The 72,089-nt window shown below is 39.9% G+C and overlaps 1 long non-coding RNA gene across 3 annotated transcripts; it reads left to right on the top strand.

The window, feature by feature from the left end:
• The first annotated feature begins 31,604 nt into the window (after window positions 1-31,604).
• Window positions 31,605-51,211, top strand: LOC309688241. 3 transcript variants are annotated; one of them, XR_014271011.1, is made up of 6 exons: window positions 31,605-32,400; window positions 40,444-40,533; window positions 43,510-43,551; window positions 46,067-46,348; window positions 49,159-49,246; window positions 50,167-51,211. It is a non-coding gene; the product is annotated as an uncharacterized lncRNA (long non-coding RNA). The 3 variants fall into 3 exon arrangements; XR_014271012.1 differs by having other exon boundaries at window positions 49,156-49,246; XR_014271010.1 differs by lacking the exon at window positions 49,159-49,246.
• The last annotated feature ends 20,878 nt before the right edge of the window (window positions 51,212-72,089 follow it).

The raw sequence follows: 72,089 nt of genomic DNA, 5'->3' as shown, positions 1-72,089 counted from the left end.
TAAAGTTAGGCGTACCTGTACGCCCACGGCAAAAAGTTAGTCTAGAGCCCTGATATATCATAATAATCTGACAATACATATAATATTGGCCATATTATATTTACATTACAACAGTGAGATGATTTTAGTCTCATAACCAACATTAGCTAATTGCTATTTAGTAACTAATCTCGAAATGACTGTTCAGCACAGAAATGAAGCCCAACAATCATGTTTTACAGTCCCGTGGTCTCAGCCTCAGATACTCAACTAATCAAAGTGATGTCATGACAAAAATGAATGACCAATAAAAACATGAAGGAGATTTTCCTGGTCTGGCTTTTTATAGCGGATAACCTTAAAAATATTCTACAATGTTCTGCATATAAAGTTTAAATTTCTTCAGTATTGAACAACAGAAAAAATATTTTTTCTTATCCGAGGTCATTTAAGTGAAAAAAAGAAAAAGAAAAGAAAAAGACAGCAGCCGACAGCGCTGTAAACAACGGTAGACTGGTGGGTAATAAGCGAATGAATAATACAGAAAACAGAGATTGGAGACGGGAAACTGTTCTTGAAGTACAGAGAGAGATAGAGAGAGAGCTAGCTGTGCATGAAGTGTGATTTTAATAGTCGTGGAAGCAAAACAGCAAAATTCATGACGACATTGATCAACTGTGAAGCACAGTTTGCTGCTTCTTTTGCTGCTGGCTCGGCGAATTTTGGTTGGAGAGAGACAAAACCTGCAGCTCAGAATCAGCGCAAAAAGACATAATCACAGCGCGGACCGGACGCATCAGAATCCCTAAGCTCCGACAGCGTGTCCGTCTAAGGCCGTCGGGTGAGAAAGCCGAGAAAGACAAAGCTGATTGTGATGCGTCGGTTCCGCTCTGTGTTTACGTCTTTGTGTGGAATCCGTGTACCTGCTCTCATTTGCTGTTTGGTTGTTGTTGAAATGGTTTTGTGAGCTTTAATCTGAGAATCTGGCGTTTCTGGCAAAACACAGTTATATTTAAAAGTCATTCAGGATTTAATGAATTGATATCGCTTTATTCAAGCTACTCACCTCCCACTTCCACCTGCACTTTCAACTGGACCACGGCCAATCAGAGAGGTCCCGCCCCTTACTATCTCTGATTGGTTTAGTCCACGATAGGGGCATAATGTGTGTCTGTTGTTGACCACAGGGAAGGTTGCAGATTTTTATTTATTTTTTTGCTACCCGAACAGTTGGTCGCACAGGTGCAACCAAATATTTTTTTTTAGTTGCACCACTGAAAAATTTGGTCGCATTTGCGACCAAATTGGTCGCACTGAGCCCTGTATATATATATTACAGGAAATATTACAGCAGTGAGCTTGAACTCTGTGTCAAAGATTTAAGTTGCAGTTATTTATATTTCCTATCACCTTAAATCTTCACTCAAATACAAGTATCTTTGACAGTGTATATACAGATGTATTACATAAGAGACAAATATTGTTCATTTAATATGTTGGCATTATTACATTTGGCTCAATGCTTACATATATGTGTAAAAAGCAAATGTACGAGCTGTGATAACTGTTTCTGATAGACTGAAGAGTAGACTGATATATTAAATATTCCTTTATTGGGTGAGAAAATCAGACCATGTCATAACTGCTTTCAGTCATACAGAATAGATATCAGAGCCTTAAACAGGCTGACTTCTGCTAAATGGGTCAAACTAGGCAGAAAGTATACAAACACATAACATCCTTATAGAATATGATGTAACACTATAGATCAACTTACCTCAGAATATATAAAGCACATAAACAATTACAGCAATATGATGCAACAAACACAGCAGTGCTACTGATCCAAAATACTCAAAGCTTCATAGAACTGAAACAAACATTTATTTTTAGCTCCATTCTGCTGCTGATACATACTTTAGGTTTCTGAATATTACACTTGTTGCTGCCTTTCATAGTGTGTAACTTGAAGGCCCTGAGTACTTTCTCCCACACTGAAAACACTAGAATGATAAAATTATATGAACATTACCTAATAAGACTGATTCAGGACAGACAATTAGTTATGTTAAACTTTCCTAGCAGTCCTTCACAAACAGGGAACAGCCTGTCTATTCTCTCCATCTGTCAGCTGCTGCTGGCTCTTCCTCCTCCTCTTCCTCACACACTGTTGAGTTTGTCCTGGTGGATCGTCAGGGCTGCAAAGCCTCACAGATGATGTGCAGCAGTGGGTCCCTCAGTCTGTCCTCACTCTGGACACTTGCAGTTGTCACACATGGAAATCAAATGTGTGATAAGCTGCAGGATTCAAACACAAGTGTAACTTGTAAATACATGTTCATACTTTTATTCCACAATCAGAGAGAAAGAAACAGAGAGAGAGTGCAGGGCAGACAGACAGGTGACAGTCTCAGGTGTATACACTGCTACAAAACAGCACAAGAGAAGGAGGATTTAGTGTTTGTGTTATTACGAGTGCTAAACAAGAAGAGTTCCCAGATGGTACAGTGGACACATGTGTGACTCCTGTGATTAAAGCATCTTTCTTTCAGCTTAACGAGTGAACCGTCAGCTCGTTCAAACACACGTTAAAGTCCGTTTGGCTCGACACCACCGAACAGAGGCAGCAATATAACATAGCTAACATTAACAGTGCAGTGGATCCTGCTTGTGCCGTGATATTCAGGACTGCAAACCGAGCAGCATCACTGACTTTCAGCTTGTTGTGTTTGTGGATATATGACTGACTTTAATTATCCATAAAATCATCACATTCTCTGTAACATTAAGGTCAACTATATATATTTTTTGAAGTAGAGGCTTTAAAACCAAGTTAACGCTGAAAGTACAGACATCACTAATGTCACATAACTTTGCCGACATATGACCAACAGTAATGTTTTAATGTTCTTCGTTATTAAACATTCGCACATAAATAAATTACATCATATTCAGTACTTACTTTTGACAGTTCACTCTTTGGCTGCCCCCTTCTGCCGTCTGCCGTATTTTGCGGCAAAATTATCCACACCACCGCCGCGCTATGAATTGTGGGACATATGGGACCACGAAGCGTGCACCGGACCACGCTTGATATTTAGGTAAATCGACGGCGCATTTGGAGTATGCATTTGAAGTACACTTCGAATTGGGACAGCCGTCATTGCGTGGCGGTGACGTAGTTGCACTCAAAATGCGTACTTCAAGCGTGCAGTCTCTTAATTGGGACACAGCCATGGTCTCACAGAGTGGAAGATTTAGCAATATTGATATTTGTAACTGAGCATTTTAGAGGCAGTCGGTCTACAAAGTGAGGCTAAAAAAACACAGTATTGATTGCATTCATAATTTCATATACTTAAAAGAACAATATGATATTTTAGCGTTTTCCCCCTTGAGCCACATATGATTAATTTCTTCTTATTTGTTTTTTTAGCTTTATTTATGCATTTGGAAAGCTCACCAGAGAGCGTAGAACAAGCTAATAGAATTCTGTTAGGGTATAGATGATTAAACCTTCCACACTAACACTTAACAGATCACACAAAACCTGTACTTAATAGCATCCTCGTGTTCTAGATTCCATTCACGTTCTTGTTGTTTAAACTTATCAGCTACATTTGGATAATGAGCCCTCCTGTCAGCTGGCTCCAGAGGTACCACTCTTGTAAGAGCACGCTTCTGCTTGCCAAGCCTGTACTCCCTGTGCGCTGGTCCCTCTCAGCAACCAACTGTTTTTCCAGATGTCACCATTCTTTCATGATGATCATCCTGTTTGTTCCTGCTCAATACTGAACTTTAAGCTATTGAATTTATAAACCAAAGTGTAACTGATAATGTGAAGTTGAAACAGAAGTTTTAAACAAAAACAATGAAAAAATAAAATAAAACTAAACTATACCAATGTCTCAATTAGAGTTTTCCTAGGTTTTGTTTGTCATTTTGCTTAATTTTTCTATAGTGATTCATTATGTGTATCAGAACCCAGAGGGTTTGTTTAAGCTTTTGTCCACACTTCATTTACCTTGTTAAGTACGGGAAGCTTCGAAAGATAAAGACAAGCAGCCATGTTGTACATTATGAGATACATATGAATAAATAAATAAGATCATCTGTGGCTGGAAACTTTGAGAAGAAAAAATAAACTAGCTGTCTGTCGCTGTCTCTCTATAGCTCTGACATCATCACATTGTGGTTTTAAAATCTTAACTCCAACCCACTTCCTCTCACCAACCCTAGATTACAATATTTTAATCAAGGTACCTTACTAACAAAACTACTTAGAGCTGTTAAATGAACTTACCCTAAAACAGTGGTTCCCAAACTTTTTTTTGCTGCGCCCCCCTTTGTTTTACAAGAAAAATGTTGCCCCCCCCCCCGCGAGTGCACGCACATGCACTCACACATCCTCCAACCACACCCACCCATATTTTGCTCCATTGCAGTTTATTTCACACCTCAAACATTTAGTAAACAATTAAGCAAATACAAGTAATCTGCAATAAATTACAGGTCGTAAGAAAATAAACTACTAACTCTTTTACGCTACGTCCACACCTACACGGGTATTTTTGAAAACGCAGCTGTTTCGTCCACACGTAAACGGCGTTTCGAATCACCGAAAACTGAGATTATTTTTTAAAACTCCTTTTTTGCGTTTACGTGTGGACAAGGAATACAGAGTTCCTCACGCAAAGTCAAAGGTATGTGCCTTTTTTCACGTCACGCTGTGCACCACGTTATTGTTTACCTGAGATGAATTGCAGAATGGCAGATCGAGACAAAATACTGTTAATCTGACAATCTGCAGGTTTTACACGCTTACATACACACATGCAGCTACTGTTCCTCTATTTAGAAAGGCAGAGGCCTTAATCACGAATCACGAATAATCACGATGTGATTATTTGACGCGTAGTTTTTTTTTTCATGTGTAATAATATTCAATATTGCTATCAATACATTTTTCAAAAACTGTCTCTGTGCAAAATAGGTTCAAAAACATAAACAACTGTCGGATGCTGTTTGTCCGTGATTAAAACCGGGGGAACAAATTGTGGCAGGATGAGCCTGATATTATTTGTATCCCGCTGTAACTTTACTGTAGAAAGTATAGTATAGTATGTATATCTCCAAAATGTCAGGAGTAGTTAGTCATTACAAGAAGTGATTGTGAACTAAAAATCACGAATGTGGGATACTGTTTGTCCGTGATTTAAACAGCCCAGCGCTGCTCCCTACGAAGGGAAAATCAATTCTGCAGGGGAGACCTACCTCGGCACTTGTGCAGGTGAAGCCAAAGGGAAGATATGCTTCACCATATTTTCTAGTCTTTGGCTTGGAATGAAGTTGGTTTGGAAACATATTCAGCGATGCTTCATCTCCTGCTTTGCGTTTCTGTAGGCGCCCCATGCTAGCAGTGTCCAAGCGTTTTGTTTTCTTTCCCCCCTTGTCATCCCGCGTCCCCCCTGCCATGGCTCTGCGGTCCCCCTAGGGGGCGGGCCCCACACTTTGGGAAGGTCTGCCCTAAAAGTAGCAAATTTGCAGCTTGAGCAGAATATTCTCACAAGATCAATGTAGGCCTGCACAGAGATCCGGTGTTATCAGGTAATGCAGTGCGAATTGGGATAAGCTTGACTTCAGTGCCTTTCTGAATCAACTTTAAATTTTTCAAACTAGACAGAAGATGTGGTTACCACTGTGAATGATTCAATAAGCTGTTATCAATACCAATATGTTTAGACTGGGATTTCAAGTGTATTGTATAAGTGTTTCAGTAAAGCAGCTTTTGAGCTTTAATTTAATAAAAGCAAAAAACAAGGATTGGTTGCTATTTATACCCACAGTCGATCTGGGTTGGAACAATGCCAAGGTTAATCATGCTGCGGTCATCTGTGCTAATGCTTAGAGCAGGAACAACATTAACGATAAAGAGCTGGCTGGAGCTTTGTTGCTGTGAGGCTACATAAATATGTTCACTATTAATTTATTATGGAAATGTAGCTGTTATATTCCCATAGATAAAAACCCAAAGTGAAGGTGTGTGATGTGACTATATCTGTAGGTGTATGTGCAGTCATTGTGTGCAATGACTTTAATAATTTTATTGCTGCTGCTTGAAGCATAAAGAAGAGTGTGAAGTAAATAGCTACAAATTAACCTGTGGCTATTATTATTACTAATGAACATTTCTTGAGGGAATCCCTGATGAGTGGAAATGGGTGAGATAAGACTGTCAGCTTAGAGGCTGCAAAAACAAATAGATACAACTCAGGTTATGAAATGACAGCTAATAATAACATGTTCATGAAGATGCTACATCAGTCCACTGAGCCCCTACATTTCACGCGCCACTACCCAGGGATCATACCAACTAATCATGTACAGTCACGGTGAACAGAAAAAAACATGGCTGTCCATCAGATGATATTCTGTTCATCATGCCATATTATTTAATCAATCCATTACTGTGAAGAAACAACATCACTGGAGTTGATCATTTGTAAAACATTTAGAAAGATTGATTTGGTATTCAGTTATTGGAAATTAATTAATGTTCATATTAGGTGAAACCAATCACAGAGCCTCTAAACTTGCAGCAAATGCTGTTCTGCTCTGGTCTTTGAGTACTTCTTGAAACTAAACACCATGTAAGAACAAACCTCCTAACGCCATGTGGCAAACTTTGCAATCAGGTATATGTAAATGACTGATTTTAAACACCAAGATACACATTTTTGCAAATCTTTTCTTAAGAACTTTTGGAGTTGGTTTGAACATGGTTTTATTCTTACATTAAATTGAAGCAACAGCAATGATGCAATCCAAACGTCACACACACTTCAGAACATTTAAAAAGTTAAACACAGGCTAATTGCCATCCTTTCGCTCTTTACATAATGGGAAGTACAAAACAATTAAAAAACTGACAGCATATATAGGAATAAGACAAAAAAGAAAAGGGAGTAAACAAAATGACAACAGGGCATGTGCAAAACCCCCCAAAACAAACTGACAGTCACTATCATTAAAGACGTGCGTTTTAGTAACACCTGTGATTTTGTCAGACATTACGCTCAAATAAAATACTCATATATTCACTTAAAAACGATAAAAACTATAATAAATGAGCTTTGCACTGGAAGTTATATATGAAAATCTGTGAAAAGTCACAGACCTATACCTGTGTGACAGGCCCAGGTCCACTGAAATAAAATTTGTGTTATTAACATCTTCCCCCGGGCTGCACAGCGACAGCCTCCAAACACCTCTGCAGCATTTCAACCTTAGGGCTTTTCGAGGCAATGTTAGGAGAAAATAGAACAGAGTAACTATCTGTTGTCTTTCTCAATTTATCTCTTCCTCTTCATTCTATTTTCATATCTCTGCTTTACTTAATGTAATGTTAGACCCTTTGGCCAAATAATCCAAAACAGCACAAGACCTCTTCAGAGCGGCGAAGAGAGTGTGACAATTTTATTGCTTAAAGCATCCAAGAACCCATGTGGCAAAACAAACAAAACAAACAAAAAAAAATTCAGTGATGATACTCTGAAGCAAGATTAACAACAACAGTCATCTCTCTTATACATTAACAAAGTAAAATCTGCAGATTTTACATTTGCAGTATTACAAAACTCCTGGTTACATTCAAGGGCAGATAAGCCAGATTAGACTTTTCCAGAAAAAAAATTAATCCTAGAATGAAAATAAAATAAATAAAAATACAGAAGAAACCAATACTAACATGTACCAGACTGATGGAATGACAAAAGTAGGGAGAATGAGAGAAACAGGTTATGATCTAAAGCACACAGTAGCATGTCCAACACTAATATTTGGGCATGGGCATATATGGCTGCCAGTAGATCTCAGTTACTAGTCTTTATGGATGATATGACTGCTGATAGAAGCAGAAGAATTATATTTATTAAGAAGATTTCTTAAATATGCAGTGCTATTTCCAGCTCAGATTCAGCCAAATGAAGCAAAAAAGGAATGGCACCGAGACTCACAAACAATCTGTGGCTGGTAAAATATCAAAAACAATCCTTACATTTTAAATGATGATTTTGATGATGAAAATGGCTGTATTAACTTGTATTAAAGAGTTAATACAATACTTTTGTTAAACCCCTTGAGTTGTTAGTGAAAGTCTGCACTCCAATCTACGGAGCCCCTCTGATGACATGGTCCAAAAAATAAATAAATTGTGGCCACAGAATACTACTTCGTGGGCACGAAATGGGTATAACGTGCCCACAAAATACTTTTTTGTGCCCACGAAATACTATTTCGAAATACTATTTCGAGGGCACGAAATAGGTATAACGTGGGCACGAAATGCTAATTTGTGAGCACGAAACACTTGACCAATAACCGTGATCCTTCCCAGGCTCTTGCAGTTGGTTGACAATAAAATCTATCCCGGCGTCCAGGTTGTACTTACATCTGTACAGCAACTGGGCTCTCAATATCCTGTTTAAATGTCTCTCCGTAATAGTGGCTCCTTGCATTGCCAGGCTTTTCAAAATGCATTTGTAGCTCATTCCCAGCCTAAAATAAAACTCAATCATACTGTCTCTGTCCATGGTGTATAGGTTTAGCCTACTCTTATGCTTATGTCTCTACACAGCTGTCCAGGAATTGTATCAATATGATGTGCGCCACAAATGCATAATTCGTTGCCACGTTATACCCAATTCATGCCCACAAATTAGCATTTCGTGCGCATGCTATACCTACTTTGTGCCGTCAAAATTGTATTTTGTGGCCACAGATAAGTATTTCGTGGGCTCGTTATACTATTTCGAGTAGTATTTTGTGGCCACAATTTATTTATTTTTGGACCAAGTCATCAGAGGGGCTCCGTACCAATCACATCTTGATTGCTTGATCTAAAATCCAGTCTGGTCGTGTACAGATGCAAAATTACAGGGAGGAAAATCATCTATGGACCGTTACTGAGACAGTCACACTGTTCTGATTCACTGAGTATTCCTTCTAACCTGTTAAATCTAATTGTGTGCGATAATCAGTTCGTAGATGTAATTGTCTCAGACTGAACACAAATGTTGAGGATTATTAGATTTAATTCTTTTTACTAAGTGGAGAAACTAAATGAGAAACCACTAAATGTGGTGAAAATCAATTATAATTTACACTTAAGCAGCTGGGCTTGTTAAATGGAGACCAAGGAAGTGGAAAAGACTTCATGTAAAAGAAATGCTCCGTGGAAGATAAATAGTTGTACAGTGAATGGAACAGCTGAACTACTTTCAATGTCAAATTCTTTTAACTCACACTAAGGCTTTGATTAGCCAGCCTGCACAAGTGAACTGATGAACATTTCTTCTGCGTCTTCTTGTCTGCGCTCTGAAAAGCCAGTCAGAGATGAGGTCAGTGTTCACATCTAATCAAGTCTGAGGCCTATGAGTGTAAGGAAGCACTGCAGTGACATCCTCACAGATTACCTCAGAAAAGAAATATCGACTCTGCTAATTCTTTTTTCCACTTGCGCACACAGCTTGGAAAATGACTCCAATATGAGGCAATTGGAATATACAATTCCAATATAGAATGTGGTTAAAGATGGAGGATGGCAAGAGAAGGCTTTGAAAGTGAGAAGTAAGTGAGAGCACTTAATAACCTACAGAGAATGAATTTAATGGAGAGGTAGTGATGGGAATCCTAAGGATATGTCTTTCTCTTCACTATAAATCACCAAGTCTCTTTAACAACTCGCTGCTTTTAGCACAATATTCAATGAAGTCATAAACAAAGCAAAGGAGCTCAGTCGGAATTCAGTTGCAAACCTTACTGTTTAGTAATATAATATTAAAGTAATGTAAATGAGACAATGCATTATGTAAACAGACTTCTGCATACCTGGTCCACAACTGTCATCTGCATTTGTCAATCCTTTAAAATTAAATACCAGCATACTGTGTAGACCTTTTAAATAACTTTGATATTCTGCACGTTGGCCCTGTGACAGATTAGCGACCCTGCCTCTAGGATAGGCTTCAGCTCCTCCCTGAACTGGATAAGAAAAGAAAGTGGATGGATATATTCAGCACACTTTGATATCCACCAAAAGCCAACATGCATGTAAACATTGCCATCCAAAAGGGCAAGTTAATGATGAAATTCAAACAAGCTTAAAGCTCTTCCATCTAACACTGAAACACTGAAAAATATGAATAATTTGGACAAATGAAAACAGATTATTTAGCAGCGCAAACATGATATATTTAAACTGAGGCCCTGTTCTTCCTTTCATCTCATTTTATTTACTGTAATGGAGCAAAGATTAAGAGAATCACGAGTCCAAATCAATATAAGAGGTTACATAAGATGATAATGATGACTAATGACTTGGGGTAATGTGTGGCTCACAAATACATCTTCAGCATGCAAAACGTATGGCTCAGTAAATAAATATGTTAATCTCCACATTAGCATTGTGAATTTTTAATAGCCACAAATCATGTGTGGTTTATTGTACATGTGGCTCTAACTCAATGCTAAACTCTCTTTAAACCAAAGGACATTTGCATGTCTCATCTGAAAAATATCCTTGGATATTGTTAATGTTAATGTGAAGAGGCTATTTGTACTAGTAGGTCACACAATGGATGCTTTCGTCACATAAACAAAGTTTACACTAATGTAACTGAGCCAGTTCTTAAGTGATATCAAGTCACTGCACTGAACAAATAATCATTTTTAAAATGAAAACATTTGAATCACAGAACATCAGTTTGCTTTTTAGCATCCCAAGTCAATTAACAGCAGTTAGCGGCAATGATGATTTCTTACAGGAGTCAGCAGTTTAAGTTTGCTTAGTAAATAGCCGATTATTAATCAGTAATCATGCACTACTTACAAACATAGTCTTTCAGAGACATGAGGTATTAACACTGCTGCTTGAAGCTAATCTTTTAAATCTTGTATGTGTTTTTTGTTGTTTTTGTTTTATTTTCCATCTGTGAAGCTTCCACCCACAAGGCATCATGACACTGGTCGACTATGCTTGCAGGGTTTATTTACATCATCCACGTTTCTATCACTCTGCTCATTTGTATGTCAGACTCAAAGGAGAAGAATAATGTTTTCATTATATCATGCCGACAAGAGACACGCAAAAGAGGCCCGTCCCACCAAAACTGTAAAAGATTAATCTTCTTTCAACTTTCAGTGAAATGGTAAATGGCCTGTATTTGTATAGCGCTAGTCCCTAAGGACCCCAAAGCACTTTACACGTTCAGTCATCCACACATTCACACACACATTCACACACTGGTGATGGCAGCTACATTGTAGCCACAGCCACCCTGGGGCGCACTGACAGAGGCGAGGCTGCTGGACACTGGCACCACTGACCACCACCAGTAGGCAACGGGTGAAGTGTCTTGCCCAAGGACACAACGACCGAGACTGTCCAAGCTGGGGCTCGAACCGGCAACCTTCCGATTACAAGACGAACTACCAACTCTTGAGCCACGGTAGTTAAATGCTTGTTGGGCAGATGAAATTTCAGTTGTATTTTTGTTTATACGTTGTTTGTTCATGCGTGTGTGTGTGTGTGAGTCTGGTGGGGAGTTAAATTATAGTGAGATTCATAATGGCACTATTATGCTACACCTCGCTTACACCCTCAACTTATTGTTTTTTTCTTTTCATTTCTGTCATTTGCAGATGCTGCAGATGTTACTACATAGTGCAAGTGACTAGTCATTGAGTAATCAAGACAAAGCTCCTAACTCCAGGAGCTTTGTCTGTATGCCTGTACTCAACATCAATCTGAGAAATGTATTATGTATTACCCATTGCAAATGCCATATCGGAGACTCTTGTGAGAACAGCTATAAAGTATATACACAGTAAAAACACATAAAGAATTATTTTGACATGGACTTATTAGCACTTCAGAGAAATAAGGGCTAAGAAAAGCAATAAAAATAAATGTTACAAAAACGACAACAAAATGTCCTATGGATGGCTTTTCATAATGAACAGATATATATATTTTTTTGAAGTATACAAAACTCAAGCTTGAAGAAATCATGAATCTGCATAAGGAGACATGCAGACACAGTAAAGAAACCTGGCAAATGCAGCAGTTTAATTTCAAACATTTTTGCTAGCTTTTACAATGTGCAATCAGAGAAATCACTTATGGAGATAAAAGCACCCCCTCTCTCTTACATTCCATACATTAGAGAAAGAGAAAAATAATCTGACTTGCTTACCGAAGTGCAGCATTGTCATGTCTTACGCTGAGCAATCAAGTCAAAGCATGTGTCTTCATTCATAATTAATTTCCATCCCATAGCATTTCTGTCCTCCAGTAAATATTTGGATGTCAGTATGAAATAATAAAATAATGTTTCTTCATTTGTGGCTGAATAAAAATATTCAGCAAGCCCCAAATATTAACTCCCTGTACTAAAACTAGCTGAAAAACAGTTGCTCTAACTCTCTTTGTCCTATTACTTTTGGGTCAATAAATAAATAAATGTATGCTTTATGAATCAAGGTTAAAAGACTATATGAAAAAATGTCACCATACACATTAGAAAAAGTGCTGCGTTTGAAGGACTGCGTGCTGCCAGTCCTTCAAACTCTATTCAGCCCCCAAATATGGCCAATGATTACTTCAAGAAACACACTGATGATTCTACAAAGATCAAGCAGTAGTCATCAAACAAACCCCGACTCTCAATGTTTACCTAAAGCTTGCTTGACCGTAACCCTAAGTCAATTCTATGATGAAATATTATTATCAACAGTAGAGATGTGCTACAATTGTGTGACTAGATTTACAAATGAGTCATAGAAATACAAACTGAGTGTTTTTACACTTTTTGACTGACTTTGTTGTTGTGTGAAGTGTTTGGTTGCTTGACTGACTTCCTTTCCCTCCTTGGTTGCACTCAGGTGGCTGTCATTGTCTTGGAAGGTCTTGCAGGTTAGAGATCTGTTTACTGAAGTTGGAGTTTACAGTTTTGAGTTCTCACAAACTCATTTGTGACTCAACTCAAGTCATTCTCACTACTCATAATGCAGTTCTCAAACCAGTAACACATTTCCTCACCCACATTAGACACTACTACTTGTTTTCATACGCACCACTATTGCTTCTACACATACTTCACTACTAAAGATATGTGTTACTGTGTTGATGGATTTCTCACTTGAATCTGAAAACTTGTCAAAACTTCCGGTCGCAATTCTATTGCCTGAGTATTATTTTACTTTTCTCTATTTCAGCAATTGATTAGAGCTTAAAAAAGAATCCTTCACATTTCATTTTTGTTTTTGAAAACATTTTACTCCACATTAGGTCTATAGCATCCCATGCATCTACTTGTGAGGGGAAAAAATGTATTCAGATTATCATTATATACAGGTACCACCACTGGGTCATAGAAGACATAAGACAAAAGGTAAAGCCTGTATATGCTGCTAAACTGTACCAGGTGCCTAAATCAAGTCTCAGCTACTTTATTTATTGGACAAATCAGAGTCATGGTAAAGCTGCCTGATACAGTTACTCTAACCTGTCCTACAGCTCAGAGGAAATGAAATGAGAACTAGAGCCTTGAGTGTGGGGAAGCAGTTTAGCTATTTATGTCAGATATATAATAAAGTCAGAAGTAGTTCTAAAAGGAATTACCCCTCAGAATAATAGCCTGAAGAAACTGTTTCAGAGTTGAAGAAGGATGTCGACTAAACATATTTTTTACTTTAGCTGAGAACAAATAAACCAGAAAAGGAAAGAGTTTTGAGTCAATAAGAGTGTGGTGGAAAACTACACTGACATTAAGGATAATAACATGAAAAAAAGAGACACAAATCGGGAAACACGTCAACTAGTGAAGCAATAGAATGCATTCAAATCGTTTAACATACTTTAGTGTTCAGCAAACCCTTGGTCATAGGTAAGAATGGGAGCATAGAGCAACCAGTAAATCAAGAGCTTTGCTTTCATACTGTACATCGACCAGTTGGTACAGTGTTCATATTCCTTTTCATTTCTGAATAACACCCTATAGGAACACTTCTGCAGAAATCAGGTACATAATCCTGGGATCACCAAACACAACATTCTTCATCCTTTAGCTGCACCAAGAAACTCTGTCCCTAAAATGATGTGATCCAATCCCACCACACCATGACGAAGCGGCTGACTCGCTGGTCAAATTTTCATGTACCCTCAAATATCCTTGTGAGAATAAACACGTTTTTTTATGACCAGGACAAAAAAACTAACTCTGAGGTTCACCTGACAGACACATTCTCCTCTCTGGTATCCCTAGACATAACTTCCCAGGAAGGCTGAGGAGTGCGATGCCACGAAACTGAATCCAATCCAAAGGCAATGTCATGACGTTCTGTGGAAGCATGTCAACCAGGACAGCTCCACACTATCCAGAATCTTAAGAAACTTGATCCGACCAAGGCCAGTCACTGAAGAGCTTTTGAACTATCTCAGTGATCTAAGTCATCGTGATAGGCAAGCTGTCCCTGTCTTCCCTAAGTTCTGTTCCCTCCACAGAGGTGTGTGAGATTGAAGAGGTCATCAAAGTACGTCTTGTATCGCCTGACAGTATTCTCAGTTGTTAATCCTTTGAATTCTCAGCTATATGGTCTCCACCCTCATTCCTCATGCCATATTCTTGAATCCAAAATAAATATATCAACTTTTGTCAGCAGAAGTAATCAGCAAAGTTTGAAATGTTTGTGGCATACTAGATTTGCATACCATACCATACGAAGATATGGAAATATAAATATAACTATAAAAAATATTGAAATTTAAGTTTTTATAAAAGCAGTGGCACACTGATCAAAACAGATCAACTCCAAACTGACTGAGGCAGATATCAGCTGCTCACTAAATGAATTCAGCGATCTTCATGAATTCACATCTATTTAGACTCAGACTAGAATGATGACATGCTTGCACTAAAACACCAATTCCACTTTAACACAGCTTGTCTAGATTACTTTTTTATACTTTTTAAAATGTAAACTACTGGTGCCTGACACAAAGATGTATTTCAGAAATTACCCCTGATGCTTTATAAACAGAGTCGGGAAGGAAAGAAAAAGAGGGTTTTGTTTTACCTTAAGGCAGACCAAGTGAAGTTCCAGCCTTTTCTCTATTTCCAGTGTCTGCATTTGTCTTGCTTTTCCCTTGCATAATCAAAGATTATTTCTGAAGTTCTCATTAAATGTGAAAGTAGTAGAAGTGATTAGGACAGAAACCTTTGCTAGTCACAAACAAATAAAATATAAAATATCTGCAAATAACTTCTGCACATAAACAGAAACAGTTTCTCAAGAGTGTAGCAGATAAGCATTTATTTGCCTTGAGCAGAGGAACGTTAAACAATGTTTTTTTGTTTACATTAAAATACACACTGATTGTTCAATTTACAGTCAGGGGTTCAAAAATTATTCGAACCCCTGCTGATTTTGTAAGTTTGTCCACTAACAAAGAAATGATCAGTCTATAATTTCAGTGGTAGGTTTATTTGAACAGTGACAGAAGAAAAACCCAAAAATCCAGAAAAATGCATTTCAAACAATAAATAAATAAATTTGCATTTTCACGAAGGAAATAATTATTCCTTCATGAAAATGCAGGTATTCAAATAATTTTTTCCCTGACTGTAGCTGAGACAGGAGCTTTCAGAAGGAATTTAGAAAGCAACAAGAGAAATATTTAGAAAGATGTCAGCATAATTATGTATTTTGTTCTTCATGGAAATATATGATCTGTAGAACTCAATCGAGAAGCTGTTACACTCCCTTTGCCCCCTGATGTGCTGCTGATATGCTAAACAATGCACAGTTCAGTCTGATGTCTGATATGTCAAAACCTATGATAGTAGGATGGATAATAAGAGTAATAATTAACAGATTATTTGTGTATTTAAATCACTGTGAGAAAATGTGAACTCCTGAAAGTCTAAATGCATGAAAACTAAGAAAAATATATTAGACACCCAAAATATAACATCACAGATTCTACTACAATTCTGACATGAAGAATTTACACTTTTATTTAGCCTTTGTTAGAGGAACAGTGGCTGTCGAGTAGAGAATAGTCTAACTTGTAGTTTACCTGAGAGACAACGAGATAAGTAGAATCCTTTACATTCTTTTTACATTGTAAAACCCAATATATGAGCTTAAAAACATGAGCTGTGTTCAAAATCTAAAACACTCTATTATGATGCATTGTGTTGGGATGAGAAAATTCTCATTTGGCTTTCCTCCATCTGCTTCCTTTATGTTATTCTCCAAATGTGAAGACAACAGGATAAGAGAGGGTTTCACATCAAATAAATGAAAAAATAATAAATCAGTGGTGAAAAGTGATATACTTCTATTGCTATTCCATTGTAAGATATTTCTATTTATTTTCTGGCAGGAGGCTCAGTGAAAAAGCTGCAGAATCAATGGGCTGGAGTTCTTTTCGCTCTGTTAAAGCTCGGCTCATATCAGTGAGGCTGAAGATAAGGCCTTTTGAGCACTGCGCAGCTTGTAGTGACTGAATAAACTGCTTAGTATTTCACCCACAGGTTGACTGACAGAAGATTGACTGTTGTTCCTGAGCTTCACCTCTGAGCTGATAATTTAATTTTCAACAACCACTAAAATATAAGCATGTGAAGGTGATTGGCGTTCATGTTCGTCCCTGACTTTTTCTAACTTTGTGTACACTTCCTCTGTCTATTGTCTCTTCATGTATCACCCAATTTCTGAAATATGAAAAGACAGTAGTAATAGCTAAAATGCCTGAATGTTATTCCTGATGTACTAATGAGGTTTCTTTTTGTGATTTTTTTGTCTTTTTGTGGCCCACTATTGATGTTTCTTTGTGTTTTTCTATGCAAAGAGATTTACTGCTGACAGGCCACAGAAAGCAACTGTATTATTAGAATTATAAAGTCTAACTTTTGTATTGCATCTTTCTTTGAGGAATTTATATAAAAAAGAATTTAAAAAAATAAGTATTTCATATCAACCGCTGGTGTTTTCTTGCTATTCACAGTTTTCTCTTCCACCTAAAGTTGCCCAGTAAGAGCAGTTCTGCAGTAACTTCAAAATGATACAAAAAAAGTTTAGTTTTCTAGGTAGTACAACTTTATGGGAAAGAAAAACAAGAAGCTTTAACAGTAGAAAACATAAATAGTACTACACAGATCAACCAACTTGTCTCTGTGTGTTCAAACAATTAACTGGACCTTTCATCTTTTGTGCCGTTTCAGAAGGTTCCGATAACTTTAGGCACCTATCATTGCAATTTAATTCAGTATAAAAGGAGGAGATGGCAGCTTATCTTAGCTGCCATATAGGCAAAGTGCCAGAATACACAGTTGCCACTCTTTAGAAAGGAGAACACAGGGAAACAGATAACAATAACATAACAAGCCTCATTTGACACCAGTGGTATAGCTGGTGAATAGAAAAAAATGTATTGGTACTTGTAAACTACTACTATTACTAGAAACTACTAATTTTTTGAAATTATGTCTCTTGTAACAAGAAAAGTGTGTCTATATTCACAATTCTGTTATCACATTGTATTTTTTATGGATTGTGCTTGTCTTAAAGGGACATGGTGAAATAAATGCACAAAAGGGACAACATATAGGCTATAAAATGTTTGCTAATTAGATTCACGTTAAAATCCTTATGGCACCAGTTGAATTTCATCCATGTGCTATACCAATAAATGTGTTATCTGAATTTAAGCAAAGTTCTGACTTGCACTGTTGCACATATTTATTATGACGTTGATTACCAATAGAGGACCTTTTCCATCTCAAACCCCAGAGGGGTTGCTATTTGGTTTCACTTAATGTCAGCTGAAGCTCACAGAGACAAGTCAGTGCTCTGTGCTCTTCTAGCCATACTAAAGACTGATTAAAGGTCAGATTTTAACCTTTCAAACATAAAAAAACCACATTAAAAACATTTTTCATTTTATTTATGGACAAACATTCTCAGTGCACTTGCCCTGATGCTGTCGTTTATAAGTGTCCAAAATAACTAAGGCACTTGCTGTGTGCCTTAGTTATTCATAGTGATGCATGGTTCACGCCTACTGGCTGAAGAAGCTGACTGCACTCCACGAGCGTCTGGCAGCACAAATCAACCAGCTGCTAGTTAACGAGAGACACCCGGAATGGCTAACTGAAGGCCGGACGGTCCTGATCCCCAAGGACCCCAAGAAGGGACCGTGTGTGTGTGTGTGTGTGTGTGTATATATATATATATATATATATATATATATATATATATATATACCGAGTGCTCAGTGAATACCTCAGGCAGCAGAAACCCAAGAAAGAGGAGGGAGACGAGGAACCATCATGGAAGGACAGGCCCCTGCACGGTATGTACCACCGGCAGATAGAGGAGGTGGCTGATATCCAGAAATCCTACCAGTGGCTGGACAAAGCTGGACTGAAAGACAGCACAGAGGCACTAATCATGGCAGCACAAGAACAAGCTCTGAGTACAAGATCCATAGAGGCTGGGGTCTATCACACCAGGCAAGACCCCAGGTGCAGGCTGTGTAAAGATGCCCCAGAGACAATCCAGCACATAACAGCAGGGTGCAAGATGCTAGCAGGCAAGGCATACATGGAACGCCATAACCAAGTGGCCGGCATAGTGTACAGGAACATCTGTGCCGAGTATAACCTAGAAGTCCCGAGGTCAAAATGGGAGATGCCCCCAAGGGTGGTGGAGAATGACCGAGCTAAGATCCTGTGGGACTTCCAGATACAGACGGACAAAATGGTGGTGGCTAACCAACCGGACATAGTGGTGGTAGACAAACAGAAGAAGACGGCCGTAGTGATCGATGTAGCGGTTCCGAATGACAGCAATATCAGGAAGAAGGAACACGAGAAGCTGGAGAAATACCAAGGGCTCAGAGAAGAACTCGAGAGGATGTGGAGGGTGAAGGTAACGGTGGTCCCCGTGGTAATCGGAGCACTAGCTGCGGTGACTCCCAAGCTAGGCGAGTGGCTCCAGCAGATCCCGGGAATAACATCGGAGATCTCTGTCCAGAAGAGCGCAGTCCTGGGAACAGCTAAGATACTGCGCAGGACCCTCAAGCTCCCAGGCCTCTGGTAGAGGACCCGAGCTTGAAGGATAAACCGCCCGCAGGGGCGTGCTGGGTGTTTATATATATATATATATACATATACACATATACATATGTATATATATGTACATATACATATGTATATACATATACACACACACACACACACACACATATATATATATATCTATATATATATCTATATATCTATATATATATATCTATATATATATATATATATATATATATATATATATATATGTATATATATATATATATATATACATATACACACACACATACATATATATATATATATAGATATATATATATGCTTTCAAATTTTCTCTCACCTTGTTTATTTTATATCACTGTTCTGGTGCAACTATTAGTCCTCCATCCTTCATCTGGTCCAGATTGTAGTAGCGAACAAAAAATAAATTATTATTGTTATTAATCTGTTATACTGTAAGCTTCTGGATTCCTATAACAATGCTTTGAAAGAGTCAGTGTGACAATTAAAAGATTCAATTTTCCAAGTACAAAAGACACCCCAGAGGATTAACACCTTTCCTGGTTAGTCAGGGTGACTTTGGAGCTAAATTGCTTCCTCGTTGTGATACAAAACACCCTTGAGCTTCATTATTTCTTCTAACCCTTCTGGCATTCTATACTTTATTTGTCACAGAAATTTTGCTGCATTCAAAGTGTCCTTAGTTAGCAAAAGAAAACATGATAAATTATACTCTCACTTGTAATTGGATTGTGCAACGATGACAGATGTGGTGCCTGCATCTGCTACAGTTTAACGTGCTTCTGAAGCAAAAGAAAGAATTCTTGATTGCCCTGTGTTTTCCATTCTGTGCTAAACGATAACAACAGACAGATTTGGAAAAGTACAAACAATCTTCACTTCATTATAAGTAAAGATACTTGTGTTAAAAAAAAGAGTGAAAACTACTGATAATATTAAAACACACTTTTAAACAAACTTAAATTCTAATGAATGTGCTAAGATTACAAATTTGTACTAACTCATGTACATAGAAGGCAAGCCAGGGAAAACAATTTGCCATTGCTTTGTAACTGGGTGACTTTGCCTCCACATCTAAAAAAGAAAATGAAAGCAGGAAATCCCTTTTGTGTCTGCTGCTCACTTTAACACTAACCCGATGACTATTTTCATATACTTTTTGAATGAGACAAAGTGTCACGGTCCTGGGTCTGTGACCCAGTGTGTTGAGTTGTTTATTATTTATTTGCTGCATAAATGCTGTCTGTGTTTTGGTTTTGTATTTCCACATCGTAGGTTTTGGTGCCCTTGCCCCTCATGTTACTCTGTGCTCCCTCTGTTTCTGTGTCTAGTCATTCCTGCCTGTGTGTTCTCTGTGTTCCAGTTTAGTCAGGTCTCTGTGTAAAGCCCCTGTCTCTGCGTCTGTGTCTTTGCATGTGTGTTGAGTTGCCTGTCTTATTGGAAAGGTCTGTGTCAGTGTATTTAGGTTGCGTCCTCCCTGTCTCGTCAATTAGGTTCAGCCGTGTCTCCCTCCTGTGTGCAGTTTCCTCATTTCCCTGTGTCTTCTCTTGTGCTCGTCACTGGTCCGTCTGTGTTATCTCCCTGTGTCATTCTGTGTCTCACCCAGGCATTATCCTGCATCTCACCCCTGCGAGTCATGGTTTCAGGTTTGTTTAGTTAGTTCTTCCCAGTTAGGTTATTTCTTAGTTCCTGTCCTTGCCACCTCCGTGTCGTTTTGTATTTTCACCCCGTGTCAATAAAGCTCGCTCTTCTCATTTAAGTCAGTGCCTGCATTTTTGGGTGCTCGTCTCACTCCACACGGCTTGCATCGCTAGCCGTGACACAAAGTTTGTATCCTGTAGTTTGTTTTGCAGGACATATCAAATCGGCAAAATCGAAAAGAAAACATAACTTGACATCATATTTGGACCTTTAAGATGAATTGGCACATGTAAGATTTAAATTTCAAATTTATGAAATATCACTGTGTGGTCCTTGCCTTTAAGAGTATCCCCTATTCTTCCTCTACTGTCCTGCCTTTCTTACATATTTCTCCATCTCTGAGTAAAGTTATCTCACTTTGTTTTCTGTACCTTACCTGTAGCTAGCAGACACATTGTGTGACAAACTGTAAAGAACAGTTTGTGTGTTTGCTGATATTTGCTGAGTTGTTTCAAATTATCTACTTGAAAGAAACATTATTCCCTTTTGGCTTGTTCTTCTTCTATACTGCTAGTTAGGTGATGAAGTACCATAGCCACAATTTATGGACATCTGAACCAAAAATGCCGTTAAATATAAAGCTGTAAATGATGAATAAATTATATCTTTTCTGTCTTTTATGTCCTACCATTCCCTCATTTTGGTCTTAAATTGGTGTGATGTCTGGAAGGTGCACAGTGACATGAAATAATAACTCCCCTTAAGCTTCAAATAACAAGCTTGTTTTGAATAGGATTGGAAAGTAGCGAAATTTATATGAGGTCTAAGCTCTTTAGCAAAAGGAAAGAAAGAAATAACCACAAACTACTTTTTGTCACATTAACACAAAAATATGTGTACACATGATCCAAAAATTGTATTAAAAATTATAGTTCCAATTATTTTATCGCACTTTCCTATAAGTGGCAGTATATGTGTAGGAAAAGTTGTAATGTCTTTTTACATTATTAATATTTCACATTCTTTAGAAAATAAAATATGAAATAATTTCACTGCACCTTTGTCTCAGTTCTCCTGTGCACCACCCTCCCTTCTATGTGTTGCCATTTTGTCATTCAATGCAACTACTATCAGTAAATGAGTAATAACAGAGTCAACATACAATTTGGTTACTAGTGCTTAATTATTGTCAATTTTCTGGTTTCAGCAGACATGATTAATTACCTGCAGAGACACATTTTAGAATGTGAGTGTAATTATGTGGAGGAAAACGTGAAAGTTTTTCTTAGAATTGTAACTTTTAAGGTCAGACTGAGTATGTAATTAAATTGCCTAACTAGACAGCATTGGGAATAACACAGATTTTAAATTGTATAATGACACACTGTCAACTGATAAAATAAATAGAAAACTGTTTGTTCATAGACATGCAGTTTCAGTTTGCAAAAATCTAGGGTATGCTAATCCCAGGCATAACTCATCTACATGACTGTTGTATGAGTGTCAGCCCTTCCTACAAGTGATATGGTGTATAAACAATGAAAGGTGGTGGATTAGCTAATTGGTCATGATCAACTTTGGGCTGGACCAATTACAATACATCCGTATTGAGAGGAAAAGGAACGCGATTAGTCCCGTACTTTAGCTAGAATGAGAAAAAGACAAAGCTGGAGTTATTCTGTCTTTACGTTGCACAGCTGCCTCTTCTCCCCTCATTCTCTCTCCCTCCCTCTCCTGTTGCTACTTCAATCATGAAACGATCAATGATCAGCTGATCGTCTCTCTTGTTTGTTCATCTCCCACTTTGCGCCAGAAACAGGAAACCAGCGGATGTTGCGCTAAACAACAACAGCAGCACGTTCAACCTTGATAAGCTGTTGTTAGAATTTATTTAAAATTAATTTCTAGTATCAGCTGATGTTTGCTGGAGCCACAGCTGTAAAAGCTGCCGCTCATGATATTGGTTTGGAAACATGAAGTTGATACAAATCATACATATTTACCAACAAGACAGTATACATCACTGTCACAACAGCGTTTGTTTTAGTTCAAAGGCTTTATGGTTTTTCCTATAATACCTGGTGGTGCAGTCGGCCGTTTTTTTGTCAGTTGAGCCTGATATATTATGTTTAACCCGAGTGACCACCTGGTCAGCTGGTGGTTAACAGGCATCTCCGAAAACGTTAGAGCACTTATGGAAATATGTGATGTCTTGATGAATCGAGCAGATATTTGAAGTTTACACAGCACCATTCTCGCATGAAAATATCTTAAAAGTTTATTTTGTGACCCAGAAAGAGTAATATTTCCTGCAATAAAATAAATTCAGTCTTACTATCTGCTGACACGTCAAAACAAATTCTATCTTGACTTTTCATTTTTTGAATCTTCATTTTTTCTTTGACTCTGGGAGCAAATCAGCTTTTTAAAAAAAATAAATAAATAAATAAACATAGCTCAGTTGTTGTACAGATACACAAATGATACAAACAAGGCAGCTTACAAAGTGATTATAAAACTGGTTAAGATGTTATGCTAGCCTTCAACATGCTTCACCACACTACATCTGTGTCAAGTATAGTTAGTCAATGTGAATGTGGGCAACTGAACATTATTATACACCTAAAAAAAAAAAAAGTAACAATGTTCCAGTGTTTCTCTTTTAATTACAACAAAAATGAACATTCTGAAAAGACAAGTCAGAGCTCTACCTGCAGTGTGGAATAAGCATTTAGGACCTTTTTCAACAGCCCACAAGCCACGTACTTCATTCACTCTGATGTGTGACTGACAAGGCTACATACTAACAAAGCAGTATGAGGATTCTGACACTGTAGGAGGACAGATATACCAAAATAACCCAGCAGTCAGACAGACGTGGGAGCACAGGCTGTCTGGATCAGTGCTATTGTATTGTCCTCAGAGATTTAAATGTACATAGCCAAAGTTAATGTCCTGATTTACGAATTTTCCTTTGAAATCAGCAATGAAAGACAAAAGCATTAATGTCTGACATTTGATTTCTTCCTGTCATTATTAATAACACATTTTTAAAAATAGTGTATAAAATACTAACTTCAGCTGCCACTTAATACCGACTATGAAAAAATGTAACTATGAAAAGTTCATGAGCATGAAACAATTGTGATTACGAGGAAACCTTAAATATGTGTGACATTCTTTCACAAAATCCAACCAACCGATCAACAACCAAATATTTGCAACTTATAGGGAGTAAAATCTTCACTTCTCCTCATTTCAATGCAGCCTTCACGTCACGTAATTTAACTCTCACTGATCATCTGATATTCCCCCTTGCAGATTCCTTTGAGCGACCCACCTTCTCCTCATCTGTGCCTCTTCCATGTTACTCAGGATCCATCCAAACCTCCACCTTCATCTCCACAACCAGTGTCTAGACTCACCGCTGGTATTCCATTTTGTGGTGATGGGCCATCGAAGTCTAATCTGCAAATACCTTAATTCATAGGTGTCAAACTCTGGCCCGCGGGCCAACTTTGGCCCGCAGCCTACTTACATTTGGCCCACGAAGCCATACCAAATTACTATCAGAGCTGGCCTACTGGTATTATACAGCTAATATATTTATTATTTAGTATTAAGCTTTGCTTGTTCCATATTCAGTTTTTCAGCAAAACGTGTTTGAGTCCATAAGAAAAGATTCATTCTTATATCTGGAGGAATAAATATATTTCAATAAATATTAACGTTAGCCTGCGACTTTGTTCCAGTTTTGAATTTTGGCCCACTGTGTATTTGAGTTTGACACCCCTGCCTTAATTGAACTCTGTATATCAATAAATCATGTTCACATCCTTCTAAGGATATCTCCTTAGATGTTATTAAGCATGGGTTATGGTTTTTTAGAGGTGTGTCCGTGCTCTAGCTTTCACAGGACACAAGAGGACTAGAGTATAGCGATTAATCCAAACTATTTAATTATGTAAATTACAATCAGAATCTCTTTCATGCCTTGTATTTTGTATGTATATCCCCAACACTGCCTGTAGCTAGCAGACACATTGTGTGACAAACTGCAAAGAACAGTTTGTATTCTTAGCAGTTATCTATCTATCTATCTATCTATCTATCTATCTATCTATCTATCTATCTATCTATCTATCTATATATTCTTTTATTTATCTTTACCTCTCTTTTCACCCAAAAAATCTGTCTATTCATATCTTTATCAGGTCACAACACCACTTATTTGAGAGACCATCTAATGTCTGGATGTGCAGCTGTTTCACAAATCAATTTCCACAGGTCCCTTATCTTCTATTTGCCTTTCTTCAATCATTCACATTTATTCCCGCTGGACCTATTGTCTGGCTGATAAGAAAAGAATAAGTGCAGTACTTCGAGAGAGTCCGACAGAGAGCCGAGTTTCTGTGAGAAATGTTGCTGAATATGATCTGGAAAGGAAATCATTTCTCTTGAAGTACACACCGAAAACACTGAAGGAAGTTTTTTTTATAGATGATTCTACAGCAGGGGTCGGCAACCCTAGGCACGTGTGCCACAGTTGGTATGCGAAGGGTTAACTGATGGCACGGCCATAGCTGGACTGGCCATCGGGCATACCGGGCATTTGCTCGGTGGCACGATTAATTATTTATTTATTTATTTTTGTAACGGTATAAACAGTGAAAGGTGGTGGATTGGCCAGATGCTGGCCGGTGTGTAAAAATAACTCAGTTGTTTGGTGGTGGCATCGCGGAGCTTCCACAGATTCAGTAATATTAACAAGTGGTGGAGGCCAGCAGGTGGATGAGGGAGATCGGATGCAGGACGAGGAGAGACCCGAGGCAGCCGCCGGTCCAAGTGTCAGGTGAACTGAACTTCAGGTAAGAAGTTATGACCTGCAGTCTATCTGGGTCAGATATAAACCAAGTTTAGGTGGAGTTTATTTTCGTTGTGCTGACTTTTTACAGTCAGTTACAATAACTCGTACTGCGTACTAGCTAGCATGACAGAGTTTTTATACAGCTGGGTGGGTGCTTTGATGTTACTGATGTTGAACTTTATTTAATTCATAAGGTTAGTTAGTAGAGTTGCCAGCCGTCCTGTAAAAAGACGGAATCGTCCCGCATTCAGAGAAAATATTACGCGTTTCGTGTTGAGCTGAGAGGGGACGCAGTTTGTCCCGGACTTCAGCTAGAATGAAAAAGACACTGTTACATCCTGGGAGGCTGTGTTAGTGTGTGGGCGTGGTGTTGTCTTCTCCCTCTCCTCCTCCTCCTTCGTTCTGGCCCCTCCCCTTGTCTCTCTCTGCCCCTGCCTTCTCCTTTAGGTCACACCTGCTGCTCATCTGCTCTCGTTACAACCAATTACCCTCAGGGGTGATATAAGCTGGAGAAGAGCAGTGTGGAGGAGAAGGGAGAGGTTTCTGGTGGATTTCCTCTGTGCTGGTCAGCGTGTGCTACTAGCCTAGGTGTGGAACAGCCTGCTGCGTGTGACCAGCCTTCTGGTGTGACCAGCCTTCTGGTGTGACCAGCCTTCTGGTGTGTGGCTCTTTGTGAGTAGTGCTTAACTGAGCAGTGATTGCCCATGAGTGACGGCAGCCTTCATTAGTTTGTGTGGCCTGCCTGGATATTGTTTGCTAGCAGCGTTGCTGTCTCTTTCTGTTGAAGCCTTATTGTTGCTTTCTTTGTTGAAGTGGTCATTACCACTTTGGGTTGACCTCCCTGATTTCTCATTAAAGCAGCGGTGCTGTCTCCTTTTGTTGTTGCCATTTATATGATTATTGAGGTGTTTGCCTACAATAAAGATCTATTTTATATTAAATACCTCTGCCTGGCGTTCTTTTCATTCCACCTGGATCTAACTGTTACTGTCCCCCACCCTCATCGCCTAGCTTTTAAGTGGGGACGTAACAGACACAAAGGTGGAGTTATTCTGTGTCTTTACGCTGCACAGCTGCCTCTTCTTCTCTCATTCTTCCCCCCCTCCCTCTCCTTTTGCTACTTTAATCATGATACTGATCAATGATCAGCTGATTGGCTTTTCATCTCTTGTTTGTTTATCGCTCACTTTGCGCCAGAAAGAGGAAACCAGCGGATGTCCCACTAAACAATAGCAGCACGTTTAAGCATGATCAGCTGTTGTTAGAATTTATTTAATATTAATTTCTAGTATCAGCTGAGGTTTGCTGGAACCACAGCTGTTAAGCTGCTGGTCATGATTTCGGTTTGGATATGTGGTGAGAGGGAAACATGAAGATGAAACCAGCAGATAGGGTTGCCAACTCCCTGAAAAATAAATAAGGGACACCTCGTGGCCAGGGCCGGGCGACCCAGTTGTCTTCACCCTTCCCAGTTTGGTGAATTTTCTAGCTCTTTTTTTTTTTGTGTGTGAAATTATTTTTTTAACCATTTGACTTGAAGTTGATTTAAGTAGATGCTTATTCTATTCTTTGTGATATGAACACATGTGAAACAAATGATCATTTAGCCATTTATTTTTAGCTCAAAATGACAACATTAACACAGTAAAACAGGTCTCTTTCTTAAACAGAAGCCTGTCATGCTTAACTTTTGAGAATATAAGTAAATCTTTCTTTAAAAGAACTCTGTCCTGCTTAACTTAAAATAATAGAAAACAATAGAAAGAAAAATATTCTTGTAACAGTGCACATTTAAGTGCATTTAGTACAATTGGCTTCAGTTGAGGTATTATTTCAGCTTTTCTAATGCTAATCAGCTGCTCCCGTTTGAAAACCCGCTTGTTCCCATGATTACGCATCATAACTCATCATCATTATTCATCTATGTATTACTTTTATGTATTAGTCATCAATTTGTTGTAATCATCTATCCTTGCAGTTGTTTATTACACAAAATAAATTATATTATCACACTTCTGGCCACATAGCGCTGATATTCACTGCACATGCCCATATTAACTTTTTCCAGCCAGGTGTTTTCCTTTTCCCATTCTTCCCTTTCTCTGAGGGGAACAAACATTGCTGCTCTAATGCTGGGCTCACACTGTGCGATTTTTTTTTTTTTGGGCCCATTTTGAGCCGATTTTTGAGTGATCGGACCGATTTTGGCCTTCATCGTGCGTCGTGTAGTATACGTGGGGTAAAGAGAAGTGATTAACACCTCACGACCAGCTCCCGATCATCAATCGCTCGTGAGGGTGTCACCACAGGCGCTCACACTGCTCACGCGCAAACACGTAAACGTCAGTGAAAAAGATGGAGCAGTACGGCTGTGCAGCGTGTGATCTGGACACAAGCAATGGAGGCACAACTTGTAGAACTTTGGAAAGCTCATCCGAGCCTTTTCGATGTGGCATCACAAAATTATCACGACCACAACAACCGTGAAAATAGTTGGATTTACACTGCTGCTCAATCACAGCTGCCTGATCATGTTTTCTATTAGCAATTTAGCAAAGTTGATGGTGGTGGTGTGTCTGTGTGAGTGAAAGACAGAGAGAGCGAGCGACAGATTTTCTGTTATAACCTTCATTTTATGGAGGCACAGTGTGAGCACTCAGGTCGCATCAGAGCATCGGGCCGTATAGTGTGAGAGTACATCGTGACCTACGAACTTCTAACCCCTGCGAGTCAATCGTGCAGTTTGAGCAGGAGCTGAATAACGTGACTGAAAAAAATCGCACAGTGTTTGCCCAGCTTTAGGTGTACTGTCGTCCGAGACTTGCACCGCAGTGTCGGCGTTTATTTCCCTGTTGGCCATGCTTCTTGTTGTGGTCATCTGTTGTCTTCCGGTATTTTCTCCGCAAGCGACCTTTCCTCGACCAATGAGATGAGCGGTAATCTGAATTGTCATACTCGAATTGTCATAAGTGTGCTGTCAGCTCATTGGTCAAAAAGCAGGAGAGGGGCTGGGAATTATGTTTTCAAACAAAGTGTTAATTCCATAAACATTTATAGACTACTTTTGATTCACACTGTATTACGGGACAAAGTGCGTCCCTTATTAGCTCAATACGGGACGTGTACTTTTGTTTCGAAATACGGGACGATTCCGTATTTTAAGGGACGGTTGGCAACCCTACCAGCAGATGTCCTTACTGAATCATCAGAGCTGAACAGGTGATGGAGAAACAGGTTTACCTTTTAGGTGACATGAATGAGTTGAAGGGAAGTTATGAACTGTTTCTGAGAGACAAATAACACCAGGATCCTTTTTTTTTAATGTAGCTGACAGCTGGTAACTGTGCAGGGGCGGATCTAGCAAAGTTTTGCCAAGGGGGCAGGTAGGGCATTAACAGGGAAAGGGGGACACAAAGAAATACTTTCTTATTCTCATTTAAAATATCTCGCTTTTAATAAATAATTACCGTATTTCCCGGACTACAAAGCACACCTAAATATTAGCCGCACAAGCTAAAATCAGGGGAAAATCCTGTTTTGTACATACATTAGCCGCACCTGACTAAAAGCCGCAGGTGTTTCAATATTGACTTATCATATGTAAGAGAATATGCACAAAGGGAATTGTCAGGAAAGAGATGGCTGTTTGGAGACACACCCCTTTTATTAATATTTTGAAAAACAAGTTATGGGTACATATTTGCATAACTTTTTAGGTATATGTACAAGTAGCGGTAATTACAAGTAGGACACATGTACTGTGCTTCATAAACGAGTAACAAATGTAGTACATAACAATAACCTACAGCACACCAGAAGAATAGATTCGGACTACCTTTTAGGCTCAGGTGCAGTGACACGGCTTCAACAAGAAGAAAAGTCAGTCATTCACCATCTTTCTCTTCTTCCTGCGCACTAAAACCACCAAAGTCCTCTCCTCCAGTGTCGGATACAAACAGGCTCAGGATGGCTTCGTCATCCACTCTCAGCTTCTCTCCTTCGTTGTCACTTTCAAAAAATCCTCGTTGTCAGTGTCAGAGTCGAACACCCTCAGAAGGGCCGTGGCGGTGTCCTCCTCTCCATCATGCAGCAGTCCAGCCCTTCGAAATCCGTTGGTGATCGTGGATGTTTTCACACTTTTCCACGCTGTCAGATTCCACCGGTGGAGTTGAGCATAACTTGCTTTTCGCAAGTTTATTGCCGCTCGTCATCCACGCCTCCAGCTGAACGCGTAGCGTTAATTTGAAGTTTGTTTTTCGCGCTACTTGTACAGCACTATGTTGCCTGGCGGATGGACACGTGACCAACATACCACTCTTGAACCCAGATACTGTGTGTCTGATCACATGCCCTTCCGCCAGGCAACGTAGTGCCGTACAACAGCGGAACAAACAAAACAAATCGTCTTACGATATGACAAAAATCATGGACAATCCATAGAAAAGCCGCACCTGACTAAAAGCCGCAGGGTTCAAAGCTTGTGCAAAAAGTAGCGGCTTATAGCCCGACAATTACGGTATCTGAAGCTTACAACCAAAGGTTTTTATCTGATGTAAAATGTATAAAAATCATACACATAACATCGAAGCAGCTGGAATCCACAGCTGTGCATGTTCATGCAGCTTGCATTTTCACCTGCTGGACATCACTACCTGACAACTTTAACTGTCTTCAGAACATTGCAGAGGCCTTATTGACAGTATTTGGCTCTACATATCTGTGTGAGCAGATTTTCTCTCACATGAGTGTCCTCGGGTAGCCGTCTGAATGCTGGACACTCGGAGACCTGTGTCTCTGAGTGGGAGACCAGAGATCATATTAACATGTGTGTATCTGTATTAACAGACATACCATATTGGCCCAGTTTATTTTACTTATCATTGTTGTGAGGAGACCATAAATAGCATTTGTATTTGCTGTTGTACAGTTCATTTGCTGTTATGGATAAAAAGTGTCTTTTTTTGTTTCAAAATAGCTGATAACTATTCGCTGATAGCTGCCACCATCTGCGGACAAATATAATTCTATAAAGTGGTTCTATATAGTGTGTAACTGTTAATATAGAGCGTTATTAAATTTATTGGTAATGCAATCATATGGCACACTGAACTCTGAGGAAATTTTAAATGGCACTCGCTATCAGAAAAGTTGCCCACCCCTGTTCTACAGCATGTGTGTACATAGTCATGAAGGTTTTCAAGGTTCAAATTTATATAAATATATTTAACAATTATGAGTCATAGCATCGCATCACATAAATAATGTATATTATCTGGATTCAATATGTGCAGATTATGGATTTGTTTGTTTCACTTTGTTTGTTTGTTTGTTTGCCAGTTAGCCAATTAGGCTGGAGATGAGCGAATGTCTTTTAATCCACAATGCATGACAGGAACGATAAAGAAGAGATAGGAATATTCTCACACGAGTGCATTAACATTTATCAAAGCATCAAATGGAATATATCACCAGCATTATCACAGTAATGACCGCCATCATCACTGAGAGATGATGAGATTCCAATGCAAAGGACAAGTGAAACGATGCTGACTGCTTCTTTCTTGTGTACGTCTTTCTTATATTTGCCTGTTGTTTCACTTTTCCCTCTTATCTGCCCTTATCTTTGCCTCATCACTAAAGTGATAGATAGCTGTATTTGGGAGTCATTACTTGTAGCTTGGCTCAAGTTCCGTCTCATTTGTTACACTTGTTGTGCTGCCTTCTGATAGACTTTTTTAAACATATTATAAACCTTGATGAAACTTGGTGGCACTTTATAGTAAACATCCCTAATAATAAGCTAAATGTTACTTAACTGGCTTTAGTGGGTAGTTATTTTAACAACAAACAATGACATTCTATTTTTTTTAATTTGATATTTAATTTAATAATTTCAGTAAAAAGTATTTTATTATATATAATATTGTCTGTTGTGTATGGTATTAAGTAAATGGTCTCTTCTCACTCTCAGAGCATCAAGTACAGCTGTTTTGTGACAGCAGCAGGTATTCTTTAGCGGTGGTGCTACTTTAGCCAAGTAGTAGTGAAAATAATGTAAGCAATACATGAAAAGAAAACACGTGAAACAGAATTTTTTTTTAACTGCAGATGGACTGTTTTGTTTGCTCTTCTAACCAACAGCAGATGTTGCAGAATGTGCGTACTTGGCACAGTATTTCGGGGAAATCGTGACCGAGTCTTCAATCATTGCAGCAATGTGTGACTGTGGAATGCATAATAATCACTACATTTACATAATTTACCAGTCAGGGAAAAAACAACAAAAAAAAAAACACTTTCTGCTAAAATCACAGAGAATTTCTCTTTGACCTTAGATGAACTTACATCTCATTCTATGACAGTGGTTCCCAAACCTTTTTTGCTAGGCCCCCCTTTGTTTTACAGGAAAAATGTTCACGCATGTACGTGCGCACACGCACAAACACATCCTCCAACCACACACACCCATATTTTGCTCGTTTGCTGTTTATTTCACACCTCAAACATTTAGTGAACAATTAAGCAAATACAAGTAATCTGCAATAAATGACAGGTAGTAATAAAATAAACTACTAACTCTTTTACGCTACGTCTGCACCTACACCGGTATTTCTGAAAACGCAGCTGTTTTGTCCACACGTAAACGGCGTTTCAAATCACCGAAAACTGAGATTTTTTAAAACTCCTTTTTTGCGTTTACGTGTGGACGGGGAATACAGAGTTCGTCACGCAACTTCAAAGGTATGTGCCTTTTATCACATCAGGCTGTGCGCCACGTTATTGCTTACGTGAGAGGAATTGCAGAATAGCAGGTAGAGATAAAATACTGCTAATCTGACAATCTGCAGGTTTTACACGCTTACATATACACACGCAGTTACTGTCCCTCTATTTAGAAAAGCAGAGGTGTCACGGTGTGATTATTTTACGTGTAGTTGTTTTCTTTTTTTCCTGTGTAATAATATTCAACATTGCTGTCAATACATTTTTCAAAAAATGCCTTTCTGTGCAAAATGGGTTTAAAAACATCAACAACTATGGGACAATGTTTGTACGTGATTTGAACCAGGGGAACAAATCGTGGCAGGATCAGCCTGATGTTATTTGTATCCCGCTGTAACTTTACTATATAAAGAGCTAACATCTCCAAAATGTCAGGAGTAGTTAGTCATTATGAGAAGTGTTTGCGAACTAAAAATCAAGAATGTGGGATACTATTTGTCCGTAATTTGGAGAGCCCAGCGCGAAGGAAAGACCAATTCTGTAGGGGAGACCTACCTTGGCACTTGTGCAGGTGAAACCAAAGGGCAGATAAGCTTCACCATATTTTCTAGTCTTTGGCTTAGAATGAAGTTGGTTTGGAAACATATTCAGCGATGCTTCATCTCCTGCTTTGCGTTTCTGTGGCCGCCCCGTGCTAGCAGTGTCCAAGCATTTGTTCCCCCCCCCCCCCTCCCCCTCCCTTTTCGTACCGTGCCCCCTGTGAATGGCTCTGCGGTCCCCCTAGGGGGCGGGCCCCACACTCTGGGAAGGTCTGTTCTATGAGATGAGATGATCAGTACACCCGAATCCTGCTTTTACAGTGCTGACCAGTTGTCATTGCAGATAGTGAAGTATCAGTGTATAAATATCATACATTTTGTAAACCACACACTTTCTCTGGCCCTTTCTTTCTCTCCCCCTCAGACCAGTCTTAATGCCTCCATTAACAGTCTCTCAGTACCACAGTTGGTGGAGTATTCAGGATAAGAGTGCTGCTCCACAGTCACCAATGTTCACAGCATTTCTGTCTCTGATCATTATTCCTACATTTAAACCTGACAGCAAATATGAGCCTGTTTTTACTGCTGAGTGTCAGAAGAGTGAAGGAGCAACAAACAGATATGTGGGCTTAAGATAGACGTAAACAAAACGCAACTCAGCAGGAAACCAACCAAGATGAAAGCAATCTCATACAGCAGTTCTGCTCCAACTAGAGTTTTTAAACATGGAAATGTAGTGTGAGGAGCTGAGGGACTTTTTACAAGTATATTAACCCATCTTCAATGAATTGTCAGACTGAAATAGTAAATACAGAATGAAGTGCCTTTCTTCGTGGGATAAACTTTGAAGTAGAATGAGGAATCAAATCCACCTCAGTAAGAAAGGAGTAAATCCATGGATAGCACACCAGCTAATCACCAGCTGATCCATAGTACCGAAGTTTGTATGAAGGAGTATTAAGGTCACACTGGGGGGGGGGGGCGCTTGATAATGTTTAGAATAAATTGGAAATTTTGAGATTAAAGTGGAAGACCAAAATACAAAATACCTTTTCTTAGGCGACTTGGCGAAATTGTAGTTCAGGAAAGGAAATTTACTCTCTTTTAGCAAAGAAGAGTTGGCCAGAATTGTATGTGTTAAGAGTGATTCATTAAAACAGTAACCTTCGTCTTCAACTATATTTGTAAAATATTTTGAAAACACAGAGTAAAAAAGTATCAGAGTAGGTTCTACAAGGTAAAGGTAATCAAAACCAAAATACTGAATACACGGAAAACACACAGGGTGTCTTGGGCTTTTTAAAAAAACAGACAGCACTCAGTCCACCCAGGTGACTGTTAGAGAAAGGATATCGCTGATTTAGTCTGTCAGGAAGTGTCCAGGGTCTTTATCTTGGTTTATTTCTGGTTACTCCGAAAAGTCTGACTAGGAACAGCAAAGAATCTTGTTTGAAAAAGGCTTTAATGAGTTGGCAGCGGACTTTGCTGGTAGAAATTCCCCTCTGTGGAGTGCTGAGTACCTTTACTGCTTTACTGAACTGAACTTTGATAACAGGTTGTTGAGACTCTCAGTGTGCAATATTGACAAAGAGGAAGCTTTTCTGCACACAGATTAGTACAGAGAGAGATCTCACTTACTGCATTCCAAACAATTTACTTGTTTTATGGAAAATGATTCTTTTGATTTTCCTTTTCTTTTTTGAGAGGTGATATGGAAACTCTGCTCGATGCCCTTGCTTAAATTTAAACATGGTTGTGTCTTACACACATATGTACAAATTAAAAGTTTGTTTCAAATTAGTTTCAAATCTAATTTGACACGAATTGAGACACGCTAAGTTGATCAAATAGCCACAGTTAAAGAAGAACAGTAGGGTTTTTTTCCTGATGTAGGGTGTGAAAACAAGCACCTACAGTTTAGCAGTTTGGAGATATCACTAATGATATCCTGTCTTCTCAAACATTAGGACTTTATAGTGAGTCCAAACAAGTACTTTCTTTGGAAATGTACAAAGACAGTTGTGATACAGTAATGCAGACTTTTTCACAGGGTAAGAGGAAAGAAACTGTGACAGCCAATAGAAGATGCTTACACACAAATACACACACACACACACACACACACACTCATACACAGCAAAACTGCACCTAAAGCAAAACATCACAATGCTGTGCTGTCTCCCACAAATAACCCCAGAAAGCAAAGCTCATTAATTCTCTCTGGTGCCGCGTAACTGGCTTACTGTAGCAGACAGAGTTCCATCTGAACAATAAACTGATGAGGCAGTAACCTGTTAGCTTAGGAACAATTAGGCTACACTGTCTCCAGAAGTTTTTGTCCACTACAAACATCAACTGTCCTAACAATACAGTCTGTAGTCGATAGGTAGGTAAAAGTTGTATCATCTTAGAAGTATTGAGTTGTTATCTTTTTAAGTACAGTCAGTAAAGTGACTTTAATTTTCCAACACAATTGTCCTTTTCTTTGGTCATAAACAAAGGACACAGAAAACCCTGCTGTACTGTTTGAATGTTCTCCAGTTTCATAATATTGCTTGGTGTAGAAGTGGAACACCGAGATGTAGACTTTCTATTTAACTTTGTGAAATTATATCAAAAATATCTTTTACTATCAATAAACACAGAAGATTTAAAACTGGATCGTTCACAGCTATATAAAATACAGATTTTAATAATTACTTAAATATATAGATTTATATCTATTTATTTATTTTATTTAAATCTCCTATGTATCCATATCTTTTATCCCAAGTGCTCCCAGGATCTTATGCCAGATTGTTTGATGGCCTAATTTTGAACGCAACATAAATCCATCAATATGTTTGTGGGCTTTTGTGTGTGTGTCTGTGTGTGTTTATGACCATAAATATTAGGATAATGATTGTTATCACTATTGATATTGCTTCCTTCTTCATTTCATTTGATTACATCTCAACACCAAACTGTTGAGATGTAATCAACAGTTTGGTGTTGATTACGCCAAACTTAGTCAGAAAGTGGCAAACCACTTAATCAGAAACAAACTGTGCTGTTTTTTTCTGGTTTGTCCTGTGTTCCTTGCTGTCGTTCCTCTTTTAAAAATAAAATGCATAAATAAAAGTGAAAAATAAACAAACAAATAAACATAAAAACTGTTGCAATCAAAACAAAATTATAAAAAGTAAAGCTTAGAAAGAGTCAAGAATTCCTAGTGAAAACATATCCTTATTTTATGTAGTTTCACATTTAAATTCTTTATTAGTTTATGTTTAGTCCAATACAAAACAACCACCATGGTGTCAAAAACTGTATATCACATGATAACCATCTAAGATTTTACTGCACTTATGTTTGAATGATGTTTGAATTTCATTTCTTTCCCTTTGTAGAAATAGCAGGACTTTACTCTTCACATGCACTGAATTCAAATTACGCTTGCATCATTTCTTGTCTCTGTTATAGTCTCCCTTTATTTGCCCTTCACCCACAAATTTTAGAAACAAGTGGTTATGAGAAGGCGAACCTGAGAGCTCCATTAGCAGTGTGGGATATAAACAGCCCTACTGGAAGTTTTAAACATCCCCTTGCCTCCATTCCCTCTAATGTGTTATTGATAGAGGGAATACAAATACACACCATAAAGACAACATATCTCTGAACTGATTGGAAACTCGCAGAGGGGGAACTTTTATAGGCAAAACAGAACTTAATGTGACCAAAGAAAAAAAGACAACAAAAAAGAGTATTGATCTGGAAGCAGATTTTGTTATTCCTCCATGGTGCTCATTTCTAGCTTCTTTGTCTCTTCAACCTAAGTGGTTGAGGCAAACTGTCTCCTCCCGAGACTAATTTTGACAGAGACAGGAGGGCCAATCCATGACGGCATTCCTAATTACTTCAGTTTTTGAAGGATTCCCAACATCACTGGCTAACATGCAGCTCTAAACCCTGACAGAGCCTCCACCGTCTTTCAGACATCCATTGTCACGCCTTTCTCCTGACCTTCTGTACATGCTGACGACAATTTGAAACTAAAAACTGAAACTAAAAACTGTTTTATTTATGGAATCGTGTCTTGATTTCCATTCATTCGCTTCCGCTTATCCTTTGCAGGATTGCGGGTGGCACTGGAGCCTATGCCGGCTTTCTTAGGGCAAGAGGCAGGGTACACCCTGGACAGGTCACCAGTCTGTTGCAGGGCCAACACATAGACAGAAACAACCATTCATACTCATGGAAAATTTAGTGTTTCCAATTAACCTAAACCCACTAACTGCATGTCTTTGGACTGTGCCAGGTAGCTGGAGTACCTGGAGAGAACCCACTGAAACACGTGGAGAACATGCAAACTCCACACAGAAAGACCCCAGCTTGGAATTAAACTCAGGACCTTCTTGCTGTGAGGCAACAGTGCTAACCACTGTGCCAACCACCCTGCCACTCTTTTGTTTTCATTAAAGAAATTGGGAAAAGGCTGTATGAAAAAGATGAAGACAGAGCAATTTACTGACACTGTAAATGAGTAAGGGACAGCTCAAGCAGGTGTGACTTTAACTCACAGAATGACTAGATAAAATGTTGGAGATGCAGATATGTTTTTTCATTTAATAACAACACACAAAACCAGATTAAAAATATCCTGGGGGTGGGCCTGTGGACTACTTTTGACAACCACAATATGAACTTAAAATGAAGTTTTATCTGTGATAAACTGTAAAGTGATAATGAGCAAATCAAAGTCAAAGTATCTTGACTGTTTCTCTCTTTTAGACACCAAGATCATCACAAGCAGACAAAGACACATAAATGAAACTGTACTGCTCACACACACAGACTGATCCTAAGATCAGGTGGCACCTGTTCTGGAGGGAAATGGTTTGTGACAGACATTAGTGCAACACACACACACACTGAATACAAATGTAATGTGCCCTTACCAAAACCAAATCAAGGTTACACAAAGGAGAATGAAAGAGAAGAAAATGAGGTGGGAATATTAGCTTCACATCTTGTAGACTTACAGTAAGCCTATAAGCCAGAAAGATTTATACCAGTGGCTGTGCACACACAGAAAAAAGTGCTTCATTCTCTGCTCTTCTTAAGATCATAGAAAAAGACCAAAACTAACCATAAATTAAACAGTGTGGCCATCAAGCACCTGTAAGTGTGGGGAGTTGTATTAAGAGCAGTCTTACAAAGACAAATGAGTATTTCCCATCATGCTGTATCATTCTGAGGTAAACCGATGGAATCAGCAACGAGTTGCTTTATGTCATAGTCCTTGGCTTTTGGTTCTGTCTGCTAGCATATGTTATGTTTTTCATAGTTTTAGTCCCACTGTGACAAAAGAGACAACCTGCTGCCTGAAGCACAGCACGTCTTCTACAATGAATGAAGAATGAATGACAGACAATTAATACCTCTTAAAACATGGAAGGATTTCTTCCTTTCAATTGAGGGGGAATTTTTTCCATTCGTGCCCTGTCTTCTGCTTTCTGCATCTAGTATCAAATTCTTCTCATCATCTTTTGATTCATTACACAATCATACTACACCTCGCATTACCTCTCACAGTCAATCACAATCAGTAGGGCAGCAGGAGTGGCACTACTTACAGATGGGCAGTGGACCAAAAGTGAACTTCTTTCATAGAATATGAAATGTTACCAGGACCATCCTGTAGTGACACAGGGCATGTTTGTGCATGTTTGTGGTAGTTCTTTTCTTTGTCGTCCTCAGCGGCACAAAAAAGGTCCGGGACCGCTGCGATAAATTACGCATAACAGTTGTTGTTTTTTTCTTTCAATAATGCAGTATGTTGCTTTATGACTTGAAACACATCGTGTCATACTTATTATTTAACAACATATATTCATAGGCTACAGGACACACATATGATCTTTCTCTTAGTGTATGAACACAAAGCCGATAGCACAAAGCAAAGAAACTTACTCTTCTCTCAGCTAACTCAGGGTTCTTGGCTAGCTTAACATGAGCATCTTGCCTGTGTGGATGCTTGCAAAGAGCTGAAGTTGTGTTAGCAGCATAATGCAATTTCTGTGCAATCCTTTTGTGCAATAAAAATCAAAATAATGTCCATATCCACGCTGTAGAGTGTGGAACTATTTTCCTCCTCCAGCACACAAACTGAAATCAGCTGTTTATAGTGAAAACGATAAGTGGGATTGATAGGCAGGTAGACAAACAATTCCAAGGAATTAAACTACTGGAACATGGAAATAAATGGAGTAAACAGCTTAAACACAATTCTTTATTTATTATTATTTAGAGGCATCAAGTAGGGAAAATACTTAATTCATGACATAATTAATATGATGCTAACAGACAAGAGAAAGGTGCTTAATCAAATGGCTGTTTGCTAGTTTTGGTTAAGTCATTATTTATTTGCCACCCGTTTTGTAGTTCTTTCCCAGCTACATCTGGAAACAGTCTCAGGAGCAGTCATTGGCAAACCACTTAAACACAAGATTGCTGTGTTTTTCTCCATGTTCGCTGTTTAATTATGAAGTAAGTAATTACTGTCCCAGAAGGAGGTTTATCTCACTGATGCAGGGCTGATCTGAGTTTCCTTCTGATTCTGAAACCACACTGATAGGAAAAGATTAACCTGTGCATGTTAACACCGCTGGGTGCACGTCGCCAGCACTTCAATGGATGTGGTTTATTCACAAATAGCATTTTTAGACATTTTAGCATCTGTACTGGCCTTTCCACTGATCTGATGAACTGTAGAGATTCTCTAGTTTGCTTGTGTGTGTGCATCAAACGCATATGAAACAACTCCCCAACAATCAGCAATAAGCTTCTGTATTAGGGTAATAACAGTTTGTGTTAAATTTGTATAGCCCCAAACATACACTCTTGTCCCAACAATACAAACAGCATAATGACACTGGCACTTGCTGGAGATATAATAATATACAACAATCACCACTTGACTTACAGCACTAAAAAACTGCCAGAATTCAGCAAAATGCAGCAGAAAATATGTCAGACATTAATAGAACTGACTGTATCGGCACATATCCAGCACCAACTTTGACATGATATGTAAATATCTAGTGGTTTTGTCATGAGATGAAAAAGTAGCTACTTTAGACAATGGCATAACTCTTCTCATAGAAGTTGTAGAAAAATCCCGTTTCATTAGAATTAAACTCCAAGTTGGAGTAAATACCTTATGTTCAGTGACGGGCAAATTGACATTTCACAAATTAATGATACTTTGCACCAATAATATGCATTCATATTGCAACAGTTCAGAGCTGCTTGCCTTGTGAGAAGAGTTTTGAAATTATAAGAACAGTTCTTCAAACCATGCGAGAGCATGTGGTTATCTATCATTTCTACAAAGAGATGAGGAAAAGTCTCCAAATATGTGCTCTCATGACAATGAATGGACAACATCTTCATACAAAGTATCATGGGCACAGGCTTCCATATCAACGGTCACACTTCAACAGCACTCAAAATAATTAATCATGTTTTACCTGCATTTCAGGATCCAGACAGAAGATTCAGGATGGAGATGATCAGGAGACACAAGCCATGAAACAAAAGAAGAGAACAAATACAATTAAATGAGGCACAGGTATATTTCAAGTGTTCCACATTTCATTCCAAAAATACAATAACAGATTGAGAACATGACACAATTTTGTCTTACACAGAAAAATGTGAAGAATCTCTCATTGCTTGTTTATCGTTTTGACAAAAAACAAAACAAACAAAAAAACTATTACTGTAAGACCTTACATAGACAGATGTTTGCCAGTTATGACATTTAAATTCAATAAGACACTCGAGTCAAATGTCTGAGGATCTCAAGACATAAAGAATCAGGTTCAAATCATTGCTGTAAACAAATTAAGTTTTATTAGTCATTAGAGTTACTTGTATGTGTTAGGGCTATCTGTATGTTATGTTATGTCTTGAAGCAACTGTGACAACATATTTTACTCTGGGATTAACAGAAGATTCTGGTTTAACTCAGGAGAATCATAGTCAGTGCGCTTTTATTTACAGGGAATTCATAAAAGTGTGCTATATACAAAATGTGCAAGGGGAGATGGGGTTCTAGGGATCCAGGGAGGGAGGAACAGACATCCGGCGAAGGTGTTTACACGGGGAGAAGCGAAACAAGGTTAAAGTCCAGAGATGAAAAAGCGAGCAAAAACGTTTCACAAGAGCCAGTACTTCACTAACTAGATCTAGATAATCCAGAGAAGACTGACAGCCAGCCAATACCTTATGTAGTGGCTGCTGACGAGCTGATGCATCACAGGTGAGTTGATTGGAAGCAGGTGCATTGAGCCAAAGGCGGGAATCAGCAAGGAGTACCGCCTCGGGGCACAGAGAAAAGCAAAGATGGATAGGTAGAGGAGAGATTTTGCTTTTTCATATTAATATTTAAGTTAACGGCTGTAATGATGACTCTGAGATGTGTTTTGGAAGCTCGCGTCTGATCTTATTAAATGTAGCATCATCTCACTGTGCACCAGGAGATGCTGTAAGTAATAGTGTTCGTGCCAGCAGCAGCATTTTATGAAAGCTAATTGTACAAGTATTAGCATGGAACACAACATAGAGTGTGATCAGATACAAAGAAATAAAAAGCAGTTGAAATTAGATACATCTCAAAGGGGAGATTTATCTGTAAAATTAAAATGTAGCTGGAAAGTAGATATCTGTATGTATGTATCAGAGGGGGAAAAGACCTACAAAGCTTAGTTCAGAGATAAGACATGGTTTCTGTTCTAGGTTATCCCTACGGACATGACACTGGCTGAAAGGACTCAATCATATCAGCCTATTAGCAGATAAGTTTTTAATCAACTTGATGAAGTCAACACTATCATATTTGTGATTTTGGGGCATTCTCATTTGCCTTTTCTGTGTCATTTTTAGACTTCTGGCCCAGTTAATCAGTTCCCTGTATAAACATTTTATGTTTTCTACTGTGAAAGCTAATTGTACAACTAACTTTTTTAGTTTTGAATGGGAATATATAAATATGAATAAATAAATAAGTAAAAATTCTGCACTGTTGTGGTAAAAACTGCAGTGCATGAATAGTAATATGATGTGTGGCGACTCTGGGCAGCTTTATGACCACATGTATTAAATCAGAGCGCAAACATACAACGTTGTAATGTGGTTTAGCTACAACTTCAATGTCATCTTAACGGTCTGTGTTAACCTTGCTTATAACTGGTTGGCAACTGACAGCTGAAAACAGAGATGCCTCTGAAACAAGATGTACCGGTACATATAACTGTCATCTGTGACTGTATGAAAGTCTAATATTTGCTTAGAAGAAAAAGATGTCTGAAAACGTGCTTGTTTAGTCACTTAAAATGCTTCAGTTCTTGATCATATTTTACAGTTGATTAGATTCTCCATATTTCCAAAACAAAGCTGCTGCAAAACAAAACACTTAAGCAGTGTTTGCTGGTTACACATCTCAGAACAGAGAAAAAAAGGATCAAGTAAGGATCTTTTTTCTATGATTTCCTCTCCCCAGAGCTTTTTTTTTTTTCATCTTCTATCAATATCAGTCAAGAGAGAACAGAAAATGACTGAACTAACAAAAAAGAGTAAATCCAACTCTTTCCCCGTCAGTTTTATTTAAACTTTCCTTTTAAAGTTCAATCATATAGCTGAAACCATATTTGAGTTCAGCCACTTTGATTCATTTATGTATTTTTCCCACAGACTGACAGTACCTATATAGTGAACTTGAATTACACTGTCTGGACATGTTTTTTGTCTTTTTCTCACATAATATGAAATGATCACATACAGTTTTCTGGTTATTTGAATGGTTAATTGTCATCTTATAACATCTTATAACACTAATGTTTTGACTCTATACTGTGTCTGAGTCTCACCCAAGGAAGACTTACTCCAACTCTGTATTTATTCATGAAGTACTTTTCAGCTCTATCAGCAGGGTGTCATTAGGCAGCATTGGCACTTAGACCAAGTGCCAATGTGGGTTTTTGCCTTGCAACTTCTGATTGGTTGAAGTGAAGTGAACGGGCATCATAACTGTGATCCTATTGGCTCAAACGATTAAAAACAGGTGTCAATCACGCAAATGTATCAATAGTTCATGTGCTTATTTTCTTTTGGAGACTGTTAAGATGAATTTTATAGTTATTCAGGATGCCAAATGGAAGCTGCACACTTGCACAAGAAAGATTCTCTAAAGAAAGAAAAAAAAAGAAAAAACAAAACAGAAGACTCTTAGCATAGTAAAGAAATCATGAGCCTCAAAGTTTCTTGGAATCTCTTCCTTGTTTTTTTTTTTTTTTTTTTTAGCCTTTTGACATCATTGACATGATGTCAGTGTAGCCAGAGATGGTGTTAGCCTTTGTTTTTGAAAAGTCCCTGTTAAAAGTTACATTCTGTTATTAGTCTGCCAAATGCCAGACAGCCAGGAGGGCTTTAGAGGGTCTAAAACTTCTGCCAAGAGTTTGTGCTGCTGGTTAAATGGTGTATTAACAATAATAATATTCAGAGGCTTCCAATGAATTCTTGTGATTTTGTGTTGACGTCTCTTTAGAACAAGCTTTACCTGCAGCCCACTGTTTTCCAGAAGCTGCAGGTATGATATTTTCTGTGACCTAATTCCTGTGCTTTTATAGGAAACTACTCCAGAATTCAATTTTCAACTTTATTTCATAGTAACTATAAAAAATGATTTATTGTATTTTGTTAGAGCTGAAAGAAACTTGATGCATTTTCTGTTTAATATTAGAATTATCTTAGCATTGTCTGTTGTGCTTCTGAATTTGTGTGGAAAATTGACCAAAATAACATTAAAATACAATGACCTCTGGAGTACGTTAGCTCATGGTCTACATCTTTTGTATACAGTGTCCTCTAGATTCTCTCTCTTCCACAGGTTTCTTCCTGTTAAATGGGAGTTTTTCCTTTCCATTGTCGCCAAAGTGCTTGCTCATAGGGGGTCATATGATTGTTGGGGTTTTCCGTTTTCTTTGTATCATTTTAAGGTCTTTACCTTAAAATATAAAGCTCTTGAGTCAACTGTTGTTATTTAAATAAAATCAAATTGAATTGAAAAATTGTATTAAATGGTCGTACATGGTAAAAGTTTACAGACAACTAAGTATTTTCAAATCGACTGTTAATTTAGGTAGAATCAATAAAACTAGCATAGATTTAACCTCAACAATAATATATGGAAAATGGAGGACTAGGCAGAGACTGGTGCAGGAGTAGCAGAGATATAATCAACACAGTGAAAGCTCTTAGAGTCACTGTATGCCCTGTGTGTGTGTGTGTGTGTGTGTGTGTGTGTGTGTGTGTGTGTGTGTGTGTGTGTGTGTGTGTGTGTGTGTATTTTTGATACACTGTGATGTTTCAGTCTTACAGACACAGTGAAAGTTTGAGAACAAGCATACCGGGGCACTGGCTTTTTGCAAACTTTCCCCATCATTTTTGTGGTATAGCAAATTGGTGATTTTAAATTAGCTGAGGTGAGAAAAAAATTGCTCATACTCATGCTGCCCCGACGTCATGCCAGCGAATATTGGGAATGGCATAGGCACCGATCGGTTTTCTGCCGCACATTTGCTGGGAGTAAGGGCGCCCTCCGTTTGTGAGGTGCGCCTGCTGCTTGCTGCACAGGGAGGAGGGGGAATTCTCTGGCTGGCTGGAGCAGCATCTAATAACCACCTCGTAAAATAAAACAAAAATAAACCAACCCGATGTTTTTTCGAAATTCTGTACGCGAAAAGTGAGCATGAGAGCCCTCGGTGCGCCTGCTTGCTGCTGAAGTCAAAGTAAACTTTATTGTTATCTCTGCTACATACAGTCCAGTATATAGAGAGACGAGACGACGAGGCTCCAGTTACAGCAGTGCAAGGAAACAAACAATAAATATAAGAAGAGTAAGAAAATAAATATACACTTTAGGACTGGGGGGAAAATGGATCAATAACAATTGAAAATTTATAATTTGCAGTTTGATGATTTAAAGTCTCACACACAACCTGTCGAAAGGGGAGGGGGGCGGCTGCTTCCAAATAGAGCAAATTTCATTCATATTGTTGTAAATCCAAGCCCATTATGTATTCATTATGTGATTTGAATCCTGGGTTTTGTGAAATCCCAGAAATAAACGCTAGACAAACTGAATCTGTGAACTAAGGTGTAGGTCTATTAGGTGATGTTGTGGTGATCCTCGTGTTGGGGAATGGGTGTTCATCCTGGAGTGCAAAATTAAAACCAAGACGGTTTGCATACTATGCATACTCTATCTCTGTCTTCATATGTGTGTGTGTGTGTGTGTGTGTGTGTGTGTGTGTGTGTGTGTGTGTGTGTGTGTGTGTGTGTGATTTCATGTTCACAACAAAGCCAAGAATAAACTAGAAATGTAGAAATGATTACAAAAAGTAGACAATAGCAAAATAAAAACCAAAGGCTACATTGATGGTGATAGCCTTGAATATGTTAAATAATGTGTGTAAAAAGTAACGTGAACTAGCAAACTTTTTTATAGAACCAGGCAGAGATTCGCATTTTAAAAAATGCCTTTGTTATTTCATTAACTTCCAAAAATAATAGTTTAAATTATTGAATGCATAACAGAGTAGTATGGACAGGATACCTTTAAGTGTAGCACAACATGGCACATGTTTTGTTACTGTTACATACAGGGAATGCTTTTTCTTTGTTTTGTTTTGTTTTACTGTATTTTATAAAGTCTGTTGCAGACTTTTTTACTTTACACAATAAATGAAAAGACTGACCTAAAGTCCTCTTCTAATGATCCATAATAATCACCTTCACTGCTGGTAAAAAACAAATGCAATAATTTTCATAACTACACACTGTACCACAGTTCTTTAAATGATCACATTATATCAGCTTATTCTTTCAAATTCAGTTATATCAAATTAAATAAGTGAACAAGTAAATAAATTGACCTAATTCTAAGTGTGTTTAGTTCAAATCTGGGACTCATGAGTTGTCATTTCACTGTATATTGAAATTCATTTATGTTAACAAGATAAATTATTTAATTATGTGATGTATTCAAGAGTCAGAAGAGAAAGAGAATGAAGCCTAATCCACTGCAGTGTTTTCTTTGACAGACAACTATTCCAGATGATCGACGACGGAGGGGAGGGAGCTTTAAAACTGCTGAACTGTGACAAAGAACTGAACTGACCCTTCACTTTGTCCACCGCAATAAACCAGTTCTGCTGGAGGAAAGCATTCATTCGTTCAACACAACTACAACTACTCCCAAACTCCTCCCACCAATAATCTGTTTCCTTCTTTTCAAAGATATGATGGAGGATGAGGGAAAGAAAAAAAAACACACTTTTAACCCACTTTTCTCTCTTTTTCTTTTAGTGATACGACATGCTGAGGTGGGTGTACACTAATTTGCTTTTATGTGTTCAGACACAACAGGAAATAGATATTATGTGGCAAAATACTATGTTACATGTCATATATCAAATATTAATGTACATGTTAATGAACATATAAATGTAAATAAGCCAGAATTAGCCAAAGGTTTTGGGCAGGTCAGGACGAAAACAATAAATGATCAAAGTAACACACCATCAGTAAATGTTTAACAATATACTCCAGACAACATATACACACAATTACAACACAAAAGATCCACAGTAAAAAAAAGAAAACAAAGAAAAACAAATACATATAAAAACATACAGCATTAAATATAACACATATTAGTATAAAATGAATGATCACAGATCTGGTGTTTGAGCATAATGTGATGCATGACCTGTTGGACTATATGGGCTCCTATATCAGTCAGAATAAAATCTGTCTCGGAGGGTAAATGGGTTGGCATTTTGCAGAAATGAGTTGAAAGAACATTTTATCCAGGGATTATATATATTTTTTGATACACTGTGATGTTTCAGTCTTACAGACACAGTGAAAGTTTGAGAACAAGCATACCGGGGCACTGGCTTTTTGCAAACTTTGATGGGGACTTGAGGAGACTGCTCTGATTTCCCCATCATTTTTGTGGTATAGCAAATTGGTGATTTTAAATTAGCTGAGGTGAGAAAAAAATTGCTCATACTCATGCTGCCCCGACGTCATGCCAGCGAATATTGGGAATGGCATAGGCACCGATCGGTTTTCTGCCGCACATTTGCTGGGAGTAAGGGCGCCCTCCGTTTGTGAGGTGCACCTGCTGCTTGCTGCACAGGGAGGAGGGGGAATTCTCTGGCTGGCTGGAGCAGCATCTAATAACCACCTCGTAAAATAAAACAAAAATAAACCAACCCGATGTTTTTTCGAAATTCTGTACGCGAAAAGTGAGCGTGAGAGCCCTCGGTGCGCCTGCTTGCTGCTGAAGTCAAAGTAAACTTTATTGTTATCTCTGCTACATACAGTCCAGTATATAGAGAGACGAGACGACGAGGCTCCAGTTACAGCAGTGCAAGGAAACAAACAATAAATATAAGAAGAGTAAGAAAATAAATATACACTTTAGGACTGGGGGAAAATGGATCAATAACAATTGAAAATTTATAATTTGCAGTTTGATGATTTAAAGTCTCACACACAACCTGTCGAAAGGGGAGGGGGGCGGCTGCTTCCAAATAGAGCAAATTTCATTCATATTGTTGTAAATCCAAGCCCATTATGTATTCATTATGTGATTTGAATCCTGGGTTTTGTGAAATCCCAGAAATAAACGCTAGACAAACTGAATCTGTGAACTAAGGTGTAGGTCTATTAGGTGATGTTGTGGTGATCCTCGTGTTGGGGAATGGGTGTTCATCCTGGAGTGCAAAATTAAAACCAAGACGGTTTGCATACTATGCATACTCTATCTCTGTCTTCATATGTGTGTGTGTGTGTGTGTGTGTGTGTGTGTTTCTTTGGTGAAATTCAGTATGGTTCCAACAACAGTTGGTTCCAAACAGGCTAGGACCTCCACTGTCTCCATCCTTCTACTGTCAGCCAGAGAACATCTATATACATATTTCTGTATTGTACAATCTCTTTTGTTTTACTTATAAAACTGTTGTGTTAATCATTTCAGTGCACTATTTAACCAATAACTCCTGACACATCACCAACAATAACTGATTATGTCTTCACAGCTCTTGCAAAATGTTATACCCACAACAGATTACGATACACAGTGATGCAAATCTATCATTCAGGTGTGCGTTGCTGAACACATTAGACAATGAGTAAGGCAGAGGAAAAAAGCAAAAACAATTCCAGAGGAATACTCCTGACATTACTTTTAAATTTTAAAAGCACCTTTGGTTGGATGTTTCTTCTCTTTGATGTCCTGTTCTCCATGTCAACATACACTTTCTGCTATTATGAAGCATTAGCAGGTGTGTATTACACGTGTATTAACTCTAATCATAAAATATTCATAAACTTATAGCCAGTATGAAGAAAGATATTTTTTCTTACTTCTGCTATCTTTAAAAAAATATATCTTTTTAAAAGAAAGTGCATACGTGTGCCCGTAATAGGCTGTACGTCAGCTACAAACCAAATGGGCCTTAGATTACTGATTCAACTCTGTGGTCAAACGCATCCACACAAAACTCAGGATTTGAAAAATGTTTGTGGTTTGTGTAGGATTGGATCAATTAAACTTTCCTCGCATTAAATAGCTACTATGAACTGCAGTAACACACAGTTTAAAACAGTCAGCAACTTTGTGCTACAATATCATTCATTGCAGCCATGATTAATTATATTTCCTATATCGACACACATTTGCGTAGAGCCTGGATGGGTTCCAGGATTCACTGCTGGTAATCCTGTTGATCATTATTTGTCAGGTAAACCCGTCTTGAAATGATGATAAATTCATTGTCACTCTAAATCGTGTCAGAGGGGGAAAAAATGACATCACAGACTTTACAAATGCTTTCATCACTCTCTTGATTTATTTCATTTACAAATCCAAAATGCCCCAAATCTGTCAAACACATATTGCATCCCATTTCACATACAATATACACATTTTCCAGCTTTGTTTTAAGATTTGAGAAACTTTTTAAACTACAATTGAAGAAGATAAGAAAGAACAATACTGTAGGAATATATTTCCTTCTTCATTTGCTTACTGTAGGAGTCAACAGACAAAGAGAGACCAAGTGAGAGCTATACTTGTCTCTGCTTTTCCTAACTATATCTCTCTGCTGTCTCCATGAAGCAGAAAGTGTTGCTGTGTTCATCTGTGTGGGAGAATGTTGCAATAGATGAAGTCATAGACGTCATGGTGCCAAGCCAGTTGCAAATTACATGTGAGTTCAGGTGTATATGTCAGTTCTGGTTTAGGAGAAAATGTCAGGAATCATCTAGCTAGACAGCCAAGTCTTATTTTTAGAACAGAGGGTCAAATGTTACTTTTTGTTTTTTGCATTATGTATGGTCACAAAAGTTTGGTAGATTGTGGATTTTCAACGGGATGTAGAGTGGATATAACACTCTGGAACTATTTCATGACAACAAATGGCTCTCCTTTCAGCTCATTTCTCATTAGAGGGACACAGCTTAAACTGATTAATCACTCGAGTATTATCATTTCAAGGTGTCCTTCAAGGTGTTGAAGGCTAATATGACACATGCAGAACACCCATTATATGCTCCACGTGCAGAGCAGAGCAGGCATGTTGCTAATCGATCTGTCTTTCGCCTGTCTCGGTTACTGCTTATCCTAACTCTGTAGGCATATTACTGAACACTAAAGTTTAAATTTGTTCAGATTAGCAATGGTCTCACATTGGAGTCTTCATCAAAATACCTCAAACTATACACTTGAACCAAAACATTAAGCAGAAGGTGAATATGATAGCGAGGGCCAGGTCAGCACTAATGTTCACTGTACAAAGTACTTCACACTGTACACAGAAAAAAAGACATTATATAAGAATACAGCCCCTGTTTTATGTGTTCATGTCAATGTAACAGAGGTTTTCAACACAAAGACAGCACTGGGTAGCCAGAGCATCCCCTTGTTTCTTCATTAAAATAAGAAATAAGGCTAATAAGCTTGTTGTTCTCAGGTAACATTTCACCCTTATCTTCAGCATAGTTAGAAAAGATTTGAATATCAGTGATCTAAGCTCTGCATGGTAGTTCAGTCAGTGTCGACGCCTTTAGCCCAGTGCACAGAGAAAGTGAGAGAAAATGCATTCCAAATATCTTTCTTTTTCTCTTTCAGGCAAAGAACAGAGCCAGACACAGAGACATCACACACAGACACAGCCATTAGATCCATAACGGCATTGTCATCAAAAGGTACTTAAACCATACATAACCTTTCTCTTCTGTGTGTGCTGGGGCTATATGGTAGTCACCCAGACATGAAACAGACTGCAGAATTTTTATGGACTGATGAAATGAGAGTGAGTCTTGATGGGCCAGATGGATGGGCCCGTGGCTGGATTGGTAAAGGGCAGAGAGCTCCAGTCCGACTCAGACGCCAGCAAGGTGGAGGTGGAGTACTGGTTTGGGCTGGTATCATCAAAGATGAGCTTGTGGGGCCTTTTCGGGTTGAGGATGGAGTCAAGCTCAACTCCCAGTCCTACTGCCAGTTTCTGGAAGACACCTTCTTCAAGCAGTGGTACAGGAAGAAGTCTGCATCCTTCAAGAAAACATGATTTCCATGCAGGACAATGCTCCATCACACACGTCCAAGTACTCCACAGCGTGGCTGGCAAGAAAGGGTATAAAAGAAGAACAACTAATGACATGGCCACCTTGTTCACCTGATCTGAACCCCATTGAGAACCTGTGGTCCATCATCAAATGTGAGATTTACAAGGAGGGCAAACAGTACACCTCTCTGAACAGTGTCTGGGAGGCTGTGGTTGCTGCTGCACGCAATGTTGATGGTGAACAGATCAAAACACTGACAGAATCCATGGATGGCAGGCTTTTGAGTGTCCTTGCAAAGAAAGGTGGCTATATTGGTCACTGATTTGTTTTTGTTTTGTTTTTGAATGTCAGAAATGTATATTTGTGAATGTGGAGATGTTATATTGGTTTCACTGGTAAAAATAAATAATTGAAATGGGTATATATTTGTTTTTTGTTAAGTTGCCTAATAATTATGCACAGTAATAGTCACCTGCACACACAGATATCCCCCTAAAATAGCTAAAACTAAAAACAAACTAAAAACTACTTCCAAAAACATTCAGCTTTGATATTAATGAGTTTTTTGGGTTCATTGAGAACATGGTTGGTGTTCAATAATAAAGTTATTCCTCAAAAATACAACTTGCCTAATAATTCTGCACTCCCTGTAGTGCCAAAATGACTCAGTCACCCATCCAAATCCTTGAATTTAGGTGTTCCTAGATTCAATGATTTGGATATAAAATCAAGCACCTTGGCATTCAGACTGTTTCTACAAACTTTTGTGAAAGACTGGGTCACTCTCAGCCGCTCACTGATTTCCAACTAGTACCGTGATAGGATGCTAGCTGTGAAACAAGTGTAGTCGTGAAACTTCCTCACTACTAGATATTCCACAGTCAGCTGTAAATGGTGTTATGACAAAGTGGAAGTGATTGGGAGCGACAGCAATTCAGCCACAAAGTGGTAGACTACATAAAATCACAGATCGAGGTCAGCGGATGTTGAAGTACATAGTGCGCAGAGGTCGTCAACTTTCAGCAGTGTTTCTGGAGGAATGGTCAAAGTTTCCCATAAACACACTTCTAAACCTTGTGGAAAGCTGTTATAGCTGCAAAGAGTGGACCTATACCACATCTATTCTTATGGATTAAGAATGGGATTTCACTCATATGAGTGAATGTAGATGAGCAAATACTTTTAGCAATATAGTGTAAAAACTGAAGTTGCAAAGTGAATGAAAAGCAAACTTGATTTTACTGCCAAAACTTTTGGAAATTGCATTTTGCAACCTAGTGTAAAATGTAAATAGAATAAGAATGCAGTTGTTTGTAATTACTTAACTCCATATATTTATTGAAAACAATAAAAACAAAACACGGAAATAAAAAATAACAGATGATGATGCATAGCACAGCACTTGAAAAACGGGCAAGAAAGAAGTATATCAAAGAACGAGGCCAATATCAGAGCTGAAATACTGCATTTCTTCCTCCTGGAACCTGAACTGTGTCTCCCTTTGGGATGCACTGAGACCCATCAACTCAACAACTAGAGTGCAAAACTGTATTGTCTGGCAGAAACAGCAGCCTGTACACCTCTTTCATGTCTTCCCTCCTCAAGCACTTAGGGGTCCCATTTCATCTTTTTTTTAAATGTCTTTTCCCTCTGAGACAAGAAACACTCCCAGACCACATAATCTAATTATGTCTCCTGTGCTATTCACACTCACAAGTCTGCACCTCTGTCCAGGATACAACTCCCATCCACTTCAATGCTTTCACTTTGTGATGTTGTATTAATCTAGTGCATCATGCTATTGCTGTTCTGTGCATTTTCGCAGACAATTAGCTGCTCAATTCTCAGCTTAAGCAGAGGTATTACAGTATGCCTCTGGTTGGTTACTCAGTGGTGCTGAGGGACTAGAACAAGAACTCTGTGTAGCTAGAAAATAAAAGCTGTGTAAGCAAATGTATCTTTTTTTCAGATATAGACACCAATTATATAGAGTAAATATGTCTCTGCCCCATGCCTCTGTAGGGAGAAAAAGGTGATGCAAAGAAGATATTTGTCTTCACCATATTCATCACATTAGTGAGGCCATCCAAGGACAGCTATCCTTACATATAGTTCTAAACATAACTGTAAGAAATGTGTCCTCCAGCAGTTCATCTCATTTTATCATCTAAAAAGCTCAAAGACTCATAACCACTATTAAGTGCCTATTCTGCAATCATTAGTCAGTTTGGATTCAGAGAGACAGGCTAAAAGGCTGATACAAATGTTATTACAGTATGCAACTATGTTACAAAACAACTATACAACATCCTTCAAAATTGTATTTTGATACACTGAGTCACAGAAAAACAACTGCAATGGATGCGTGGTAGAATCAGTGGAAAGCCTACTACACAGAGAGAGGAGAGTGATACAGCAAAAATGGATAACAGTGCTCAAATTCTCCATAAGATTGCTGCAAAGTGCTGAATAAAACACCTCATCTGTTACATCTGTCCCAGCTTTCCAGCGCAGACCTCTCTCTCTCCGTCTCCATGTCATCTAGCCAGCTTTTCTCACATCCAAAGTGCCAGGTTATCATTTTAAACCTTCCTTACTGTTTGTGCCAGTCTTCTGTTTCACCTTTGGGACATACTTTGGCTCATTGTCCCCCATAACTCCCACTATGGCTTTTCATACCATGACAGACTGCTACTTATCCTCTGTCCTGACTAGAGGCATTTAAAGCCAAGCAGCTCTTTCAAAAATATCTCCATTGGTTTTTTGTGTGGCACCTAATATTGACTAAAGCAGTGTAGGTCAAGGTCAACATCAAGTTTATTTTTTATACGCAGTCTACGCCTATTGATAGCTCAATATTAGTAGTCACCTGTTCATGGATTTTTCTGTGGAAAATAGTTCCAAATTATTTGTGGAAAATTCACCTTTTATGTGAAATGAATTATTTTCATTACGATGATAGCTTAAGGTATATTTGTTGTTTGAACTATTAAAAAAGGAAGTTAGAAGCATTTATAGAGCAGTTCTTAAGTGTTCATGGATTTTCCCTATTAGCGTGTTGCTGTGATCGCTAACCCCCTTGAATACCGGTGATCGACTGTAGCACGTTTCCAGCAGCTCATGTTGCACAACGTGCTTTACAAACTAAAATGCAACTAAAATAAGTAAAATCCACAACAATGATGCAAGAAAAATATAAAACAGAAAGACTAATACAATAAAAACAACTAAAACAACAACGACAAAGGCTGTGAAAACGAGAAGTGTATTGGGTCAAAGCCAGTCCATCAACAGGTGTCTTCAGTAGAGATTTCAAATGTTCCAGCGTTTGCACCCATCTGATATTTAGAGGCAAACTATTCCAGCGTCTGGGGCCTGCAACAGAAAAAGCTCTGTGTAGGTGTTGTCAAGATGAAATATTATTTTACATTCATAATCTATGTTACTATTGATGATCCTTATTATTACTGTTGCATCATTTATGATTTATCATTACTATCATTTCATTGACACATTTATTGAAACTGGTGAGGTTATATTAAAGTCTGTATTTCAGGTGTTAGCATAAGCACATAATAATCTTTCATTGCAGGTGCAACTGTAATCATGTTATACACATATTGCATAATTAAAGGGTTGAACCTCGGTTAAGTTAATTAATGGTTTGAAGCTACAGGCAGCGCGATGTCTGGCCGATCAATGGAGCAAAGTTCAGCTATTGAAAGGTTGCCTACATGTTTACAGTATAATTTACTACATATTGCCTGTGCTATGGATGTTTGCCTGGTAACAGATGACATAGAGGGGGGTCATGCACTTAGATTAACGACACAGACACATAGCCTGTCTGGGTAAACTGATTGCAAGTGTGTTTAAGTCTGGACAAGTGTAATAACAGGATGCATCTGGGAGGCGGTGGAGGAACTGAAAGAGGAACTGTTCTGTATTAGTGACGCGAGTTATTGGTCATCATAAGAATAAATATTACACCCACCTATTGTAAGGGGGGAGATGGAGCCTGATGTTTTGCAGAGCCTATCTTCACCACATATATGTGTTTTAATAAAATAATTTGTGTTGACCCACTATGGACTTTCAGTCGTATGTCTCTTCCTCAAAATTCGAACCGCGACAGTGTGTAACTTTGGCAGAAAATTGTGTTAACTGCTGTATATCTTTTAACCTTGTTCTTTGGTCACATCCTCTCCTGGAGCCTCTCCTGACACTGCCAACATGATGTACATCATTACATAACATTAAAACAACAGAGCCCAAAGACATGTACCCTGACTGGCTCACACACAGTGCCATATTTTTTTTTTTATCAAATTACCTTCATATTTAAGTCTTATTCCTAAATCTAACATAAAATAAATGCGGTTTATTAGTCTCTGAACATACTGAACCAGAAACCCGCTGAGAGTCTGAGGATAGTTTTCTGTCAGTACATTTTTTAAAATCCATGTCATCTCCTCTTATCTCTCATCCATCTATCGCTAATATAGACCTCTGGCCACCACAGTCCCTTTATGGAACATCAGTCATCAGTCTGTTCTGAAGCAGGTATATAGCTAATGGCTTTTTTTTTTTTGGCTTGCTTACAGGCCACAGTGCACATATCACTGCTCTTTACAGATATAACACAAATTAAACGTTTATTGTTCACTGTTCAGTAGTAACAATTTCAGAATTCTTGTTTTTTACATTATTGTAAATTTTAGTAAAGAAATGACCACTGGGATCATGTTGCAACTGATATAATACCTGGTGAAATCACTGGTAGAAGCTTTAAAAGCAAACTAAGCTCTGGAAAGAGAGAACAGAGTAAGCTGTCATCAGCCCACTCAAACGAACAAACAAACAAAAAACAGAATAAAGCAGAAATTCTGTTAGATGCTGGCTGTAGAAGAAACAGCAATTATCTGCTATTATCCTGAGACTGCAGAAAATCATTTTTATTACTATTTATCAAATCTGATCATTTATGCCTCTCAATAACAATATTACTATTGTGACAGATCAAATCTTTCTGGATTGATGTTTGTCAGTTGCTGCCTTGCATATACAGTACCAGTGTATTAAAACCTTTGACTGACATATTATGTAAAATTAGAGGTTTTGGTGGTTGTTATGACCCGGGTCATTTGTTGCGGTACGGTGTTGTTATTGTTTGTATTTGTATTCAGTGACGCTTGTTATGCAAGTTTCCAGGTGGAGGCCGCCCATTGGTGGAGGAAGGAAAGAGACCAGCTACAAAAGGGGTTGGACTGCTTTGAAACTGATTCCGAATGGGATGTGGGCCTGCCGTTATTGCTGTTTGCCATTCGAGAGACCACACAAGAGTCCCTGGGTTTTAGCCCGGCGGAGTTGGTTTTTGGGCACACCGTGCGTGGACCCCTACGTCTGCTCCAGGAGGGGTGGCTCGCGCAGCCCGACCAGCCGCGGCCCGTGCACAATGTGCTTGATTATGTAAGTTCGTTTAGGGAGAGGCTGCACGCTGCATGTGAGTTGGCGCGCAGGTCGCTTTCCGGTGCTCAGGAGAAGATGAAAGAGAGGTATGATAGGAAGACCCTCAAGCGCACCTTTTTGCCTGGTGAGCGTGTTTTAGTTTTCCTACCCGTTGTGGGTTCATGTCTTCAAGCTCGTTTTAGTGGTCCTTATGAGATCGAGCGCCAAGTTAGTGACACAGATTACCTGATTAAAACCCCGGATAGGCGGAAGAAGTCCCGGGTTTGTCATGTTAATATGCTCAAGAAATATGTGGACCGGAACCAGAGTCAGACTAACTTGGTTTCCCCTGTGGTGACGGTGGGTTCACCCTCCTACCAACCGGAGGTGGATGGGTCACGTGAACACCAGGGACCCAGCTCAGGGGCCCGCTTGGAGAATTCTAAGATCTTGGAGGACCTTGAGGCTCATTTGCTTTATTTGGACGAGACCCACAGGCAGGACATTTACAATCTGATCTGTGGTCATATTGTGCTCTTTAGTGACAAGCCGACTCAAACCACTATGCTTGAGCATGATATAGATGTTGGCGACCACCGGCCCATTAAGCAGCATGCCTATCGGGTCAATCCCGGAAAGCGGGCGATCATGAAAAAGGAGGTGGAATACCTGTTGGAGAATGGTTTTGCGGTGCCCAGCTTCAGTCCATGGAGCTCTCCTACCCTCTTGGTGCCTAAATTTGATCAAACCCCACGTTTTTGTAATGATTATCGCAAAGTAAATGCCATCACTAAACCAGACTCTTTTCCGCTCCCCCGTATGGATGACTGTGTTGATAGGGTGGGTTCAGCCAAATTTGTCACCAAGCTAGATCTTTTGAAAGGTTATTGGCAGGTGCCCCTGTCGCAACGGGCGGCGGAAATTTCAGCTTTTGTGACACCAGACCATTTCCTGCAATACACGGTGATGCCGTTTGGGTTGAGAAATGCTCCCGCCACGTTTCAAAGGCTGATGAACACTGTGCTACTGGGTGTTCATGGATGCGAGGTCTACTTAGATGATATTGTGGTTTACTCGCTGACCTGGTTAGAGCACATGGAGACGCTACGGGAGGTTTTTGCCCGGTTGAAGGGTGCCTGTTTGACTGTCAATCTTGCCAAATGCGAGTTTGGCAAAGCTGTGGTTACCTACCTAGGGAAGCAGGTAGGACAGGGGCAGGTACGCCCTCTCATGGCCAAAGTCCAGGCCGTTTTGGATTTCCCTGTACCAACTACGCGGCGTCAGCTTCGCCGTTTTTTGGGGCTGTGTGGCTACTATCGAGGGTTCTGCAAAAATTTTGCCACCGTGGTTATTCCCCTGACGGCCCTGACAAGTCCGTCGCGCCTGTTTTTGTGGAACTCTGATTGTCAGGATGCCTTTGACTCAGCCAAAGCCCTGTTATGCAGTGCCCCAGTGTTAGGTGCCCCTGACTTCACTCGTGTGTTCAAGTTAGAGGTGGATGCCAGTGCGCATGGTGCGGGTGCTGTACTTCTGCAGGAGGATGACCAGGGTATTGATCACCCAGTGTGTTACTTCTCGAGAAAATTCAATAAACATCAGATGAATTATAGTACCATCGAGAAGGAAACTTTAGCGTTACTCTTGGCCCTCCAACATTTTGAGGTGTATGTCAGTTCCAGCCCCGCCCCAACCGTTGTGTATACGGACCACAACCCCTTGGTTTTCCTTTCTCGCATGAGGAATAACAACCAGCGTCTCATGCGTTGGTCTTTGTTACTGCAGGATTTTAACATTGACATCCATCATCTCCGAGGGGCCGATAATATTGTGGCCGATGCCCTATCCCGGGTGGAGGCCTAGATCCAGCATCTCTCTAAAGAGATGCTTGATTTTAGGTAGGGGGGGGGGGGGGGGGGGGGTGTTATGACCCGGGTCATTTGTTGCGGTACGGTGTTGTTATTGTTTGTATTTGTATTCAGTGACGCTTGTTATGCAAGTTTCCAGGTGGAGGCCCCACCAGCTACAAAAGGGGTTGGACTGGGCCGGCGAGGAGACTTCCTGGTTTCCCGTGAGCTGTGTGTCTGGGGACCGTCGTGGCGTGTGACTGCACGGGGCTGCAATATAAATGTTGAGAAAGGGTTGTACCTGGGTTTGGTAGCTGTAGGGGTGGGAAGCGGTTTTCTTTTATTCCCCTCTTTTCTCCTGTTTCGGGTAGGGAGACAGGTTAGAGAATTGTGTTTTGTTTTGGAATCGTGGGAGGTAAGTTAGTTCTGTTTTTCTTTCTAGTGTGTTTTGTTTGTTGTTTTGGCATTGCCCACCCTGAAGCTCGCTACCTGTTCAGTAAATAAATTAACTAATCCTCGTCAATCTGCCGCGGTGTGATTTATTTTGTCGTTACTATGTATAGGGTTTATCTTTTTGTTGTGTTGCACCCCGGCCTTGGGCCGGTGTGTAACAGTGGTGCAGTGATAACAATGTTGCTTTACAGCACGAAGGTTCTGAGTTCAATTCCATCACCTGGCTGGGGACTTTCTGTGTGGAGTTTGCATGGGTTGGTGGGGTTGTGTTAAATGTCAATTCTAAATTGTCCATAGACGTGAATGTGAATGGTTGTCTGTCTCTATATGCCAGCCCAGCAACAGACTGGCGACCTATCCAGAGTGTACCCTGCCCCTCCCCCTATGGAGGTGGGATAGGCTCCAGCAGCACTGCGACCCTCAAAAGGATAAGTGGAAGAGAATGGATGGAGAGAAGTTTATCATTAAATTATTCTTTTAAACTGTATGTCCGAAGTAATTCCCATGCTTCATATCAACAGTAGAAAAGGTCATTGAGGTCTCTGTTGACTTACTTCTGTTACATTTCAAACAGATTTATCTGAACATGTACTAGAATACGAAAACAGATTCCACATTGATCCACAATATAAGCATGAGCACAGTCAGAAAATGCATGCTCTGTTGGCAGTTTTTTCCCCCTCTCTTTCTACCTTCTGGCATCTTGCCTCATCTGTCTCTCTTAACCTGTTTTTTCATCACATGCACTTCTGAAGCCTCTGCCAACACAGCTAGCATCTCCACAACACAGCCAGCTTGACACTTATCATCACAACAGCAGACCCTGTCCACATTTGTGGGCAGCGTGTTTTGTGCTTTGTACATTATGAGTTCAGGCTCTCCTTCAGTGTAGAGAACCACATCAGAGCTCACCTTGCCTCTCTGACAAGAAAGAGAAAAAAATAATACAGTGAAAATATATACAGCTTTTTATGTGCAGAGAAAACAGCCTCTGGAAAGGCTTTGAAAGCTCCCTTTGGACTTTTTCTATTCTTTGTTGTATAAATGAGATGCTGTCAACATTGTCTTGACTTGAAGTAAAGAGTCTGGTAGGAGGTCTTGGTCAGATGTTTTCTTGCTCTCCAAAGAATAAATAGAAAGCCTGACATTTCAGTGAAATTTGATCTTACTGAATTTTTCAAGCTTAATGTAAGATGACATTAGGAAAACTGTGCATTGACTGCTGTGTATCAGCACTTGAGAGATCATTATTTATGCACTGAAGGATGTTTTGTGCAAGCTTCTTTTGGAAATAACAGCAATTTTTGTTTGCAGGAAAAAAGGGAATGGGGTGTTTTTGATAATGAATGGCATTATCTCAGTAGTCAGGTACAATGTATTCAATTCAGACTTATTGCATGTGAGATAGATCTTGTCCTTTTTAATAGCTTAATTGTGTAAAGAATGCAAATATAGTGTTAAATACAGGAATACAAACTGACAACTGTATTGCAAACTGTATTATAATTCACTATAATGGCTACTGATTACTTTTCAGTACTATTTTCCCACTATTCAGGCTTTGTTTTACTGGATGTCTACCCAGCATTCACAATAGGCTCGGTCTGGATGGTGCTTTAATAGGATTTATACCTACAACTGTAGTTAAACTGAAAGCCATGCACTCATATTTCAAGCCATATTTGTTTATGTTTGCCACTATGTAAATTTCTAGGATATGAGTGATGGTAGTTTGTGGTTGTCAAAATTCCACCATGTATCTGACATTTTCCTCCTCACTTCTTCCAGAGCTATTAAAAGACTCCCTACCAAACAACAACTGCGATGAAAAATTAGGAAACAGTGTTGTTAGAGAAAGACAGTAGAAAGGTAAAACTACCAGCTGTGGCGATAATGATACTGTGAATCACAGAGATTATCTGGCATTCATAGCACTAACTGAAAAATAACATGTTGCTACAAACTTTTAAAAGCACCACTTTTTCATTGAACCATTTTTATGTTTTAGAATCAATTAAAAGGAGTACAATGTTTGTTTTTGAATTTTTTTCTTCTTATTTATCAGAGCCTGTACAAGAATACGAAACTCCTGTCAAAGGCATTTGGTTTTTACAGAGTTTTTTTTTATGTCAGAGTCCAAGAAGGCCATTGGTCAGGTAGATGAAATATAAATGATTTCATATTCTCCGTACATGTTTTGATACATTATTAATGTCAGTTTCACATTTTATCAGAGCTGTTAGAGAGACTATGGATGTCATTTACCTCAGGAAAAAACAGAAAAATCTCCACTGAATTGTGACTCAATAGAATAAATATGTGATTCATCTCCCAGAAATCTGGTTAGAAAGGGGAACTTCAATGGATAATTTCAAACAGGTGAGCACACTAACAGATAACAACTGGTCACCGTCCAACCATGACCAAATAATAATCTAGTCTAATTAATCTACCATTATTTTTTTATGAACATTTTAATACAATGCTATTAAAAAGTGTCTCTCTCTCACACACACACACACACACACACACACACACACACACACGCACACACACACACACACACACACACACACACACTGCTGTAGCATAAATCAACAGGATCATAAAAAGTTTAATAGAATAAAGTACAACAGAGTCATAAAAAGTTTAATCTGTTAAAAGAAAAGCTAACACGTAGCTGCAATTGCTGCACTGTTAAAGCTGATAAAAATGTATATGCACATAAAAATATAAAGACTACCTTAGGCTTAAATGTAATGAATAATGTGAGGTGAGCCTCACTGAGCAGTCTCACACGAGCAGAATAACTAGTATCCCTAACCCATTCTAAGAAGTGAAGCAGAAAGTAGCTGTTACCTAGAAAAAAAAACATTACCTCATCACACAAAACACAATTCATGCCGTTTGCATCGTCATCTCTCTTTACAATGGGCCTTCCCCTTTGTGGATGTCATCATGTGGCTCAGAGCCCAGCTCATCTCTGAGGGAGCTGCTGATTATGAAGCACCATCAGACTTGTGGAGATGGAACCAACCATTTCACACCGGATTGACCACACATTCCGGTGTGAGATCCCTGTTCCCCTCTGCTTCTCCTGTACACCAACAGCCATATTGCTTTAGGCGAAAATGCACATCCATGAAATTGTTTACAAAATACACAATAATAAAACTAGAATCACAGTTAACATCTTTCCTGTATGCAGACTTGTGCTCTGTTGGTCAAAGCATTTTTTGTCTCTTAGGGGAAATTTACTTACTAATTTGAATTATTCAGATCATTCAGTATCAGTGCTTTTCCCATGATGACAGTATCTACCAAACTGTTTTCTTTATCGCAAAAAATATTCACACTGAATTTTGTCTGGAAATGTGCAAGGCTTGCAGAACTGGAACAGAGGAGGCATTCAAGGAGTCTGCATCAGCATTAGCCTAAGAATAGAATAAATTCAAGCCCATTACAGAAAAACTCCAAACCTTTTCCCTGGTTCCTATCATTCAGTATTATATGTTTTTTTTTTTGTTTGTTTGTTTTTAAATTACGGTTTATTGAAATTGTATTTTACACTGTTTTAGATATTCATGCAGCTGTGCTAAAAAGTAATTAAAATTGTCAGGCCCAATGACATCCTGTGACATATGCACTCCAAAATGGGCTCACTTTTTTGTGCTGGGCTTGTGTTTAATGATTTTACTGCACTACAACAGCTGTAAGCAGGCTGACAGCCACCAAGAAAACAAATCTGGACAAATCCTGGTGTTTAGACAGAAAGAAATATAATGTGACATTTTAAAGCAAAGAGTACATCCATCCATCCATCCATCCAGTACATACAAAATGAAATATGCCAGGAACAGATTAGGTTCATGATTTTCTTCCTCTTAGTAGTGTCAGAAGATTGAAAGCAGGAGCGATTCTAGGATTAGAGCTTTGGGGGTGCTGAGCACCCAGAGAGCTGCCCAGCCAGGCAAGATAAACTTTACACGTCACGATGAGACTTCTTCCCTGTCTCTTTCAGTCCCTGCATCCTTAAATGTCTCCAGTTGTCCCGAGTTCTCTATGACTGTCTCCTTGGTGCATTTAAACCCCTGTTCCTCCCTGTCCTTGTCTTCGTCTCTGTTATCAATCATCCAAATTTTACCATCTCTGTGCAAGTCTGCAATAATAATGAGTGATGCTCATAGTGAGTAAAAAGTAAACAGTATAATACAGATACATAAAAAACACTCCCAAAACAGAATAAATTATTACAAAATATTAATAAAAAACTATAAAAATGGAGGCAACTTTGCCCGTGGTATAATGTATACAATGTATGACAAAATCTTTACTGCAGATACTAATTTAATAATACTAATTTTGTATTGTAAGATTTATGAGTTTCGAGCTTTCATAGTGGTACTTGGGAGAGCTTGACATTTTCTCAGGTGGTACACACTGTAAAAAGTTTGAGAAACACTGATAAGGTAAGTGTATATGTGCTTTTGGACAACATTTAAAGCTGCTGTACAGAATCTTTGAAACAAGCTTAAAACATTTTTAGAATATAAACAGAGCACTCTGCTTCTCTTTACAGCTCCTCACGCACGTGCTGCGGCAGCAAAAGTTGGCCTACCTATTACTGGCTGATGTTTTAGTAGAGTTGTGGCTGAACCACATAAAATATATATCATTAATTTTAATCTCCCCAATCAATGATAATGTTATGTTGGAATGTTGTTAAAGAGGGTCAAAAATGTTTCAACCCAGTTTGTTTTGCAGATTCTGTATAGCAGCTTTAATATAGAGAGAACACAACTTCCAGACTGTGTGACTAAAATCAGGTTTTTTTCTCTTTTTGCCTGTCACTGTTCCCTGTCTGTTTTCTTACCTGGTTCTTCCTGACCTTGTACTTTCTCCTCACATTCCCCTCTTTCCTCGCTCCCTCTTTGGACTGACAATCATACACAAATAGATTGTATTCAATTAGATGAAAAATTACATTAATATGAAAAGAATACTGTTGAGGAGTACTTGGTGAGGGCTAGTTCTTTTAGGTTCAGCAGTTAACAAGATGGTGTATCGGTCAGGATACAGGAAGGAGGACAACAGGCTTCCACTTTGCTGGATTGTCACCGCCAGCTGTTTTATTGCCACCTAGATGCTCAGTGTTGCCAGCAGTCTGTAGTAACAAACAAGTTGCCATGAGTATATAAATATATACAACAACAGCTTCACTGAGATAAATATAAAGGATTACATGAAATAAACCAACACATCCATCTGAATATACACATAACAGGACATATATAATTTGAACTACGCCAATCTTACATCTCTTGCTCTAAACACAGAAAGGACACAATTAAACACAGTGAGAATGTCATACATAGCCGAAACATCCACTCTAACTGTAAACAAAGGACTTTGGCGCCATCGTGTGGCCGAATAAAATTACTACATAATGGCGGCGGCCGGCGGCACATGCTTCGAGTCACGAGATGAAAAAATGCGGTGCTACAATGCGGTAGAATGCAACTAAAGCCGCGGCCAACATCAGAATCGGAAAATAAACATATTTAAGGAAACTTACTTCCAATCATGAACTTAACACTCGGAGCATCACGTGAAGGATGGCAACCAGGAACACAGCTTACGAGGTAACAGAACTAACACAGAAAAATCTCCTCTTCTCGAGTAGCATCGCGATACCCCCAACTTCTGCCTACGTCATTTCCTACGACTCCACCCCACACAATATTGCAGAACATAGACATAAAATCCCAGAGCCTTTTATACAGCCGCCCCCAAATGTGGTTACACATTTGCTCCCCGAAAAAAGGCTCCCTAATCAGTTGAGGGAGGCGACTTGCTATTCTGCTTAGTATCGCTGTCTTCCGATGGCACGGCAGGTAAAACTACCAACCGAGCAACTGGTCTGGTGTAAACACGTCCATTAACGTTCACATCAGCAGATCGGACAAGTCCATCATCACTACGATGAACCTTAATCACATGGCCTATTGGCCACAAGGCTCGAGGCAGCTGTGGATCTGCAACCATAATAACTGCCTTTTCCAGAAGTTCAGGAGGAGTTGACTGCCACTTCTGCCTTGCCTGTAAGCCAGGCAAGTATTCCCTGATGAATCTTGCCCAGAACTGATCAGCAAGAATCTGTGAGTGCCTCCAACGTCGCCGACTGAGGTTCTCTGTCTCAGAGTAGACCACCTGGGGTAGTGATCCATCAGGCCGCCCCATGAGGAGACTATTGGGTGTCACAGGGTCCACATCGGCTACGTCGGTGGAAACGTAGCCTAAGGGCTTTGCGTTAAGGATCAATTCAACCTCCAGCAGAACTGTACGGAGTACCTCCTCGTGAAGAGGTTGGGAACCCACACAGGTGCGCAGAGCTGTCTTCACTGAACGGATTTCCCTCTCCCATACACCTCCGAAATGTGGGGCTGCCGGGGGGTTGAACTGGAATCTGATCTTCTGACGGGCGAGCCTCCCTTGCAATGTCTCTGACATGTTGGCAAAGGCTTCTCTGATTTCTCGTTCTCCCCCTTTGAAATTGGTCCCACAGTCAGACCATAACTCTGCCGGTGTCCCTCTTCTGGCTATGAATCGCCTCAGGGCCATGAGGAACGCATCTGCGTCTAAGCTACTTAGGAGATCAAGATGTACCGCCCTCGTCGTCATACACTTGAAAATGATTCCCCAGCGTTTCTCATGACGACCCCCTACTCTGATGAGGCCCGCTGAGGTATCCAGTTCAGGTGCCAGGGTAAGCAAGCGGCTTCTGGATGAGACAGGTTTCCTTTCTGAAAGCAATCTGCACTCCTCAGGAAATGACTCCTGTTGAGCCTGCCGGAGGATGGCCTGTTCAGCATTCTGATAGTCCTCGGCCCTAGATGGCGCAGTCGAGAGTCCCTGACCACAAAGCTCTTTAACAGTAACATCCAAGAGCTCCTGCCAAGTCTTGCACGCCATTCCATCCTGACAGGTAGGTGTGGAGGTGATAGAGGTTCCACAGAAGACTGTTTTCCGGAGCTCAAGTTCGTCATTACTGGGCTCGGAGCTCGGGTTCTCTGGCCATGTGTCAGGACTGTTGAGCAGAAAGGGGGGTCCATTCGACCACCGATTAGGCACTTTGAGCTCGGCCAGAGCCTTCCCTCTCGTCAGGTCATCCGCTGGATTACTCTCTGAGTCTATGTAGCGCCAGGTACAGTGTTCCGTCAACTCCTGTATCTCAGCTACCCTGGCTCCTACAAAAGCCTTGTAGCGGCAGGACTGTGAGCTCAACCAGGTAAGAACAGTGGTCGAATCAGACCACAGGACTGTTCTTTCAATCGCTGAGGTGAGTTCCTTATTCAGGGTACTGGCCAGCTGCGCTGCCAGCAAAGCTCCGCAGAGCTCGAGGCGGGGAATAGAGAGAGCTCGTTTGGGGGCTACCCGGGAGCGAGCTAGGATGAAGGTGAGGTGAACTTGCCCATCCTGTTCTACAGTCCTCATATAGGACACCGCTCCATAAGCTTTCTCAGAAGCATCCCCAAAAATGTGCACCTCACGAATGGCCCCCTTTAAGTTAGCACTGGCAGGAACATAGGCGCGTGGGAAGGTAAGGTGAGGTAAAAACTGAAGCTCCACCTCCCAGTCAGACCAAGCTTGCAGGAGGGTGGAGGGAAGATTCGAGTCGTCCCAACCATGCTTCTTATCCCATAACTGCCTGAGAAGGAGCTTGGCCCGAGTGGTGAAGGGTAACAGATAGCCCAAAGGGTCGTACTGTGAGGCTAGGACTCTATAGATGTTTCTGAGGGTTGGCACCTCATAGGACACGGGCCTGTGCTTATAACCCAAGGAGTCGGTATTCCAGTCCCAGCTGAGCCCGAGCGTGGTCTCTAGCGGGTTGGATTTGTCCTCGGCTAGCCACAGATCCAGACTCTGTGATCTAGCTTCTGGAGGCAAATGGCTCAGGACACTTGGATCATTACAAGCCCACTGACGTAGCTCGAAGCCAGCTGATTTCAGCAACTCTCTTAGCCGATCCACCAGATCTCTCGCTTCTTCCGGTGACCCAACACTCTGTAGGCAGTTGTCTACGTAGAAACACCTCTCGATGGAGAATCTCAGGCTGTCGTCAGGCTGTGTGTGCTCCATCACGTGATGTTGCAGGGCGAAGGTGGCGCAGCAGGGGCTTGAAGTTGTCCCAAATGGCAGGACCTGCCACTCGAAGATTTTAGGGGGTTCATTCACCTTTAAGTCCCGCCAAAGGAACTTCAACAGGGGCCGGTCTTCAGGGAGGAGCAGTACCTGATGGAACATCCCCTTGATGTCTCCACTCACAGCTATGGGGTGTTCACGAAACCTGACCAGCACCCCCAGCAGGGAAGCTCCAAGAGTAGGGCCAGGCAACAAGAACTGGTTCAGGGGGTTGGCAAGATGGCGTCGTAGCGTGAACACCCGTCTCGCTGTGCTCCGGTGAGGTCCCCCGATTATCCGTCTAAAATACGTGTTCACCTGGTGAAACGTTACAAATGTGCGTGGGAGTAACTCTATAATGAGTCTGGACGACTATTTTTCTAAAATGCCTAACGTCAGGTCTAAGAAAAAGACAGCTCCGGTTGTGCAAGCTGGCGACATTGTGGGTCCTATGGTGGCTGAGCCTGAAGAAGCTAACGCCAGCGACACAGAAATCTCCGCTGACGCTGAGGAAACTGGGAGTGATATCGATCCGAATATCCTTGCGGCTCTGAGTAAGATAACTGACAGCATTACAACTTTATTGGATGTTAAAGTTGATACTGTGCTGGCCGCAATCCGTGAACAGATGTCTCGGATCCAGGCTCTGGCGACACGGGTGGGAGACGCCGAGATACGGATTTCAGGCGTGGAAGACACGGCAGGTGTATTGCAGGCGAAAGTGGCTCGACTCGAAAAACAAGTAACTGACATGGCAGACCACATGGACGATTTAGAGAACCGCAGCCGCAGATGTAACCTTCGCCTGGTCGGGCTTCCCGAGGGCACGGAGGGAAATGATGTTGTCGCCTTCATGGAGTCATGGCTCCCCTCCTATCTCGAGCTCACAACTAAAAATGGGAAGATCAAACTAGACCGCGCTCACCGCTCTCTAGCACCGAGGCCGGGCCCCAGCCAGCGCGCCAGACCCATCATTATGAAGCTTCACAACTTTGCTGATAAACAACGTGTGATGGCCGCAGCTCGGCGCCTGGCTATGCAGCCGAACCAACCAACAAGTCGGATCAAAGTCTCCTTCTTTAATGATTATTCAGCGGCGGTAGCCAAGAAACGCAAGGCTTTCGACGAGGTGAAAAGCTGCCTGAGGAAGAAGAATGTGGATTATGCGCTTCTCTACCCCGCCACACTGAGGCTGTTTGCCAACGGCAAGGAGAAGAGATTTAACACACCGGAGGCAGCTGCGTCCTACGCAGACTCGCTGCCCTGAATCCCCGTAACCACCGGAGTACTCCTTTTCTTCACACTATGCCTTAATTAACCGGTGTGAGTACTTGCCGAATCTAGGCGTATATGACTCTTTTTTTTCGTCCTCGCTGCTTATAAGCGACCAGGTGAAATCTTCCACCCCATCGGGCACCGGACGGACTGTGTTTTCGTCTATGGGTAGGCGTGAGTTACGCGCGTGCAATGCCCTTCGGCTTTCCCGACGGGCAGGAGGAGATTGGTTTTTCCCTACATGTTTAGTAGGGCTGTTGCCAAATCACTGTTCTTTGAATGTTCCGTCACACAGCTCTTTCATGCCTTTTTTATTTTTATTTTATTTATTTATTTTTTCAACCAGGGTGTGGTGAACCCTTTGGCTCAATATGCTTTGTGTGATACATGAATAAGTCTAATAATGAGTAGGCTGCGAATATGCACCTGGAATGTACGAGGGGTTCACAGCCCTATTAAGAGGAGGAAGATATTTACTTGTCTAAGAAAGGACGGTGTAGATGTTGCTATGTTACAAGAGACACATCTTGATAATAATGAACACTTGAAGTTGCAACAAGGATTATATGGACAAGTGTTTTTTTCATCCTTCACTACAAGAAGTAGAGTGGCAGTGTTGATTAGGAAAAATGTACCTTTTGTAGTAACTGATTGCGTTAAGGATCTGAAGGGCTGCTACGTGATAGTCAAAGGGATTTTGCAAGGCCAAAATATCTTATTACTGAATGTTTATTTTCCACCTGCCCACCCAACTACCTTTCTTACCAAAATGTTTCTGGAATTAGCCCCATTTCTTCCTAACTCTACCGTTATTATTGGTGGTGATTTCAACTTAATGTTAAATCCGCTTATGGACAGATTTCCACACAGCATTGCAACTCCTTCTCCTCAGGCCAAAGCGCTTCATGCTCTATGCGACGAGTTTGGACTTGTGGATGCTTGGAGATATACTCACCCCTCCGATAAGCAATACACATTTTTTTCGGCTCCGCATAGGTCCCAAACTAGAATTGATTACTTTTTTCTCCCGAAAACTGACTTAGGTTCAGTAGTATCGTGCGACATAACAAGTATAATCATCTCAGATCACGCTAGGGTAATCATGGATCTTGATCTTAAAGCTGCGCTTCATAGGTCCCGCCACTGGAGGCTTAATACCATTATTCTTAAGGATGAGGAATTTACCTCTCACTTCTCTGCAGAATTTAAAGCGTTTTTGGATATCAACACCCCCTCAGCTACTACTGCCTCTGTTTTGTGGGAAACATGCAAAGCTTATGCGAGGGGCCTAATTATTTCGTATTCTGCGACAAAGAAGCGACAACGGATGGAGGGACAAAAATCTTTAGAGAGCGAATTGATGGATAAGGAGAAAACATATATTGCCTCCCCATCACCACCATTATGGCAAGAAATAACCGCACTCAGGTCAGCGCTGAATTGCCTTCTTACCAGAGATGCAGAGAAGAAACTTAAATACACCAGACAGAGGTTCTACGAGCATGGAGATAAGGCCGGTAAATGTCTGGCGTACTATGTTAAGAAGCGCGCAGAATCGAATACCATTGCAGCGATATCTGATGAAGGTGGCCACAAGATATATGAAAACAAACTGATAAATGACTGTGTTAAGAAGTTCTACGAAGCCTTGTACTCTTCTCAACAAGTCCCGGAGGGGGTGCAGCTGATGCATAATTTCTTCACCCAATTCGACTTACCAAATTTGTCAGAGGAACAGAAGACTGCCCTTAACAGCCCTATAACTAAGACCGAAGTGTTTAAGGCTATTAAATCACTGCGAAGTGGAAAGTCGCCAGGGCCTGATGGCTTCTGTTGTGAATTTTATAAACAGTTTCGGGATATTATTGTGGAACCGCTTCTTGATATGTTCAACCACTCCTTCATTACGGGTGAATTCCCGCAGACACTGAAGGAAGCCAACATTTCCCTAATTCTAAAGAAAGGGAAGTGTCCTGATTTGTGCGGATCCTATAGACCTATAGCCCTCTTGAATGTAGATAGGAAACTGCTTTCTAAAATTCTGGCCACCCGCTTAGAAAATTTTTTACCTGTGCTGATAAGGGAGGACCAGACAGGCTTTATAAAGGGTCGAAACTCAGCCACCAATGTTAGACGCTTACTGAACGCTATTGTAGCTTTCAAGCAAAAATCTATTGACGGCCTGGTGCTTTCTCTCGATGCGGAGAAAGCATTTGACAGAATTGAGTGGTCTTATTTGTTGTATACTCTGGGCAAATTCGGCTTAGGGGAGAATTTTATAAAATGGGTCAAAGTTATCTACAATAATCCACAGGCAGCAGTCCTGACTAATGGACTTAGGTCTGATTACTTCAACACTCATAGGGGAGTTATGCAGGGCTGCCCCTTATCGCCCCTTCTATTCGCTCTGGCCATAGAGCCTCTTGCTGAGGCCATAAGGGCGACGCCCACAATACGTAGTTTAGAGATTGGACAGCTGTGTCATAAAATAACCTTATACGCGGACGACATCTTGATTCTTTTGACTAACCCTGTAACATCCGTACCCAGTCTCATTGAGGTGATTGACAGGTTTAGCCATTTCTCTGGCTATAGAATCAATTTGGCTAAGTCAGAGGCCATGCCTCTCGGTACTCTTTTCACAATGCCGGCTACTGTTCCTTCCTTTCCTTTTAAATGGTCTCCTAATGGATTTGTGTATTTGGGGATCTTTATTACCCCGTCTCTCGACCAATTGTACAAAGCCAACTTCACACCCTTATTTGGCAAACTCAAACAGGACCTAGAGCGGTGGGCGTCACTTCCTGTCTCCTGGCTAGGACGCATTGCCCTGATCAAAATGAATGTGCTGCCCAGGCTATTGTATCCTATCCAAATGATCCCCGTCTTGTTCTCTAAGAGAGTACTGAAGGACATAAATGGTTGGCTCACCTCTTTCATCTGGAACAAGCGCAGACCCAGACTCAAGATGGCAGTGTTGCATCTGCCAAGCTCCAGGGGCGGCTTGGATCTACCTAATATTAGATTGTATCAGCTTTCTGCCCATTTAAGATTTGTGAGCGACTGGGTTAGGGGTAAAACCTCAATCTGGTCGGATATTGAGACAGCTCTGTCACAATGCAAACTGAGCGATCTATTATTTTGTAATGATTTTAACGGAATTAAGGCCCTTTGTACAAATCCTGTAACAATCAACACCCTAAAAGCGTGGCGAATTGTCCGCCGTCTTGAGGGAAGATCGAGAATAACATCAACCTTTACCCCTATAATGAATAACCCTGCTTTCCCTCCGGGTTCTTTGGACCCCGGCTTTCAACGATGGTCTGATAAGAATATTAAGTCTCTTGGTGACCTTTTCTCGGGTGGTGAACTCATGTCGTTTGAACAGCTTACCAACAGTTACGGCTTGCCTAGACAGGATTTCTTTCGTTTTTTGCAAATACGACACTATATCACTCACAATACAACCCTTGCTGAGCACCCTGAAGTATCTGATGTTGAGAGGGTTTTGTTTGGGCAACAGCTGACGGTGTCTCTGAGTTCATTTTACCATGTGCTTAATGCTTTGACTACCACTGATGCGCAGGGAATTAGAGGTGTGTGGGAGAGGGAACTGTCGGTAACCATAGATGAAGATAAGTGGGATACCGTTTGGTCTCTCGCAAAAAGGATTTCAATTTGTACTCGGACAAGAGCAATCCAATTTAAGATTTTACACAGATTACACGTATCCCCTCACCGCAGACACCTCTTCAGCCGCTCTCTTTCCCCTGTGTGTCTTAAGTGCAAAACTGATGTAGGGACTTTAACTCACTGTTTTTGGTCCTGTTATAAGCTTCAAGAATACTGGGCTGACATTACAGGTGAACTGGGGAAAATCTTCCACGTTGATATAGAGATGGACCCTTTGTCCCTGATTCTAGGTCTTCCAAGTGACCGCCTAAAAGCGGCGGCCAACAAAAGATTGTATAACACTCTAACATTTGCAGCCAGGAAAAATATCCTCTTACAATGGATCAACGATAGGACTCCCACTGTCTGTGGCTGGCGCAAAATAGTTTTTGAACTGATTCCTCTGGAATACCTCACACACGTTATACACCACAGTGTGGGTCAGTTCTATGGGATGTGGCACCCCTTTTTGGACTATATTGGACCGGACCTTTCCGCTATCTTATTCAAAGGACTACTACACACGTGATCACCACCCGGGCGCTGTAAGACTGACTCACCACCTCTTGTATGTTATATTTTGTATTTTGTATCTTGTATTATGCCTTATTTA

This window comes from Aulonocara stuartgranti, assembly GCF_965226115.1.
Source record: "Aulonocara stuartgranti genome assembly, chromosome: 14".
Taxonomy (NCBI): Eukaryota; Metazoa; Chordata; class Actinopteri; order Cichliformes; family Cichlidae; genus Aulonocara; species Aulonocara stuartgranti.
Note: the sequence above shows the minus strand (reverse complement) of the source record. Positions and strands in the feature narration are given on the sequence as shown.